Source organism: Episyrphus balteatus, chromosome 3 (assembly GCF_945859705.1).
Source record: "Episyrphus balteatus chromosome 3, idEpiBalt1.1, whole genome shotgun sequence".
NCBI lineage: Eukaryota > Metazoa > Arthropoda > Insecta > Diptera > Syrphidae > Episyrphus > Episyrphus balteatus.
In genome coordinates this window covers 95450387-95522475 of record NC_079136.1, presented here as the reverse complement: position 1 = coordinate 95522475, position 72089 = coordinate 95450387, and the positions used below count along the sequence as shown (strand labels likewise).

The window sequence follows — 72089 nt, the reverse complement described above, 5'->3', positions numbered from 1 at the left end:
GCAACACAAAAATACAAGGTTTTGTTGTTATTTATTCATTGGTATAGGTTATTTTAATTGTTTGCATGTACGAATGCATTTTGGCAGCTGCTTTGGTTGCCATTGCATTACCTTTCAGACTTAAATTCAAAGTAGGTACACACATAGGTACAAACACTTTTTTTTTGTAGTTGAATTATTTTGATGACGGATACGAATCTGGATTATAGAAATCTTTTTAATAAAGGATACAAATATACATTCATCGATTTTTGTTGGCAGACATTGATTTTTAATTTTTTGGAGCGACGCGATTTTAATTAATTATTCAGACACGTAAAAGTCTTTTGATAGTTTCTATTGAGTTTGTTGAGCTTTTGAGTGAATAAGTCGTTTTTTTTAACGAAAATAAAATTTTGGAAACGAAACTTGAATTTTCTCAGTCTTCTGACATTTCCACAAGATGAATTAACTATCTATAAATTGACGGTTTCGATTTCTGTGTGGTTTGGCAAATAAGGTCCTACTTTTAGAATAATAATACAAAAACTTGTAAACGTTTTTTTTTTTACCTTCAGCCATTGCAAAAATTCTAGCCTCGTCAATTTTCAACCGATTTTATTGTTTTTTACCTGTGTAACCAATTTTTAAGTCAATTTACAATTGATTTTCGTCCTCGTTGAACTTGGAAATAATTATTTTTTGAATACTAGGTAGATAAAAAATATCATGTTTAAGTGCAAGCATGTGTAAAATCGATGTAAAAGAAAAGTAGAAAAACTGTAGAAAAAAATAGTATTTTTGAAATTCTTGAGTCTAGGTTTTATATCGTAGGCACAAGCCAAAACTAAGAATCTGGAAAATTGTAGTTTTGAGAAAAACGGCTTCAAAGTTTTGGAAACTCATGAAAACTCATGGAGGATTGGGGTCGACACGCAGTGAATAGAGGGACCGAAAACAAGTTAAATGACACATTAAAGTGAAAATGTAAAAAAATGCAGATTCGCTGTTTTGGCTTTGTGACGACGATATCAAAACTGTCGTTTATATCTTCTTTTCGAGAGAGGTAAAAATGTTGCTAGAATTTGTTGAAGTACCTTAAAATAGACGAAATATTTTGTACCCGCAAAAACCAGATTTTTCATGCTGATGGTTTTTTTAGAGACTATATTTAACTTTTATTTTAATTAAGGATGTTCGTCACTCAAAATAATTTGCCAAAAAGTTGATGTTCTTTCCGTTATCCCAGCCTTTTCTTTAATTTTGCTCGTGGATAGGGCTGAATTCGAAGCTTTTCTTATAAATTTTCTTTTTTCCTGAGGTGCTAAAGCTTCTATTGTTTCTCTCTTGATGTTTTTACCGTATGAGGCATTGTCTAAAAAATAATTCCTCTCGAAATGCTCACTTCATCCTATTTTTTTGGCAATGGTGCTTATGGAAACACCTTTGGAATCCAACGCGTCATTTTTCCCTTTTTCTTTCGCGCTCAGAACTTTTTTTTACAGATTTTGAATGAAAATCACTAAAACATTACTCCTTGATGCTTAATCTTCCAAAATTAATCAAATCAGCGCATTAGATCTCGCCAAACTAACTAATTTAAGGTGTGCGTCTAATCATGTGAACCAAAAAAAGTGCCCTTTTTTCATACGTCAGAGACAAGAAGTAGTAAAAAGTACCGTTAACTTCCACTCACCCACTATTTCTTTTTGTTTTTCTATTAAGAACTAAATAACCATTCTAATGAATACAATTTTTTTTGGTTATTCTTGCACACACCTTCAAAAAAATGAAGTTTATGTAAATGAAAATTGGTGCGTCTAACCATGTGAACCGCACTGTATGTATGAAACCAAAAAATTTAAAAAAAAAACACGTATACGCCACAGTGTACAAATAATGTTAATTACAATTTTGGTCTAGGTGCCAACACACCCAAATCGAAATTAAATAAACACTTACACACAATAATTTAACAAATCTTCCTCTTCTTTTTCGTCAGTGTTAATAAATAAACAGAAAAACAAAATCCTTTCAACTAAGAATCAAATTTTTCTCATTTTTAAAATATGGTCCATTGCTAAAATACAAAATAATCAAACACAGACCTAACAAAAAAAAAACTCAAAAATAAAATACAAATAGCGTTTCATGATTAAAGTCCTTTTAAATTATGTATTAACCAAAAAATCATTTTTAGGGAATTGTTGGCTATCGAATACACAATTCTGTCAAGCAAAGGTAAAAGCTATGTTCAAAATGCGAATTCAATACTATTGTTTCAATACACGTTCTACTGAGTTCTTAAATAGTCATTTTCAATGGAACACATTAAGGGATTTTGATGGAATTATTCTTCAAAAAGTATTCACATAAACGCAATCAATTTTTCATCACTGTGAAAGTGAATGGATTACCAATTTAAAAATATTGATTTCAAAAAATGAATAACTATTCGCATATAACTTCACTAAAATGTAATTAATTTACCGACAGAAATGTTTTAAAATGGCGGCCGCTAAAATTTGTTATTTTTCGATTTAACCGCCTACCGGATATTTATTTTTAAGAATCGTGCACTGTTTGAGCGAGCAATAACCTTCTACAAATCAAAACAAAACGGATACATTTATGTACAATAAACAAACTCATTTATATTTTACACTCGAAATTATTAACATTGACAATACTTTTCGATTGACACACTTTTAAAAATAATATTGTCAACATTTTTTTTTTCTTTCAAACAGAAAAGACACAAACAAAAATGTAACACGCCAGATCAAAATATGGACACAGCCCTCATAATAATACCTACTCATTAAAAGTCACAGAAAAATTAAAAAAAAAAATACTGGTAGGTTGAATGTTACAAATTGTGTTTAGCTTGATTGGGGAAAAAGAATTGTTGAAAATTCGGCTTCGAATAGTTCAATGACATACAAAAACTGAGTCAAGTTTCCCATCATAGCAGCTTGCTAATAAAATATTTAAATAGAAACCAGCAATAACAATTAAGAAGCTCAAATTGAGATAAGAAAACATTGCTATTTGAGTATATCATTTAAGGAACTCACACCGTCAGAGAGTACAACAGTCCGAGTTGAATAATTTGGAGCAATTGATTTTTAAGTACCTATACAAATTTAAAGTTAAGGGGTTATATCTAGTTGTAAGTGCAAAAAAACCTTCTTTTTTGTGGATTTTTTGTGAAGAGGCATTTAATTATATAAACATAAAGAATACATAATCCACATAGCAAATTTAATATATTAAAAGAATTCGCAATGTATTTTAAAAAATATTGGGTTCCGTTATTTTTGTAGTAGATCTCCTAGACGAATTATCGAATTATAGTCAAAAACCTTTTTCCTTCGTTCATTACCTGACAAAAGTATCTAAGAAAATTGTGTAAAAATTTCAAGCCGATTACTTCAGCCGTTTCGGAGAAATTTTGCTCACCACCAGACACCTTTTTTTATGCAAAGGAATTTTTTGTAGAACGTTCAAGCCCCTACAAGAATATATCTTGTTAATTTGAAAATAATGATTTTTCAGTGAATTAGAAAATTTTGAAAAGTAAAAAATGTTTTTATAATTTTTTTAAAATTTGACCTCGAATATCTTTAGAATGGTTAGATTAATGAAAAAAGTTAATAAGACCTTTTTTGTGGAACAATCTATTTCCTACAAGAATATGTCTTGCGCGTGTGATTATTATAATTTTTCAGTTTGTTACAAAATTTAGAACAAAAAACGAATTTTTAAAGATTTTCTCGATTTTTGGACCTCAAATATCTATTGAACGGTTAAATAAACGAAAAAAGTGTACAAGGACTTTTTTGTAGAGCGTTCAATTTCCTACAAGAATATGTAAAGAAATTGGCTAAAAAGTCGATTTAAAAAAAAAATGATTTTTTTTAGTAGAAGCTTGATGTAAAAATGGAAAATTGCGAAGCGGAGGACTTTCCCATTAATATTAAGAGCTCATATTTGGTGTGTATATTCAAGAGGTGTCTAGCAATCGATTTTTCGGAGTGCCAAATCAAAAAAAAAGAATTTCGATTTTTTTGACCCACCCTAATACGTATGTATATTTAAGTGCCCGACCGAAGCTTCGGCCGGATTCGGCCAAAAAAACAACATTCGGCCAAACCTTCGGCCGAAGCCGAAGAATCTGTTTATTATATGGAGCATCGTACTAGGCACCGGAAAAAATTTCAATTTTTGAAATTTTTGAATACCGAAGAAATAAATTACACGACTGGGGTCGCACGTACTTGCTCTTATGCTTAAAGTAACTATAATGTTAAAGCTTTTTATTCAAGAAATTTAAAATTTGATATTTTGAAGAAATTTCATAAGTAGTATAAAAAAATTAAATCTGTTTTTATAATTAATTAAACTCCGTTTTAAATTATCTTAAAAAAAAAAAACAAAATTTACCATTTTATTTCTTGTATAAAAAGGTATTTTTAGAAAAAAATTTTCGAAAATTGTAGGAGTCGTTTTTTAAAAAAATAATTTTTTATGTATACAAATTTTTTAACATTTTTCAAAAAAAAAGTTGGTATGCCATTTTGAAGAAATAATTAATTTACACATAAAAACTAAATTTCAAAATTTTTCATTGATCCGTTTTCAAAAAATTGATTTTTCAAAAAAAAATTTTGAAATATTTTTTAAAAATCCAAAATTGCGTTTTTTGAAAATTCTCTAAATTTTTAATATTATCTTTACTTACACACGTTTGTATAAAATTTTTCATTTAAATCGGATTAATGTTGTACGAGATATTCAGAAACGAAAAAAACCGTTCTATGACAGGTACCGTTAATAACGGTACAAAAAATATTTTTTTTATTTAAAAAGTTGGCTCTTATGTGTAGTACTACACACAAAAATTTTAATCAAAATCGTTAGAGCCGTTTTTGAAAAAAAATTAACTTTTCTATTTCCGTTATATGGCAGGTACCGTTAGTTTTGGTCATTAAAAAAAATTTCAATTTCCCCTCTAGGGAATCACCAAAAACTGCTAACTACCAAGTTTGAAGAAAATCACTTCACTCGTGTAGGCTGCAGCTCCAGATAGAGACAGACACACAGACAGACAGACAGAATTGCCGGACCCACTTTTTTGGCATTCTCCATCATCGTAATGTCATGTAAAATTGTTATCTCAAGTTCGATTTTTTTTAACGAATCCTAAACTTGCCCTATAGTACCTATATCGCAAGTAAAAATTGCAATCTTTTCTTCGGTAGGTATTCAAAAATTTTAAAACACATGTGTGTCATCATAAATAAATAAAAATAATATTTTTTTCTATTTGGTAAGGAGAATTCTTGACTTTTTTCAACCTTAGGCGAATAACTCGGCTTAGGCTTCGGCTGAAAATCGGACACTATATATTTTTGTATCGAAATTACATTTTGACATTCATTTTAGTCGAAAAAGTGTCGACATTTATGTTTTTTTTTACACAACTGAGTGACAGCCAATCTTTTTTAAGGAAGCTTAATGTAATCGGTTAATCGGATTTTAATACTTTTTTTTACAAAAGCTCATCAGATTTATGGTTTTATTTTAAAAAGCACACCTAATCATAGAAACTGCACTGTAACTCACAACTTATTACAATTGAAGAGACAGCAAAATGAAAGAATGAGTCACATTATCAAATATTCTGCAAAAAAAAAAGTAAAGAAATAAATCGAAGAAACAACAATCCATAAAAGTACAACATAGAGGAAAGAAGATTGAAAAATTAGATTAGTTTAATTTTTATTGGTAGACGACAACATGAAGATTGTCATCAAAACAAACTATGTATGTGACATGGCAGCTTGAAGTAAAACGTCATCACTTAATAAAGCTATGGGGCAAAGTTTAAAAACAATATACATAACGAATGGCGTCAATTTTTTTTTTTTTGTTTTTGTTTATTTTATTTATGTCTCGTGTTTATATGTATTAGGGTGTCCGTTATTTCCCAAAGTGATGTTTTCGGGGGAGACACCCCCTAGATCGAAAGTTTAGGGCCTAAATAAAGGGAATTTAGCAAAAACAAATTTTTTGGAGGTCATTAACCCGTGCCTCTAGGGTCATACTTTTCCCATACATATTTGTATGGGAAATTTTTAACTTTTACATAAAATTTTTTTATCTCGAGTTAAATCATCTATTTTTAAAATGTTTAATAATTCTGGTTGGAAAACTGGTACTTTAAAAGATCACATTCAAAATTTCCCGTTAAAAATTGTTTTTATATTTTATTTCGGTTTTTGAAATTACACTGGTCAACAAGGTTTTTGCCACAAGAACCAAAATATACTTTTCTAGTAGTTTTTGGGGTGCTGAATCCGAATCTGAAGTCAGAAAAATTTGATTGGCCTTCGTTTTTGAAATATTACCGTTAGAAAATGTCAAAAAACGTAATTTTGGCTGTTTTCGAGGTTATGTTTTTATGTGGAGTAATTAATTGTGAATAAATTTGTAACGGTGCAAATAAGAGCTAGTTTTATTCATTCAAAAAATGTTTAAATCTTTCCGATATCTCTTTTATTGCCCGAGATATTTAAAGTTTAAGTAGCGGTCTTTGAATCAGAAACAACACTGGCCAACCAAATTACATTTTTTTTGCCACAAGAATCAAAATATACTTTTCTGAAGGTTTTTGGGTTGCTGAACTCGAATCCACAATCAGAAAAATTCTATTAGCCTTCGTTCTTAAAATATTACCGTTATAAAATGCAAAAAAGGTTTTTTTATAACGGTTATATTTCAAGAACGGAGGCTAATAGAATTTCAGAAAAGTATATTTTGGTTCTTGTGGTAAAAATTCTGTGGCCAGTGACTTAAACTTTAGATTAAGTTTAGTTTCTCTTTGACTTATTAAATGAAACTAAAGATATCTCGAGCAATAAAAGTGATATCGGGAAAATTTAAACAGTTTTTGAAAGAAGAATATCTGTTCTTATAATAACCATTACAAATTTGTTTATAATGAATTACCCCACATAAAAACAGAACCTCGAAAACAGCCAAAATTACGTTTTTTGACATTTTCTAACGGTAATATTTCAAAAACGAAGGCCAATCAAATTTTTCTGACTTCAGATTCGGATTCAGCACCCCAAAAACTACTAGAAAAGTATATTTGGGTTCTTGTGGCAAAAATAAAGTTAAATTTTGTTGACCAGTGTTATTAGCTGTTTTCGTAGTTTTTGCTTTCACTTATCACATAATTTTAAATGTAGTTTTATTGGTTTTTAATTCTTTTCAAATATTGCATTCAAAAATTTGTGTAAAAATCAAAAATTTTAATTTTTTTATTTCTATTTGAAATTTTTGCCGTTTTTATAATAAATAAATATTATTAAATACTTTACCCTTTCTTGTTTGCAACTTTTTTGATGTCATTTTTAAGGTGAATAATTTTTAAACAAAATTCAATAAAAATATTGTAAACATATCTTTTGTAGTTCGAGAAAAATAAATTTAAACGTATAAAAACGGCAAAAATTTCCAAAAAAAATTAAAAATAATTAAAATTTTTGATTTATACACAAATTTTTGAATGCAATATTTGAAAAGAATTAAAAACCAATAAAACTGCATTTAAAATTATGTGATAGGTAAAAGCAAAAACTACGAAAACAGCTAATAATTTCAAAAACCGAAATAAAATATAAAAAAAAAATTTTAACGGGAAATTTTGAATGTGATCTTTTAAAATACCAGTTTTCCAACCAGAATTATCAAAAATTTTAAAAATAGATGATTTAACTCGAGAGAAAAAAAATTTTATGTATGAGTTAAAAATTTCCCATACAAATTTGCATGGGGAAAGTATGACCCTAGAGGCACGGGTTAATGACCTCCAAAAAAATTTATTTGCTAGATTCCCCTTATTTAGGCCCTAAACTTTCGATCTAGGGGGTGTCTCCCGAGAAAACATCACTTTGGGAAATAACGGACACCCTAATATGTATAGATGTTATTATAAATTGAAATAGTTTTAAAGATGCTGATGACTATGAAGAGTTGTTGAGTTCTACTTACAATATTGACATTTGTTTCTTTATAATCTGAAAGGAAAAATAAATAATAATTAAATAACTAATTTCTTAGAATTGTTACTTAAATAAGCTGTTATTAATTTGGTATGAGTAAAATTTTACTTTTAAAACATTAAGCGAATTCGTGAAAATTCTTGCATAGTAAAAATTGTCTTTAACAAAATTTTGGAAGGCTCCAAAATATTGCACAAAGTCGCCTTGGATTTGGGATTACTTTGGTCCACTGAATAAATATGTAAGATATCCAGTCAAAATGAAATTTGTAATCAATCTCACCTTAAAATTAAAAAAAAAAAAAAACACATAACAGCCAAACTTTTTAAATTTATAGATTCAATTTTATTTCAACGGTAAGTTACAAACAGTGGGGTGCAGAAAATAGACTTTTTCTTATTCTATGCATGCCCTTACTTAACCCCTGGTCCTAGAAAAATGGTTTATATCTTTTTGAAAACGGTGTTTAATGCAGACAAGAACCTCATCAAAAATGTTTACTTTAAGGCTATATCTAAAAATAGCATCATATCATAGGTCAACATATACCTTTTTCAAATGAGAAAAAACTTTCATCCTCTTGGGGCGCCATCTAGCGTCAAAATAAAAATCTGAAAAAAATTAGGGGATTTTTTTTTATTAGGGGTATTCACGTAAACGCGGAAAACCATATAAACAGTAGAAACCGTAGAATTTTCTATCGGTAGAAATGAGCTGTCAATATTTGTATGGGAAAAATATTCCGCAAATCATAGAATTTTATCTCACAAATTTGAAGCAGAAACCGTAGAAAAAAATCTGATAAACTTTGGGTGTGTTCAATCACCTATCGGATAGGCTATCTGGGATCCCCGTATCTGGAATATCTTTTTGAACGCGATTTATGTCTTATTATTCAGATAACCACATATAAAATATGTTAATATTGAAAAGTGAACAAATTACATTTTTTTTTATTGTTGCACAGTATTTGCAAGATTTATAAGTTCAATTTGACGTTTAACAAACAGCTGTTTGTTTCCCTTGTTTACGCAATTATTTTCTGCTGGGGTGTTCATTTAAACCTTTTGTGGAATTTTCTATTTTTCTGCAAAGTAGAAAATTATCTCGTTACGTGAATACCCTTTTTATTTAGAAACATTTTTTCCACTTAGGAACTTGATTCAAAAATAACGATAGCCTTAATATACATACCTTATCTATTCTGAATCAAAAATCTTTAATAAAATCAGTTTAAACTAGAAAAACTAAAAATTTGTATGTATTATTTTCTAACTATTTTCAAATTTAGTTGTTTATTTTCTGCAAATTTTAGTCATGAATAGTTTTAATTATGAATAAAATAGGAATTTCTAATTTTATTGTAGTTTATGCTCAAATCTAACCAGATAACCTCGAAATCTGATTTTCGAAAAAAAAATTGGAGTAACGCACTTTGCACGCGTCACCGACGATATGGATTATTTTATTAATATTTTTCTTTACAAAAGAATAAAATTGCATAAGAACAAATATATTTTCAAGTTAAATGATCCGAAGCAATTTAGTATAAGTAGAAACATTTTTAACAAATTTAATCTACATATAACAACAAAACAAGTTCCTTTTCTCTCATGGCCTTAAAATTTTCCCACGAAAAAAAAAAAAATTAATATTGAAAAACCTTATTGGTAACACAAAATTTATGAATGACATTCGAAAGACATTAAGGGATTTTAGACGGTACTAATATTATTTCTATTGCATCGCATACCAAACACAACAACAACAAAAAAAGTCTTAAAAAAAACATATATTCAAGATTACGTGGATATGGTGTGGACTTCTTTAATAGAGAGTGAGAGTTTTTTTTCTCGCCTTCCTTTATTTTGAAATCGATTCTAGGAAAAAAGATAATAACGAGCGAGCAACATTCCAGTCCAAATATATAGGCAGTCAGATAATGAATGTGTGATAAGTGATAGGAAAAAAAAAACAAGGATCTAAAGAAATTCTACCGCCCTATATATCCAAATAGACTCAGAGTTAGAGTGTATCAAAATATCTAGCAATAAATATATCTCAAGGATTTTATTTGTGTTCGGGTTCCTGGGTGTCATAAAATATTAATTTCTATTTAGATACGATATGCAATACAAACTTCGAGGGAAGACGATTCACAGAAGTTAGAAACAGAAAAAAAAAAAACAAAACTAGAATGTTGAAAGGATTTTTAGTTTACACAGAAGGTGGTTGGGTCAAGTGGGATACATATGGAAAACCACTTGAGTCCTATATTCGAAATTATTCTGTTAAAAAAATAAAACAGTGGGAGGTATCTAAGAAATGAAAAAAAAAGAAAAGAAGTGCTGAGAAATGAAATTTTTTATACCTAAGTTTTTTTTTCCCTAATGAAGCCATTATTATTTATCCCGAAGAGTCGAAGAGGGAATGAATAAAGATTTGTGTATCCTTGCATTTCAACACTTTAAAACCATTGGATGAATTTTCAGAGCTTGAAATAAAAAGAAAGTATATTTTGTTTTAAGTTTCTAGTTTTGAATGACTTCCAAAAAATTGGCAACTTTTTTTAAAGATTCAAAAATTTTTCCTTATGGACAAATAAATACATGTGAATCTTTAGAAAGGTCTTTTGCTTGCACCAAATCAAAATTAATTTTAGGAAGAATAAAGCTAATAAATAAGATTTTTTGAATGCAAATTAATTTTATAAATCAAGGTCGTGTGTGAATTGGGTTAAATATTTAACCTCTGTTAAATTTTTGACACTATTACGGTGAATAAAAAAAATTTTCAATTCAATTTTGCAAAAAATTTAACCTGCTCCTTAGCTGTGTGATTTGGGATAAATTTTAGGCGTGGCTAAATAATATTTCAAAAAAAAATCCTACGGTTAAAAACTGTAGGAATAAGTTGGTCGCCCGATGGGAGCACAGGATTTTGCGATCATCCTAAACTACGCCGGCATTTAGAAAATTTCACATCATTAAAAATTTTCAAATTAGCCTATTCTGTTACCTATTGATATACTTAAACAAACTCAACAAACTCTAAAAGAAAATAATGTTTCTCCTTTGTTTTATACGCTGATGAAAATGACACTCGATTTCGTGCTTACAAAGTGTTATTACCCCTATTTTCTTCGAAGTACTTTTGCAAAAGACTTTCAATTTCAAAAAGACCATGACACCTTTTTTATCAACATCCCCACACCATCACACCTTCAGCTTTAGGGGGCGTCCGTAAAATGAAGTCAGAGCTCACAGTCTTTCCTTTTGCTCTCTTGAGGCAAGAATCTTCCCATCTGCACCCTGAGCTTTGGTTCGTCGGACAAGATGACATTGTTTCACATGTCCTGAGTCCAGTGCAACCGTTTTTCTTTGACTATTTTTTGGAAATCCAGCTCCAGTATCTGGTTGAATGTTCTCATTCCAGTTGCCACGAGTCTTTCCTCACTGAGCTTGACTTTTCCTGATACTCGATATAGGTAGATCGGTTTTCAGATCCACCGAAGTCTTGAACGGATACCTAGACTGTACAACACCAAGATAGAATCTTCCACTGCGGTCGTCTTTTTTTGCCTTCTAAAGCCTTTCTTTAAAATTCCGTAACAATGTTTCTTGAGCAACATTGAAAAAAAAAAAAAAAAACAGAATGGAAGACTCACAAACTAATGGTTTGTCAATAATAACGTACAGAATGGTACAGAATGCAGAGTAGTAAAATTAATTTCTCCAACGTCTGAATAATAAACCCAAATAAAAATGCATTTCAAATTCGGTATGCATTTTCTGTAACATACACTAACCCACATTTGAATTGAATACCGCCTTAAAGCAGTTAAAAAACAATGTTCATGGTAATAAACATACTATAACCATGAAATTTATATTAAAAAAAAAAGCAACAACAGAATCGCAACACAACTAACAAGAAAATACAATAGTACCAAAGTAAAAGTAATAGAAACTCTTGCCTCAAGCATTCCTTGAATATTAAAAAAACTAAAACATAGGTAGATATTATGTAGGTACCTAATGCAACAAAGAATGCTTTTCTTTTTTTTTTAATGCGAGCAAAGCCACCAAACATAACCTTCTTAAACAAAGAGCGCAGAAGCAACAGATCTTAAACATGTATACTACTACTCATAGCAAAGAATATTTTTATAAAGCTTACACATTGCATATTTTGCTAAGGACGCCCAATAGTTTTACCATTAATTTTTTTTTAGCACAGCAAAGCAGAAGCTACACAATATAAGAGCTCTGAGGGGCACAATGAAGACCTACAAGTAGTTATAGGTATAACGATGTGAGGAGCTACGTTTGAATTCCTTGGAAATGGTTAAAAAGGACTAAAATAAATACGAGGAATAAAAAAAAATATAAAACACAAAAATACTCAACAATATAAAAGAGAAAAATAGCCAACGGAATAATGAACCACACAAAAAAGGAGTTTTTTTTTTGTTTGTTGCGAGATAAATACAGTTTGTTCCACAAAAATGGAAACAACCAAATTGAGGACTGAACATAAATCAGTTTAGAAATTTTCGTTGTTTAAAATAGCAAGAAAAAACATTATGTCAAAAAATGTTTAGAAAATACCACAATTAGCGTGGCAGCTCATTCCACAACTTATTTTACACAATTTGAGATCTTAATACTAGCCACATTGGTTTAGAAATGCCCTTTATTATGAAAGCAAACCAGGTCACTGCTAAAATACTATTAAAAGAAGCTTAAAATTAAAAACAATTCAAGATTTGAAAGCAAAATTGCAGTAAATATTTGTTTATATGCCCTTAGTTTCAAGTTTCAAGAATACAATTTTTAGGTTAATCTTAAAACAATTCCAAAAGTGACTTAGTCGACTTTCATAATCAAGGGCACATTTAAAATCTCGATTTAATTGCAATAACGAAGTGTCGTTCAACTTTCGATGCGATAAAAGTCGATCGAATCGATAAATATCTGTTTTGGTATTTTGCACCTCGTTCGACAAAGATATTTGCTATTGTGAACTGTAAGCTCGATTCGATTCGAAAGCAAAATTGTAAGCGAAAAAGATCGAACGATAAAACCAAAAATTTCGTTCACAATAGAATTTCCACGACACAAAAATTCATTTTCGATAACCGATTTTCGACAAAAGTCGTCTATCGATAGAGATTCACAAGACCAAAAGCCATTTTCGATGATCGACTATTGACCAAAGTTGTACATCGATAGACAAAAAACACTCTTAATAAGGGCCACTGTTTCTTTTTTTTTTAAATTATGGTTGAATTCATGTATGCATCACTGTTTCGTTTTTGTGTGTCTCGAAAATACAACCTTACCTGCAAAACTTCAATTTTGCACTCTAATAATTTTTGATGAAAAACATCTCTGCATTAATAGCAGCGGATATACGTATAACAGTATAAAAAATATATTTATAACTGTTATACTCCATTTAATATCCATTATTTTATATAGATCAAAAAAATGTGTTATAAATAAATCCGGTAGCAAAATCAAATTAATTTTGAGTGGATTTCATTATGATCTTGATTCTAAAAACTGAAAATGTGTGGGAAATCTTGGTGACTTCAAATCAAATTTCAAAATCTAGATTTGATTTGACAAGCGTGTTTTTGTATGTGTATCGTTAACATTCCCCGCGTTCAACCCAGGCCACCTGAACTTAAGATCTGAATTTTCAGAAGCTCTGATTGGTCAGATATCATAAAAAGTTAGGTGGCATTTAGTTACGTTTTTTTCAGGTGGAAATTTTTATCTGAAAATTCAGATGGGTGTGTTTGCGTTGGTGAAGTTGGTAAACAGACCAAATGTGCTACACACCAAAATTGAACTTTGTGATTTTAATACAAGTTATAAATGGATTTGTTTATACTTCTTTTGTGTTTGGACATTTGTTGCGGTGTTATTGTTAATTAACATATTTTTGTATTCTTCCTTCGCATGTTTATGTGCAGAAATGGAATAATGAAAATAAATGACGAAATAAAAAAACTTAATGAAGTTGGGGACCAAAGCAAAATTAAACATACATAAGTGGATAGCAGAAAAGGATTTTATGAATCCAACAAAATAATTTTTACAAATACTGAATCGATCTCATTGAAAATATTAATAAATAACTCTTTTTTACGATCACTTGAACTATTTTTATGCCCCTTGAAAAATAAATGTTCTTTTTTTAAAGTCAATCCAAGTAAAGAAAAAAAGTAGATTCTTCGTTAATGTCATCTGAAATTCAGATGATTTTTTGCGTTCATAGTCAAAAAAAATCTGAACTTAAGTTCAGATGTTGCGTTAAACCCGGCCATTATTTCCAAATTCCAATAGTAAGAAACAGACTGTACTGTTGTAGATGTTCAAGAACTTTTTGGAACGTATATTTAACAGTAGAGACACTAGTATTCGTTTATAATCGCAGGTACCAACGTAATTCAGGATAAAAGAGAATATCCGAGAGGAGATAGAATCATCATCATCATGAGCAAAATATGGCAAAAGGAATTTTTCGAGTTTGTTTTTGTATTATTTATACGTTGGTGGTTTTATGGTGGTTGGTCATCTTTTTGTTTTATTATTATTATTTATTTAATTTTCAACTAAAAAGAGCATGATGATGGAATTGACAATCAGGTCGATAGCTACTTAAGCTCTAGTCATTGATCAATGTATGTAGGCTGATCATATTTCATACATTATGTATTATGCTTTAAACCTGATGTGTATTTAGTTTCAATGATAAGGATAATGTTGCACAATTGATTTAAACCTTAAGAATACGAAATTAAAAAAAAAAAAACATATATAAAACAATATTTTGAAATCTTGTGATGAGAAATGCAAGAATATCCTACAACAAATCTATTGGGTTTATATTCGGTGAATGCGGTGGCCATATCATGACTTGATGGATTTCTTCGTCTATTCTCTTTCAATGACTCGAGTCGAATCTACTACTCTTCTTGAACAGAAACAACTTCGGACAGATGGGAACCATGCACTCAGCAGCAGGTAGCATCTTTTTTTCAGAAATGCAATGAACAATGTAACAAATATGTACCTCGAACTAAATTTTATTACTCCATAAAATTTCTTCCGTCCAGTCTCTATGTCTTGTGACCCACTCTAAGCTTTTCACTTCACTGGTAGACAGCCATATAGGACATACCAATTAGGCTTAAGAAATTCATATTGCAAAATTTTATTATTCTAAGAAATAAAGAAGTCATTTAAACTAAAAAGCTTAAACTAAAAACTAACTTTTCACTTTGTTTTGTGGTCAAAGAAGTGAATTCTAAAGAGCAACTCCTCCAAATACATAGTCCAGAATTCCTTAGTTTCCGTTTTACCGTTGCCAACGACACCAGCTTATTCCGTGTTGAATTTATGTCGGGTGCTGTTTTCACCCATTTCGTTTTTTTTTTTTGTTACTAAAAGTAGATCCTCATATTTAGATGTCGTCCTAAGGGGGCGTTCTCAATGTCACGTTTAGCACAGCCTTTCAATATCTTCAATATCAAGCAACTTCCAGCTGCGATTTGACTTCTACTTTAAGTGATGATTGCAGAATTGTGGTCTTTGATCAAGATCATACTGAATAACTGATGATTCTCAAATAAATGCATATGACTTCTAAACGTTGCTTAAAGATAAAAAACTCAAATGCATCGTAATAATTATCTAGATAATATAAGCCGTTTTTCGACATTCTTTAAACAAAAGGCTCCTTAAAAAATAAGAATTAAAAATCCAACTTTTACTACTATTGACCAAGTTCGGAAAGGATAAACTATTCATTATGTCTATTTGGAACGTATGTTGAACGTGTTGATCAACCTAGTGTATTTGATTCCATTAAAAAAAAAGCTTAATTAAAAACAGCACACCAGCATTAAAATCAACTCCTTTATTCTTCTAAGCTCTCGTTTAGCATTCAACTGATCAACAAATTTCAAAAATAACCTAAAATAAAAATTTCATTTTACTTACTTTTTTTTTTCAAATAAAAAAATCGTAAAATAACAAAAAAAAAAAAATAAATTAGTTTTCATTATAAAGTTTATTTTATTTTTTAATTATTCATTTAAATCTAGCGTTATTACATTTACAGAGTATTTATATAAATTTTTTTGTATCCAATTACATTAAAAAAAAAATAATATACAACAGTTAAAAATACAAGGATTCTTAAAAGAAAAAAATCTCTTAAATTATTATTTTTTATATCGTTTTCTTTTTAGTAGATATTTATATATTTTGTATATATTTTATATACATAGTATGTATTTATATATATTTTTTGTATATATATTATAATTACTTCATTCGAATACTTGACTTATGCCATATTATAATTATGTAGATATAGAGAATAGAAAAAGTTTCAATGTAAATATTTTTATATATATATTTGTTTATGTATGTATGTATATGTGGGAGAGATTAATTATGTATTGTTTTAATAAAGTATAATATAACATTTTGTTTTTAATGTAAACATAAAATAATAAATAAATTAAAATATAACAAAACATTCTTTTTTTTTTAATTAATGAGTCACAGTTAAATATTGTATGTAATAGCTCTGGTGGCCTTGATTATTCTTATATGTTTGTTTTTTTTTCAATTTTTTTAAATTTTTCATTCTACAACAACAGAAAAAGAAATAAATTAACAAAACTTTTTAACTGCAGATAAGGCAGTGGAGCAAAGCAAGTTGTGGAACCTATTTTTTCATGGTGAATGTTAAAAAAAAAAACATACAAAAATTACATTTATAATGATTATGAGGAGAAAAACTAAATAAACAAAAGAATAGAGACATAAGTTTTGCACACCATGGTTCCAAAAAACGGGGTTTTCGAGTTGGTTTTTTATTTTGATTTTTTTGTATAAATATCAAAAGCGCTATTTTGCGTCAGTCTTCCACTTTTCACTTTATTTTGGTGTTTCTGATAATAATTTTTAATATTTTTTTTATATTTTTTATATTTATTCGAGTATGAAGGAGTTTTCTTAAAACAAAAATTATGTATTTTGTTTACACCAACGATATTTCGATTTCCATTGATTTTTAATTTGTCTTTCTCATTTCTCCATGACAAAATAAATGAGTCTCTTCGTTCGAATTTCGGCAATTTAAATTTCGTTGTATTGCATGGGGGAGATTTCTCTCTCGTCGTGGTACCTTGAAGACAAAATTTTAATTAAAACAAATTCACAATAAATAAAGGGATCAGTGCTGTAAATATTATAAAAAACCAAAATTCGAATATTGTTTTTTTATCGTTTCGAACTAAAAAAAAATTAAGATTCGCTAATGAATTCCAACTTTGACCGTTTTTTTTTTGGGTTTCTTTTTTTTTTTTGAATCATTAGTCTGGAGGAAAACAAAATGAAAGTAATAAAATTAAATTTTCTTGAAATGGATCTGTGATATGGATCTATGTAGACATCTTCGAAAAATATAAAGCCGAAATATTCTCCACAAAGTTGGATAAAAATCAAACTTTAGCAAACAAACTGAAATTGTGCAAGTTTTTTCATCAATATTGATGTACGCACTTATTTTGTTTATATTTTAGCTTATCAGTTCATTTAATTTCGAATTTGATTATTATAATATAACAAATAAAGTCCCATATAAAAAAAAAAAACTTACTTTTAAACAAATTTCTGCTGTATTTGTGCGGCTTATGCGTCTCTTATTGCTGCTTAGCTAGTGGTGTGTGGTTCGTTGCTGAATTGCTGAATATTTATTTAAACAAAATCATATTTGGCAGTAATACATAAAAAGTTGATGAATCTTTATTCCTTTTTCTCTATTTTGTTTTTTTTTTTTTTATTTTCTGTTATTACTAAAAAAAAACACACACATTTGTGGAATGACTACTGCAGCATCAAGGCATTCAGGTTTCGCTGCAGGATAATATCTTTGACTGATTGAAACACAAGTTCAATGTTTCTTGTACTAACTGCATTGGTAAAATGGTGATATGTGCGGGTATGATTGCCCGTATGAACATTCATAAACAATTGCAATATGAAATTCTGCACATCTACCACCGAATGTGAATTACCAGCAAATTGTGGATAATACCAGCGAATGTCAGTCTCAGTGTCACGCACTTTCTGTTCCAATAGATCTTTCTTATTTAAGAACAATATTATTGAGATATTCTTAAATGTTGTATTATTTACAATGGTATCAAAGATATTCTTCGATTCTTCCAATCGGTTCGTTTTTCGATCTTCGGCCAGTACCTGATCGAATTCCGAACTTGAAGCTAGGAATATTATCGACGTCACCGAACAGTCAAAGCATTTTGTCCATTTTTGACGTTGGGTCCGTTGTCCGCCCACATCGACAAACACAAACGGAATGTTTTGTATTCGAATGCAGAGTTCGTAGACGCCTTTGGTTGCTTTTCGACAATGCAGGATATCTTTGTATGTAGGCACATAATCAAGTTCAGCTATTCGTTCGATATCATTTAAAAAATAACTGACAGAATCACTGATTTGGAATTCGTTGCGCCGTTCATAGGCACGTCGTATGGCTCGATCATGCCATAGTTTTTCAATAATTGAAGCATTTTGTCGAAATAATTTCACATCGAGACTTTGGCATTGCATTAAATTAGCATAGTATGCATCTTTTTCTGATGTTGCATTCTCCCATGGGATTTCAAGTTTTTCCCGGGCATCGATCAGAACTTGCATTCCCTTAACTATATTTTGGTATATTATAAATTGATATTCTCGAACCAATTCCGGTTCGAATTTGACGCCGTGAATTATTCGCATTTGTTTTAGAAATGTCGATTTTCCCGATTCGCCTGCACCGAGGAGAAGGAGTTTAACTTGACGGCGAAATGCACTCTTGTCCTTTTCGAGGAATTTATCTATTTCATTAGATATATGGCGTTGTTCCATTTCTTCGGGACTGACACGAAGTCGGATCAGGTAATTTATAAAGTCGCCGCAGCATTTTAGACAAGAGAAACGTGACGAATGGCGTCGCCGTCGTGAGCGCATCATGTCAGTGTTGCCATCGCAGTTGGTTTGGAGTCCGGTTAAACTAGAATTGTAATCACCACTAGCTTCTGCCATGATTATCATACTGCATTTTGTTTTGGCGGTTCTATAAAACGATAACAAAAAGGTTTTTTTTTGTGTTTTCAATGCGCAACATTTTTTTTTTTTTTGTTTTTTTGAGCGATGCAGGTTTTTTGTGCATCAATTTTTTGTTTGGTTAAATAAGGACACAGTATACATAATAATACAGTAGCGCAAATTCACAGAACAACTTTGTTTTTTGTCATTAAACGTAACTGTTATACTTCAATCGTTACGAACGCGCGAATGTAACCACTTGATTTTGTCATAGATTTGCGAGAGCGGTTAACTTAATTGATATGTAAGCAGCTGTCATATACACACACAAGTGAGATAGATGTAGCAACAAGTTTAGAAATAAGAGTGAGATGAAATACTGTACAAAGCAATAATATTCAAAAAAAAAATTTTTTGTTTTGATATACCTACAATAGTGTATTTTTTTTTTTAAATAATTTATTTTCTTAAAACTTTCTAAATATTGTTAGTTATTGCCTTTATTAAAACTTAAAAATAATTGAAGTAAAATTAGTTTCCCAATTAAATAAACTATAGTATATTTTTTTTATTGTATAAACTCATAAATTCTAAATTTTAAAACAAATGACAATGTTTAATTTTAACTTATTGTCATATTATATCATTGTCATGTATTGTGCATTCCTAATAATAGTCTGCTAATATGGAAAAATTACAACCTTTTAGGTGACTAATATACTTGAGTACATAGAATTGAATTCAAAGAAAATATTAATGCCTTATAATATTTTGAATGACAGTTGAAAAAATCATTAATGGTGTTTTCGTTTGGTAAAACAATCAATTTATTTTTTTGATCTAAATCTGTCAAAAATCTATTGCTGTCACTAGTTAATTGAAGTTGAACAGATCAAAAATTGTTTTCTTTTTTTGACAGATTTAGATCAAAAAATAAATTGATTTGTTTACCAAACGAAAACCCCATAAAAATGTGTTGTTATGGACTATTGGGAACAGAAAACGTTTTGAAATTAATGTTCTATTTCAAACTGTTCTGATTGCTGTTCAAATACACTATCTGAAACACTTAAGAAGAATGTTTTATGTACTTCCTTTTCAGTCAGAACGGGTTAGAACAGAATCGTCACACCTGTCAAATGTGTTCATTTTCTTTTCCCATGCTGCTGTTCTGTGTTCCCATATTTTTATTATTTTATTATTGAAGAAACATGTCTTTTTCTGATTTTCTGTCAAAATGGAAGTTTTTTTTCAAGATAAAATCGATTTCGACTTTGCCGTTTTTAACCAAATTGCAATGGAAATTTATCATAAACCTTTTAAAACTTCATTAATGAATTACTATTTTAAAAGTAGTCAGTTATTTAAAGAATTCTATGTTGGTAAATATCAATTAAATTTTTCAACGAAGCTGTTAATATTTAATTTTGACATTCAGCCTTATCATGAGATCCACGTGAACAAGATTCTACCCGGAATTAGCTTTTCTCTTATTGTGAATTCCGAGCAAAAAGTTTTTCACGTTCCGAAAATTCTTCTTATGTTGAATTTTTTTTTTTTTTTTGCAAATTGGACCAATTGTTAAGCTCTTTTTTTTTAACTTAAATTTTTGGAGGCGAACAAGAAACTAGTTGGGTGGAAAATGTTAATTTCATTCAGGCGAAACTCATGATAGCTTATTAAATTCTGGACGACCAAAAACTCATGATAGGGCTGATGATTATTTTGCTTTGAAAATGAAAGAACTGCAAGTTTTTAAAATGAAAAACGCTATAACAGCCGCGTCCGTAAGTGGTAAACTTTTCATGAGTCGTCGATGTAAACGATAATTTAGTACTACCAACTAGTGTATGTCGTAGTACTATGTCTACTATTCAGCTTCATGAGAAGTCTACCACTTGACTTTTTGAAAAGAAAAGTCAAAGGGATTAGCAAGTAGTTCCATCTAGTGCTCATAATTGTAAAACAGTTTTTTTATGGTTTGAACCTATTTGTATGGAATACGCTCCCGTGGTCATAATTTGAATTAAAAGTCAAGTCAAGCTCTCCCACTTAAAAAAAAATGTAAAACTATTTTACAATTATGAGAACTAGGCGCTAAGGTCACTACTTTTCCTGCAAAAAATGAAATGCATTTTTATTGGATTTGCTTGATCAGAGAAATCAAATTTGTTGAAAAGAGATAGATAGATTTTTTTGAGATTTTGTTTGAAAACTGTTGGGTTTCTTCTAGAAAACCACAAAGAGAGATCTCTGAGGGTTCAGAGATTTGAAGAAAAAATATCAGTTCCGTTTATTTTGCGAAGATTTCTCAGACAAAAAAGTTTTTCATTCATTACTCAATGAGATTTTTTTTTTGTTTGCTTAAAATACATTTTGATTTTAAACTAAAACGAAAGAATAAAATATTCAAATCACCTCATCATTAAAAAAATTATTTGTTTCTTATGTCAGTTGTTCATTATTCTATATATTCAGATATTTTTAATGAGAATTGTACGATTTTAAAATTTGTAAGGGTGCAGATATTAAATATTATTCTAAAATATTATTCAAAAAAATACAATTATTTAACGAAAAATCTTAAAATCTAAATAAAATCAATTTTAAATTATTTTTTTTTTTTATTAAAAAAAAAAAAAAAATGTCTTCTTAAGTAATAAAAAACTTGTTGTAAACAATCAGACACTGTTGGTTATGTATATTTTTTCTCCCTTGGTTTTTGGATATTAACAAAATTAAATTTTATTTTCATTATCATTTCTTTTTTTTTTTATGTATAAATTGTGTACGCGATGAAAAAAAAACTAAGCAAGTGTGGTGTACTCACTCAATTGCTGATTTCTGGCGCAATTTTCTACCGTTTGTTCCTCAGTTTGTATACTGTATTGTTATGTATACTGTGAAATTGATCATTAATATAAAATTAAATTATAAAAACAATATATCCTATTCTTTGAAGATAGCAAGAGTTAGTAGATTTTGACACTAGGTAGAAATTTTGTTTAAGAATTAATTATAGACAAAATTAAATATTTATAGTGCTATCTTCAGAGAATAAAATTAAATTTAAATTAAAAATAAAAACTACATTAGTATGTTTTTGTTTTATGAATATGATACAAATTAATAATAATAACAATAAACAAAAATATATAATTGAAATAAATGTACAACTTCAAAACGCTAATTTGTGTTATGTTTGAAGCTAAGCTAAATGAAGTATTGACGTTTACCGATGTGATATTGGAAACAAATATAATGTTGGTTTATTTAATTAATTTTAACATAAATTAAATTATAAAAATATGTAATTTCTAAGCAATGCAAAATGAAATACAGGGTGTCCCGAAAGAAATGGATCAAACGAAATATGCTGATTGGGAAACTTAAGGGCTCTCAGAATTTGGTAACTTGTTCATCCCAAATCCCTACGGTTTTCGATTTAATGCAATTCTTGTGAAATTTCGAAAAATCCCTACTTTGCAACAGTATTTTGCTTCCTCCGCCCATTGTTGATTTTTGTTTTTTAAGATTCTTTTACAAAAACATTGCCAAATAATAAGGAACAATAAATTAATCAAAATATTTTTTATTCCATACGCCATTTTTATGCAAATTAACTAACAATTTCAAGTTTTATAAAAAATCAATTTCTAACTTTTATTTGAGAGCAACACCGCAAAAAAAAAATTGTACAGTGTGATAATGGTTTATAATTTTAAAAAGTTGCCCTGTTATTGCAGTTTTCAAAAAAGTATAAAAGTTTCCAAAGTCTCAGTTAGATCGCAAAATATTACAATTTGAATTCAACAAAACAGGGTTTGTCAGAACAAAAAACAACCAAAAATAAACACATTTTCTCGAACTGTTATTTGTTTATTTTTCTTTGAACAAAAGGCTCTATTTTTGTTTGTATTTTTACTTTGAAAAACCCTGTTTTGTTGAATTCAAATTGTAATATTTTGCGATCTAACTGGAACTTTGGAAACTTTTATACTTTTTTGAAAACTACAATAACAGGGCAACTTTTTTAAATAATAAACCATCCTCACACCGAACAAATTTTTTTTGCGGTGTCTTTCTCAAATAAAAGTTAAAAATTGATTTTTTATAAAACTTGAAAATGTTAGTTAATTTGCAGGAAAATGGCGTATGGAATAAAAAATATTTTGATTAATTAATTGTTCCTTATTATTTGGCAATGTATTTGTAAAAGAATTTTAAAAAACAAAAATCAACAATGGGCGCAGGAAGCAAAATACTGTTGCAAAGTAGGGATTTTTCGAAATTTCACAAGAATTGCATTAAATCGAAAACCGAAGGGATTTGGGATGAACATGTTACCAAATTCTGAGAGCCCTTAAGTTTCCCAATCAGCATGTTTCGTTTGATCCATTACTTTTGGGACACCCTGTATATTAAAAACACATTGTCTTTCATAAATGAGAACAAAAATGATCCAATGTGAATTTAGAAAATAAATAAGGAATTCAAGAAGTAATAGTAAAGTGTACCACGTAACTATTTTAATTGTACCCAGTCTTTTTCTAGACTTTAAATAATTACTTGCGAGACCGAAGTGGTCAACACTTGAACTGAGTTGGTAAGGCGGAAGAAACTAGCGCCTCCTAGCCTTCTAGCCTTCGGAGTGTGGAAATAGGTTTTTTTGTTTTTATTTTGTATTTTTTAAAACGGCGTCCATATCAGAACATCCGTACTGCATCCGTTTTGACCTACGCAGTCTGGGAAAACGAACAAAAAAAAAAATGTCGGCCCGTTTTAAGGCTTAAAGTCTGTTGACATTTCTCACAACAACGCGGCGCTAGTTTCTTCCGCCTAGCAACTCAGTAAAAACATTGACCACCGTAGCACATTTTAATTTCGCAATCCCCAATACGGTACAAGAGTAAGAAAATATGATTTCCGAGTAGCATCTGGGTATTAAAAGGAGAAAATTCTGGAAGAGGACATTAGTTTTTAACTTGTGAATCATAAAAAAAATATCTCGAATTTGGAAACAGCTATCAATAATTGCAAGATACATATTTTGTGTTTTTTGTTTACGACTTGACGGATTTGGAAATAGTATGTTCAAGGATTCTTATATTGGGCGAGAGCGGAAGACTTGAACCATTCAAGGTTTAGTGATACCCTCAAAGTAATATTATTCTTACAAATATGTCTTTCGCAATTTTGATTTAAATAATAAAATTTTTCTATGGCTCAGTAAGTAATAAGACTAACTTTTATATTTTATCCTCAATTTAGAAAAAGTTGGGTTAAATCTCGCAAGCACTTACGCTATAAGGTTTAGGTCACATTTCTTTGAAGGAAACTTGAACATTGATTCAATTCTTGAATTTGTATACATATGAGGGAAGGGTTTTCATACTTTTCGCTGTAAAACTTGAATAAGTCAAAGAAAAATTTATTTTCAAATATTTGAATTAAATTCCAATTTTAATTGAGTTAAAAATAAAGAATTTGGAACAAAACAATGTGAAATTCAAAAACAATTTGAAAAAAGAATATAAAAATGTCATATCGAGCTTTGTAGGTATTCATAAAAATTTGTTTTTCTTCTTTTTTTTTTTAATAATAAAGATTGAACTTTTTAAAATGTTTTGCAAGTTTTATTGGATTTTCACGTTGAATTAGGGTATGTTCAGATTTCCAGTAAGAGTCGCCCGGTGGAAGGAATTTTTATTGAAACTAAGGTTTGTCTAGGCATTTCTTTAATAGTTAAGTTTTTTAGGTGCCAGCTTATAATTTTTTTAAGGATAGACGATATACTTTCAGAGGTTTTTTTTAAATCAAAGACATGTTAGTTATTTGCCTTTTAAAGTGATAAGCGTTTCTAACTTTAAAAGTGCTTAAAGTATCATCAAAAATCATACTCGGAAGTTAAAGCTAAGTTTTTTTATTGGTCAGCCCTTTGTATTTGCATTTTATTGTATTTAGATTGTTTGAGGCCTGAGTTGAACATGGGGATGAATTCAAATAATTCATTAATTAATAACATTGTATGACAAAAAACTACTATTCTTGAGACCTAGTACGTTTTATAGGCAAGCAAACTTTGAAAAAAAAAAAATGAGAATCTGTATGTATGTATTTATTAACGCTATACAGGGTGTCTCAAAAGTAATGAATCAAAAGAAATATGCTGATAGGTCAACTTAAGGGCTCTCAGATTTTGATAACTTGTTCATTCCAAATCCTTATAGTTTTCGATTAAATACAGTTCTTGTGAAATTTCTGAAAAATCCCTACTTTGCAAAAGTATTTTGCTTCCTCCGCCCATAATTAATTTTGAATAGAAGAACTGAATTTAATCGAAAACATTAAGGATTTGGGATGACAAGTTACTAAATTCTGAGAGCCCTTTAGTTGGCTTATCATCATATTTCGTTTGGTCCATTACTTTTGGGACACCCTGTATAAATTCATATATAGTTTTTAGACTTCACACGAATTAAATATTATAAAAAAAAAGTAAAAGGGTCAAATTATTTAATTAAACAATCCAAGTTAAAAATGTAAACGATAAATACATTTTGAACTTTTAATTTATAAAAGGTCCACATTAGCTTGAAATTATTTTTTTTTTCTTAAATTAAAAATAAAAATAAAATAAAATGAATTTCTATCAAAGACATACAGTTTCCTCTTCCGGCTGATATATTAAAAATTGTTACGTACATGAATGTTTTATATGCACAAACGTTCCGACCTATGAACAAATTACATTTGCAGCACTTAAATAATGTCTCCAGGCAGGCAATTGCGTCGCTTACAACATACCTTCTACATATACTTCTATAACAAAAAAAAAAAATCGCGTGTGGTAGGCATATCTACATTCACATATATCTACATAGAAGTCAGTAGCTGCGTTTGCCAAATGAAAGATTCCACTGCCGGTTGATGACAATTCTTAAACAATATCTATTTTACGATTCAAGATAACCTAGGAAGACGTCTGCAGAATCCGAATGTGTCCTCTAAAAAGAAGAAGAATTCACAGTGTCTGTACAGTTCTTATATGTAGGTAGATAGGTATACTCCCTGCATGCCAAACCAAGATGCAGACATTCCTGCACTTAGCAGGTCTACAAATAAACATACATATATATATAGAATAAGAACGACACTCTCTCATTCGTTCGTCGACTTATTGGCCAACTGGTTGTTTCCAAAAAACCCCCCAACATCCTTTATCGTTTGCCATTTGCCTACAAAACACATCACACACCATCTTATTCTTAAAAAAATAAAATCTCCTTTCTATTCTTTTGGAAAAGTTGTAGAGTCTCATTCTTGTGAACTGCACCAGCAGACAGTTTTATGGTCTCCATGGAATGCGGCTTGCTTTGCAATTGTCTTCATCCTACTTTAATACTACATATACCCAACACTTGGCACACACAACGGGCCAAGGCGCAACATAGTATCTTTTATAGATCGATAGCTGGATTGTATTGGAATGGTACATTTTGAGAGCGCTCTCTTACCGAGAGTAATGAAAATAAGTCGCTTGCCTGGCTGCTCCAATAGCCGGCTTTGATGGAGTTTGGACGTATGGCCAGGCGGGAGACGCACACATTATGTCTGGTCTGGTCTGGTCTTGGCTGGAGCCTTGATGGAGGGTGGTAGACGGGCGATGGATGGATGTTTGGGGGCAAGAATATAATATACTTTTAAAGAAAAACCAACCCAGCCGCATTCTGTGTAAATTCAAAAAGGATTATTTCGCCAGTTTTTGATTTTTATTTATTTGATGAAATGGCTAATTCGTTAATCTTTTATCATGTTGTGATATTTAGGTTTTCTATACTCAATATTTCGCAAGACTTTCTCTCTTCTTTTCCTTTCATTGATTAGTTAAATAAAAAACAGAGTCTGCTTTCAATCTTAAAAAATAAACACTCCTGAAGAAATTCACCTGTTCAATTATAAAACTGAACTGCACACGGAAAAAGCGAAAAACCGGAGTATTGCCCGGCAAGGAGATTTTTCCGGTTCCTCAATGAAGAAGAGTTGCAATTGAGTTGTGTGTTTCTTTTTTACTCTCTGATGTGTATACTGTATATGGGAGTGCCATAGTCAGCAAAGATATCGATTTTTTCTTTTATCGAAAAAGTGTATGCTTACCCTCAGCATGAGTGTGGCAATGGCCTTAACTTAATGCAGATATAGGATGATGGGTTGATGGTAATGAGAATGACTGGAATGATTTAAGTAAAGAAGTTTTTATATGTGGCAAGAGCATTATTATGTTCGTTATACGAACGTAGGACAATATGTGTAGATATGTATTTAGTTGAATGTGGAGACTTGAAAGGAACCAAAAGATGTGTGCAGACTGTTCACTGTTTTGTGTTGGCAATCTGTTGGCATCGTATTTGGCAACAGTTTGCAATAACTCTATCTGTACTCGCAGTTCTCAAGACATATGAGTTTGCAAGGACATTTGGAATTACATTATGATGATAAATAGTACAATGAATTTAAGATTTTATTACTTCTATTGGTAATTTACGAAAAAGTTATTCATTATGTAATTTCCATGGTTTGGAATTTAATGGCTTTTTGAATTATGTAAATTCTTTTTTATGAGTGCGGTAATGCGGATGTGAATTTGTTCTATCCGGCACAATTGTGGAATTTTATTGTTCGTATCGAGTAAATATTGTCTCCCAAGAAACGAACCATGAATAAAAACAACACACACAAAAAATATGTTGTAGAAATCAGAAAGAATTCGATTCGAAACTCAACGTTATCAATTTAATAAAGAAATCGTTTCTGTTTTAACGACTTGGTGATCGAGTCCACAACCATTTTTTGATGGTACGATTTCGTTGTAATACCTATGTTTTTTTCTGGGTGAAGAGACAAAGTAGATAAATTCGAAAGTGTGAAAGTGAAATGCGATACCGGTGATCGAAATTTGAATTAAAAGCAGTTAGATTAGAGATAAAAATGACAGCAAAATCGATCCGCCATTTTACATTAGTTTCTGTTACCTTTGTGCAGCCGTAATTTTGTACACAAAAAATTTAAGTTCAAATGAGCTGTTAGTTGAGATTTAGTTTTCAAATCACAACAAAAACTAGTCATTTTAGTCATGCTTTTTTCTACTGAGCAGCTGATATTTTTCTACACAAAAATTATAATTAAAAACAAAAACATAGTCTTTAATAATGCAATAAGAAATTTTCTAACGGCCATTTTATTCACTAGTTTAAAAAATACATCTGGATGTAAAATTGTCAAAAGTCAAAAATAAATCCAAATCCAAATCCAAAATAGTTATCCCGATTTTAACTATGAAAATAGTTAAAAAAAATAGTTAAAAATGACTATTTTTGTGTCTGTGTTATAGTGAATATCATGGATTTTTATTTATTTTTGACATTTCAATTTCTTTACATCCAGATGTATTTTTTAAACTAGTGAATAATATGGCCGTAAGTTTTAAGCCCTCGTCATACAGAGCGTATTTTAATGCGGCTTCAAAGAATGTCATACAGAATTTTTTCAACGGCTCGTTTAAAATTTGAGTTTTTTGAGATACATATTAAACTATTAGTCATTGAATAATGTAGGCCCTTTTGTGTCAATAAAAAATTTGCATCAATCAATGTATCTTAGAAATATGTTAATTATAAGTCAATTGTAAATAGAAAGTTTAACAAAAATTAAGTTGAAATTTGTTTCTTTTCTGCCCAGTCATTCGTTTTAGTCAGAATTAACTACGTAGTTGAAAAGTACTTTGAAGTACTTCAAATTGTATTCACCGTTCAGAAAACATTCTCGACTAAAAATGTAGTCCCTGATGTTTCCTGAACGAGCCCAATATCAAAATCGACAAGTGAACCCGACATTAACTAACTTAGTAGTTGATTTTTTGCGCTCTCATTGATCAGACCATTCTCATCAAAACTCATTTTCAAAAAAATTCTGAATATTTCTTGCGTCTCTTCTTCTTTAAAATGAAAGAATATTTGATATTTGTGCCCTTAATTATGAAAGTGAACTAAGTCACTCCCGATCAAATCTAGCCTAAAAATAATTATTATTTAAGGGGTAAAGTTTATTTGAGAGCGAAATTGCATTAAATAAACTTTTTTATTGCTCCTTCAGTGATTTCAAAAAAGAAATACAATTAAATCGTTATAAGAAAATTATTATGTAAGTTTTTCTTTAAACAATGCAAAAAGTGACTTAGTCGACTTTCATAATAACACTGTGCAAGTCGAAATTCTTGACAGGCGCGCGAATAACTGTTTCCCCATATTTCGGACCCAAGAAATCCATTGGCATCATTAGTTTTTCGATTTATCGGTACGACTTCGAACAAATTTTTTTTTTGAAAGTTTTTTCAATTATTTTGAGAATTTTCCACTGTTTTTAGTCATTTTTCAATCAAAAACATTGTTTATATTGCTAATAATTCTGCTCAAACGTTATTTGCTACCAGTAGAAAGACATTGTAAACAATTTTGAACAATTTATTTGAAAGTTTAGTGATTTTTTTTGAAAAAAAATAAAAAAAATCGAAATTTTTTACATTGTTATCGTTTTTTCGCTGTTTTTGTTCTCTTTTCCACAAATACATAGCATGTTTTCCATTAAAAATTAATTTAACTGTTAATTTAGTGTTGGGTAAACTTTGACATACTATCGATAGCATCGATAACAAACAAATATCGAGTATATCGATACTTCACAAAACTATCGATAGTTTCAATACTTCCAAATTATTATACCACAAGGCTACCGATATTATCGATAGTTTTTTCTTAAAACTATCGATACAATCGACAATGGAAACTATCGATATCTACCAAACACTATGTTAATTCGTTGTTTACATCCAATGTCAAACGAAAACTTAACTTGTAGTTCAAATTGTGTTTAATTAACTTCAAAGCTATCGATAATATCGGTAGCCTTGTGGTAAAATAATTTGGAAGTATTGAAACTATCGATAGTTTTGTGAAGTATCGATATACTCGATATTTTTTTTGTTATCGATGATATCGATAGACTGTCGAAGTTTAACCAACACTAAATTAACAGTTAAATTAATTTTTAATGGAAAACATGCTATGTATTTGTGCAAAAGAGAACAAAAACAGCGAAAAAACGATAACAATGTAAAAAATTCCGATTTTTTAAAAAAAAATTCAAAAAAAATTACTAAACTTTCAAATAAATTATTCAAAATTGATTACAATGTAGCAAATAACGTTTGAGCAGAATTATTAGCAATATAAACATTGTTTTTGATTGAAAAATGACTAAAAACAGTGTAAAAATCTCAAAATAATTGAAAAAACTTTCAAAAAAAATTTTGTTCGAAGTCGTACCGATAAATCGAAAAACTAATGATGCCAATGGATTTCTCGGGTCCGAAATAGGGCGAAACAGTTAATCGCGCGCCTGTCTCAAAAATTTTTTTCAAAAAACTTGCACAGTGTAATGGGTACATTTTTGTCTACCGATCCGAGTTATCGAAAATTTGCCTAGAGCTAGAGAGAGAATTCGGACTGCTGAATTGTTTTCAAGAGTAAAATAAATTTAATTAAGAGAGGCATAGTTTCCTGAAATTAGTTTTAAAGATTAAATAATGTAAAAATGAGACATCAGGTAATTTGTAAACCAAGAAACAAATTATTTTATTGTATTTTTTGTTAGGATCGACCTGTTTTATTTTATTTTTCTCTTAAAAGCAGAGATAAACAAAAATTAAACTTAAGTCGGTTGACCGAGGACTTGAAAATTTTTATTTTTAAAATGAGGTCACTCAACCAATGAGCAAAACATAACTCTGATCGCAGCAATGCATTCTAAAACACAACAATGTTTTCATCCATAAACAAACACCAGCTTGGCGATGGAATGTCTTCCCTTTTCGGGTGATGCACTATGCACACCTTTGCTAGTAAACACTGAAAATACCTATACACATAAAAACATAGCTATCACTTTTCTATAGCAAATGTATACAATATAAACAAGAAGGAACGCCTTGTTGTTGTTTACTTCGTTAAAGTTGAAGAAGTTCGGATGAAAACATTTAGGCGCGCAACTGGTTTTACTGCCAATGCCAATCCCCTCGCTCATATGACGGATGCTACGTCGCACAGTGGTGCCATTTGACGTTTTTGGCGACAAAATTCATTTGCACGGCCATTTCTGAACGAAAAGTCATGAAATTTGGTACACTGAATGATTATAGTATGGAGAATACGAAAAAGCTGCCAACTTTTTTTTATTCAAAATGGCGGCTCCAAAATGGCGGAAAGAATGAGGGTTAAAATAGAATTTTAATTTTCAAAACAGTATATAAGCTAGAAATTGGGCTAAATTCATGTCAAAAAGGTGTTAGATTTAAGATTTAGAACTCATAGATTCATATTCGTTACAAAAAAATCAAAAAAATTGAGAACAAAGTCCAAAAAATGCCAATTTAGTAAAACACACTTTAAGACCTCTAATTACGCTATTTCATGCATTTTTTTTTAATTTATCACAATTTTGGGATCTCTTCTATTTATGTTTCATAAGAAAATTGAAAATATTGGGGTTATATGGTTGCCAACTATGTTTTTAAGTAAATATATGAAAACATGATATAATGAAAAGTTTCAATGTTCAATAAAACTGAGAATTTATTTTTTCCGTAAACCAAAATATACTTTTCTAATAGATTTTAGCGTTTTAAATTCAAATCTGGAGTCAAAAAAAATCTATGACGTCACGTTTTCGAGATATAAGCAGATCAAAATTAATTTTTATCTTTGAAACGTGACGTCATAGATTTTTTTTGACTCCAGATTTGAATTTAAAACGCTAAAATCTATTAGAAAAGTATATTTTGGTTTACGGAAAAAATAAATTCTCAGTTTTATTGAACATTGAAACTTTTCATTATATCATGTTTTCTTATATTTACTTAAAAACATAGTTGGCAACCATATAACCCCAATATTTTCAATTTTCTTATGAAACATAAATAGAAGAGATCCCAAAATTGTGATAAATTAAAAAAAAATGCATGAAATAGCGTAATTAGAGGTCTTAAAGTGTGTTTTACTAAATTGGCATTTTTTGGACTTTGTTCTCAATTTTTTTGATTTTTTTGTAACGAATATGAATCTATGAGTTCTAAATCTTAAATCTAACACCTTTTTGACATGAATTTAGCCCAATTTCTAGCTTATATACTGTTTTGAAAATTAAAATTCTATTTTAACCCTCATTCTTTCCGCCATTTTGGAGCCGCCATTTTGAATAAAAAAAAGTTGGCAGCCTTTTCGTATTCTCCATACTATAATCATTCAGTGTACCAAATCTCATGACTTTTCGTCCAGAAATGGCCGTGCAAATGAATTTTGTCGCCAAAAACGTCAAATGGCACCACTGTGCGTCGTCGTTGTACACTTCACGGGTTCTTATGGTCAAACGCTAAACATTCTCTTTATGCTTTGATCGCACAGCCAGCAGTGATGGCGGCGTCTGGTGCCCACGAATTGGCGCAATAGTAGTTTTATATATGTATGCATAAAAAATGTATGTGTGGTAAGCACGCTACTCTCACATAGCATCACCATCGTGTGGGGGTTACGAATCGTTAAAATGTTGTTTTTCTGAGTTACAACAACCCGAGGAGGGAATCATCTGGGATCTCTGGCTGGGCACAGATAAACAACACCAAGTACAAAATATATCCATGAATGGAATTTGTAAATTTGATTGTTGATCTTCTTTATTCTTAAAAATAACCGCACCGCCGCGCCGGGCCATATAACTAAAGCCTCTTCTGGATGTTCGGATCTGAATGTGTATATGCAAATGATGCACCACCACAACACTAACTTGTGGGTACCCGTATCTCTTGAAAAATTGAGATGAAGGTAGATGGAGCGGTGGCGGCGATCCTTTTTGTGATCTTCCCTCAGTCTTGCAAGTCGTGCATGGAGTCTGGGTTTTTGGATTGGAGTGCAAGTGCTACTTTTCTACCATTGGAATGCGCGCATTCAAATAAAAGGACCAAAGACCGGTCTTTGTTTACATCGCCAGCCAACGTCGTCGTTGTATAGTCTTCATCGTCTTCATACTCTTCGATGGGGGTACGAAACGGAAGGACAACAACGAATTGGAAGACGTGTTTGTTTGTTGCCAGTGCCACACAATTCTAGGAAAAGAAGAAAATCTCTCTTCATCGTCGTTGTTGGTTGCTGAGTTTTTATTTAGGTAAATGATTGTGAATGGCAAAGTGTGTGCTATTGCTGTATGTGTATACTAGTTTTGGGAGTTGGGAGGAGGAGTACGACGACGAAGAGGAGGATAGAACTTCGGTTCGCCCAAACATACGCCACGGTCGGTGGTAGTTAAAGTGGCACATTAAACGGCGCGACGGCGACGACGGCAAAGAGCGCGTATTCCAACACTATACTCATAGAGTTCAAAGTACCAGCAATTAATCCGCATGTACACTTGTTTTGGACTATTTGCAGGATTTCCGGTGGATTAGGCTTGAGAGTGTATGTTTGTTTGTGTGAAAAAATAGATTTCATATCTTCATTTAGCTTGTTTTCTTTTTTCTCACAGGGATCAACGCCATATGATGAATTTATACACAGTAATGAATGGATATGAATGCGCGCATAGGTTCTCTACAACTCTACTCAATGGTTTTCAACACTTAATTGAACACATTCCCATGGATTTAATGTCTGCAGAGAGATGTATTTTTAGACTATTTAATACTGCACCATAGGTATAGAAGTGCTCTGGTTGGTATTGGAATTTATTTTTAAATGTTTGTATGATAGAACTTTGCGATAATGCAATTTCTTTGGAATTTCAAAAATAACTTTTAGATTTGTTCACATTATTTAAGAAAATAGTTATAGCTCTAGGCTGTCAATTTAATAAAGAGTAATATCTTGGTCCTAGCTAGCACTTCAAAATCAGCTAGCATCTAGCTTGTATGTATAAAATTGTTCAGACATTATTTCCTGCTTTTGACTATGATCACACATCATACGTGCACATGCTCTTATGCCTCAAAGTTTCATAGAACAAATTTTGCTGTGATTTTAGGGAATTTAGACAAATTGAAAAATAGGTGAGACTCATTCTTTTTCTTCGTAGTTTCAATTAATATTTATAGATCACAACTAAGTTTAATTTTTTACTTTTTATCTAAGGTCGATTGAAATTGTGAAATTAAAAACCTACTGGGTCCCCGGTAAATGCATATACAGGGTGTCCCAAAAGTAATGGATCAAACGAAGTATGCTGATAAGGGGTCTTAAGGGCTCTCAGAATTTGGTAACTTGTTCATCCCAAATCCTTACGGTTTTCGATTTAATGCAGTTTTTGTGAAATTTCGAAAAATCCCGACTTTGCAACAGTATTTTGCTTCCAACGCTCATAATTGATTTTTGTTTTTTACAATACTTTCACTAAAACATTGCCTAATAATAAGAAATAGTTAATTAATCAAAATATTTTTTATTTCATACGTCATTTTGCTGCAAATTAATTAACAGTTCCATGTTTTATAAAAACTCGATTTCTTTCTTTTATTTCAGAGCAACACCCTGAAAAAAATTTGTATGGTGTGGTACTGGTTTATAATTTTGAAAACTTTCCGTGTTATTGCAGTTTTCAAAAATGTATAAAAATTTCCAAAGTTGAAATTAGAACGAAAGATATTAGAATTTGAATGCAAAAAAACAGACGTTTTCAGAGCAAAATAACAAACAAAAATCGAGGCTTTTATTCAAAAAGAAATAAATAAACAACAGTCGAGAAAATGTGTTTATTTTTCTTTGTTATTTTTCTCTGAAAAGCCCTGTTTTGTTGCTTTTAAATTGTAATATCTTCAGTTCTAACTTCAACTTTGGAAACTTTTATACATTTTTGAAAACTGCAATAACACGGCAAGTTTTCAAAATAATAAACCAGTACCACACCATACAAATTTTTTTCAGGGTGTTGCTCTGAAATAAAAGAAAGAAATCGAGTTTTTATAAAACATGGAACTGTTAATTAATTTGCAGCAAAATGGCGTATGAAATAAAAAATATTTTGATTAATTAATTATTTCTTATTATTAGGCAATGTTTTAGTGAAAGAATTGTAAAAAACAAAAATCAATTATGAGCGGTGGAAGCAAAATACTGTTGCAAAGTCGGGATTTTTCGAAATTTCACAAAAACTGCATTAAATCGAAAACCGTAAGGATTTGGGATGAACAAGTTACCAAATTCTGAGAGCCCTTAAGACCCCCTATCAGCATACTTCGTTTGATCCATTACTTTTGGGACACCCTGTATATATACTTTTTCAAAGAAAATTGATTAAAACACAAAAAATACAACCCGAAATTTTTCGAAAATAGTGTGTCAATGATTTAGATCCTTATACACAAATTTTTTCCATACAGGCCATGTCAACCAAGAGTTAGTGTTTAAGTAAATCTATTGAACTTGGTGTTATGGTACATTTTCTAAATTGAATAAAGAAAACAGCGTAAAATATATCTAAACATATGAACATAATGGTAATTGTCATGTAAACCCTAGTATACAGATCGATCTAAATTTTAGCTCCCATACAAAATTCTCTCCAAAGTATAGTTAATCTAAGATTTTGTAGAGAATTTTGTATGGGACCTAAAATTTCATTATATTTTAGAAGCTCATTCTTATGAAAACGTATTTTTTAACTTTCATTTTTTTTAAACTTTTTTGTTATCTTTTAGCGCTTTGAAGTTCTACGAATAAATAATTATATCCACAAAAAATAAATTACTTGTATTGTTAAATAAAAAAGTTTTTGAGAGGTAATTACCGATTTTTAATATATTTATATCGAAAATATTTTTGCTTCATTTATTTATTTCTATTAGTTTTTTTTTTTTGTTTCCTAAAGAAGTTACTAGCATTAAGTTCCTACCTTATTTTCTTATGCAACGACAAATTTGATTTTTTTTTTTATTATTGACAGAAAAATAAATGTATTAACCATTTGCAAGGATTTATCAATCTTATAATTTAAAAATAAGATAATTCTTTTATTTGTTTATTTTAAAAATACATAAACTTATTTATAGTTAAGACCTTAATATATTTATTACCTAAACCATATTATTTGTATCCTTATGAACTCACCTGAAAAAAGAAAAGAAAATACATTAATAAAAAAAGTAATAAACATATCGGAAATATTTAAACAGATTTTGAAAGGTAGAAAATAGTTACTCAAACAATTTTCATTATATAAAAGAATAAGGACCGAAGTGCTGCATTTTCTAATGGTAATATTTCAAAAACGGGAGCTGATTGTTTTTTTTTTTTACTTCGGATTCGAGTTCAGCACACCGAAAACCTTCAGAAAAGTTTATTTTTATTTCGGCAACAAAAAAAAAGTTTAATTTTGTTAACCAGTGTTATGAATCATTTTTTGAGGCCTCAACTTTGAAGGGATGCAGAGCTCCCATTTTTAATTTTTGTACTTAAATATAAATCGTATCAATACTTCATAATGTCTACATGGTACTTATACTTTTTCAAATTTCAATAAATGCTTTCAGTTTTCCCTAAAAAAAATTATTGAAAAAGCTGTCGTCCAGAAGGATTTCCCCTATTAAGTAATTTTTTTTTTATAATAAAAAAAAAATACAGACCCACTCCTAATAGCAATCTATAGACTATAACGAACTCCTCAATATTGAAAGCTTTTAGATTTAATATGAAAAATTACATAATAGTAATTAGGGCAAACGATGTGCGTGATGTGTCATTAAGTGCCAAACAAACATTTTCAAAAGCAATCGCAATGATTTCGATCCCTTCTGTTTTCTTATTACCAAATAAAAACACTATTACTTTCATGTTTGAAAATATGTATATTTGACGACGCTAACAGTTTTATTTTAACAATTATTATCCATGTTATTGATTTAATCAATCATTAGAACTGTATTAAAATAAAATATTCATTTTCATTCTTATTCTCATTCTTTTACAACAATAGTAATGAACATGGTTGTAAATAAAAGAATTGATTGCGTCATCTCATTCAATTTAATAGTTTCTTATCATGTATTGGCATTGTAACCGGTGCTTCATTGCTTTATGACAAAATGTCAAGAATCTAGCCATCTGCTTCTATAGATACTTCCTTAATTTTAAAAAAATACAAAATCCAAGTATAAATATACGGAAATCAATAGCACGTTCGCCCCAAGGTTTAAGTAATCTTAAATAATTCTTTTCTGTTTTTTTTTTTCAAGAAAGAGCAGATGTAACACTAATCGTTTCATTTGATTTACCTAGAAATATTTGACTACCTACGAAAATCAAAACACTAAAACTTCCAGGTGCGACGAGAATTTTCTTTGTAATTTAGACTGTACAAATAATATTGTTCCGCAAGCAGGGGAAAAATATACAAACGTTAAAGTGTCTTAGGTCGAGGTGTACAAGCATTTATGTACCTAATTTTACTTTTTCTCTGAATATTCTCCCTTCATTTTCAATTACAAAAAATTAAACAAGAAAAAGAAAACAAAATGCACCTGTCAACGCATAGTCTGATGTATATACTTAAATATTTTGTTTTAGGAATAATAAATACAAGAGATTACGGCACGGGCCAATTTTACGACCTATTCTAACTGAAGATGCACGGTTTTAAAATATTGGAATTTTTATTTGTTAAAAAATTTAATGGGATACCTATTATAATTTTAAATGTTAAAGTTCCATTTAAATTCTTAGTGTAAAACGGTAAACAATGAAGCTTAAAAAATAATCAGCACTGGATTTGTTCCTTATTCATAAATTAAGTTCACATCTCTCGTGCAATTAAAAAAAAAAAACATGTTCCACAACATAAGAATGTGAATTGAATGATTTCATATTATAACTGAAAGGAATATTTAATTTCTTTTTCTAATTTTTTGGAGGTACTAAAGTCTTCTATCAAAGAAGAATGAGAACCAAGATTTTGTATTGGTGCAATCATGATGATTGTTAAGATGGGCAGAAAATATACCGGGTTTAATTTGAGAAGTAGATTCATTCAACGGCGGATCCAGGGGGGGGGGGCACGGGGGCACGTGCCCCCCCCAGAACTGGTTCATACTTTAAGCAAATCAAATTAATAGAGTTGTTAAATTATATGAATAATTACAGAAAGTACTTGAGTGAAACTCTTGTCTATTTCTGGCTGGAAATGCGAATTTTATTGTTTGTTGCATCCCTTTACCACCTCACAAATAAATAAACGAATAACTAAACACGAAATTTTTTTTCAATTTTCTAAGTGTTTTTTTTTTTACTTCAAAGTGATTTTGGTGAAAAATTTTGATACCTATGGACATCAACAACCAAGGTATGAATGGTATTCTAAAAAAAAAAATAATTGTATATTAGACTGGGCCAAAAAAAAAAATATTTTTATTTTTTGAAAGTTACTTCGAAAATCTTGTTCAGGATGATGAAAAAAAAATTTGGTGAAAATTTGAGCCGTTAAAAAAAATTTTAAGAGGTCTATCATCGGTTTTTTTTATTTTTATACATGATATGATGTTTTACAACAGAACTGCTAGACGATCAAAGTAAAAAAATTTCTGTTCATTTTTTCTTATAAAAAATTAAATTTCCTACAAAAAAGATCTGATTGAAAATTTTCGTCAGACGAGCCGTATTCGAGTAATTAAGCTTTTTAAATCGAAGTGTTTTTTTCAATTTGACTGTTTCACTTTGGAATTTTGTGATGAGCAAACAAGTGAATAGAAAAATAAAACCACGACAGATTCTTATAGGAAATTTAATTCTCTACAAAAAAGGTCTCATAGTAATTTTCCCTAAATTGAGTTCTAAAGAAGTTATTCACGATTTAAATCGAGAAAAAAATTAAAAAATCAATTTTCAATTTCAAAATTTTCTAATTCACTGAAAATTCAATATTTTCAAATTAGCAAGATGTTTTCTTGTAGGGACTTAAACGTTCTATAAAAAGTTCCCTGGCAGCAAATTAATTGCTTTAACCGTTAAAAAGATATTCGTATCAAAATCAATGCCCACTGATTTCAATAGTTTTCTTATGACAAGTATGCATTGCAATTTGAATACGATTATCTTCTAAACGGTACGAGTCATCATACTCCTAAACAGGAAAGCTCGAACATATTTGAGTTGTGTTGATTCTGTTTGTTCGAGATCGTTTTTTTTCGAGTAAGCACTCGATGTTCGTAAACAATACTCGACTCGTTTGGTTCTCTGATGGCGACATGGCGACAAGGCGACAAGGTGACATGGCGACTAGGCGACATGGCGACAAGGCGACATGGCGACAAGGTGACATGGCGACAAGGCGACATGGCGACAAGGCGACATGGCGACAAGGCGACATGGCGACAAGGCGACAAGGCGACATGGCGACATGGCGACATGGCGACAAGGCGACATGGCGACAAGGCGACATGGCGACAAGGCGACATGGCGACATGGCGACAAGGCGACATGGCGACATGGCGACAAGGTGACATGGCGACAAGGCGACATGGCGACAAGGCGACATGGCGACAAGGCGACATTGCGACAAGGCGACAAGGCAACAAGGCGACATGGCGACAAGGCGACATGGCGAGAAGGCGACATGGCGACAAGGCGATTGGCTGATTTTGCCAATCCGTCCCTTGTGCCCCCCCCAGAAAAAAATCCTGGATCCGCCACTGGATTCATTGATTGGTGTTCGGTAGCGAGTAAAAAAGAGGACCAATAAATTGGAATATGTAATAAATTGCTTTCTTGGAGACTATATAAGCTGAAAAAATAATAAAGCATTTGCCTGAGAAGTCTTCGAAACTACAAACTAACCCTGATGGACAACGTGATCAGGGGAATACCGCACTAACCAAGAACGATTTTAACCAACTTGGTGTGCGCAACTGGAAGAAGCTAGCTGAGACAAGTCGTAGGAAGAGCTTTCCAATTTTCTAATTACGAAAAATAAAAAAAATAAACGAAAATCACTTTGCAGCAAGACACACAGATTTAAAATGCCCTTAACATTTTCGATATTTCGTTAGGCAAGTCCCATAAAGAAAAAACTTCTGAGGGCTCAATGTAATTTTCAAAGAGAGCAATATAATTTTGTGGGACAAGTTTCTCGCATGAATCCAATTTATTTCAAATCCATCACTTCAACTGCAACTTCACACAACTACAACTTTTCTTCAAAAATTCAACTGTGATAAAAATTATTTCGTGAAGCAAGCTCAAAATAATAACATATTCTTAAAATTTTCATGTTTTTTGCACTTTTATATCTGCACACCATCAATTTTTTTTGTCAAACAAACATCAAAAAAAAAATTAAAAAAATAATAAAAGACAGAGAAAGAAAACTGAGAAATGAATCCAAAGAATTTTCGTCTTAGAAATCTCCGAAAAAAAAGTGAGCGCTCAGCTGAGATTTTTTGTCTCACTCTCTTAGAGATCTCTCTTGGTGGGACACACCTTTTATACTTCTTGGAGCTGGGAGATTGATAAAAAAGTATTCACATTGGAATACTTTGGAACACTTACGGCCAATTTCTGCACATAAGTCCTAAGTCAGCTTAGTACCCGGTCTAGCTAGACCAGGTACTAGCTCTGGTACTCGGTCCTAACGAAAAGTTAGTACCTGAGTATTTCTTCACATTTATAGGACCTGATCTAATTTCACAACGAGGTCCTAAGAATTAATACGTATAAAACTGGTCTAACTGTCATTTTGAGAATTGATTGAAGTTTGAAATATTTTATTTTTACATTTGATCAAATTTAACAAATAAAAAATTTAATAAAAATACAAAACAAGAAGCAAATAATCAAAATAAATAATGGAAAAATGTTATGAAGATTAAAAACGCTACAAGCAATCAAAATTCATACATTTTATGAAGAAAAAAAAGTCAAGAATGAAGACAAGAATAAGAATGCAGAATCAATCAGCCAGAAATGGCGAGGAATTATTCAATAATATGAATGCAGCCACGAAAGCCTGCCAAAAAGGCAGAAGGACCACCATAAACCATAATAAACGAAAAAAAAATATTTTTTATAGATTTATGTTCATTGTGCTAATAAAAGAAAAGCTTTTAAAAACGCAGTATTTAGTGATTTGGTATTATTATGTATGTTTTCATTCCATAATTGACCTCCATCGGAGTTAAAATTTCCGATTTTATAGTACGAAAATTCCAACAGATATTTTAATTTGTGATACGGTCCTCAAAATTATCCGAGCCCGAGGTGATGTTTATTCATTGGTTGTACAGCCTCGTTGTCAAAAGCAAGTGTCTTGCAATTCGCCCCTACTGCAAGGCTTGTACATATCATAAGCACAATTTAAAAATACACCCGAAATCTTCTGTGGGCTTTGTCCAAAAGTCCAATTATCGTGTTTTTTGGTAAATTAAAAAAAACTTTCAAAATCAAAATGGGGGGGGGGGGGGTCAATGGTGTGGTGGATGTAGTGTTTCACTGCTAACCTGGGAGGTGTGGGTTCGAGCCCCACCTCAGGCAGCATTTTTTTATTTACCCCCCCAGCTTGGACGCCACCCGTGGGATTATATGAGATAATAATCATCGTATTCTAAATTCATTGCCAACAGAAATTCTTTCCTATCTTTCTTTTCCTTCTAACTAGTGCCGTGCAATATGCATCACTAAAAACGCACTTATCAATCGATACAACACCCAAGTAATTAAAAAAATTCTGTAATATGGACAACAGGTCATTTAAATTTTCAAATGGAATTAAAATTCACAAAGTCCACTAAATTTAACCAAAAAATAATGAAAATTATTCTTTTTTTACGTTTTTTCTTCTTTATTAAACTGCAATATCACATGAAAATATGAAATTCATTTATTTGATTCAAGTACTAAACGCTAGACTACCGATTTTAAGGTCCTAACTTCTACCGAGTCCTAACTAATACTCGGTACCAATTTGACAGTACTAGGGCTTAGTACTTTTGTGAAGAAATCACTTGGTACCGATTTGAGTACTAACGATTGGTATAATAACCAGGTCCTAGCTGATTTTGAGGAGCTAGCTAGTACCGAGTCCTAACTAGTACTCGGTCCTAAATTGACAGTTCTAAGGCTTAGTACCTGAGTCAAGAAATGAGTTGGTACCGATTTGAGTACTAACTTTAGGACTAGGACCGGTACTAGCGCTAGGACTCTGTGAAGAAATCGGCCGTTAAACACCTTGAATACTTTCCTACCTTTGGCGTCAATTTAAAAGAAGAGGTTTTTATTCTTTAAGAGCTATTGTTCTATTGTGAAAGATATACATATCTAAACAATAATAAATATGTCCAGTCAAATACGATTTAAATGAAATAATGCAATCAACGGTAAACAATTATTAAGATACAAATATTTTAAATAATTAAAAGCAACAGTTTCTACCAAGCCAGTTACCAAATTACTCGAAATCTGCCGCAAACTATTCTTTTCTGTGCTACATTCGTGCATTTCTTAATTTATTTAGTTAGAAAGTACAAATGCTTAAATAATTTACAAATTCATTTAGTCAGTTTACAAATTCATTTACAATAAACGATTTGAGACTTGAGATAAGTACCTGCATATTAACCAAAACAAAAAAAAAACACTTAAATGTTTACATAATTATATATTATTATGTATTTTAACGATGAGATATATTAAAAAATATAGAGAATAAATAACCTTTTCAAAACCAATGCCCTCGACCATTTTTACCAGAATAAAAAGCTGACCTGCTTGGTGGACATCAAATTATCGTTTACCTCCACATTCCACACTTCATCATTCACATTAATTAGCTAAATTAAAAAATACTAGAATCGCACCTAATTTTCTTTTCCAAAAATAAAAAAATACATACAAGAAAAAAGTCAAAAGTGATGTCATTTTAAAACATAATTTGTTTAGTCATCTAAAAAATTCAAAATCATTTAATATTATTAACAAACAAAACACGAAGTGTTAATTATTCGATAATGTTTTGTTCATTAACAATTCAATATTTATAATCACTCATTACCATAATAATCTTTTCCAGTAGAAATCACAACATTTTTCAAAACGAAAAGTCCAAAAACAAAATGTATTAATCTAATTTTAGGATAACATCCAGTTATCCAATACATGAACCAGAATTATTATTAAGAATTTCAAAAAAACCACCTAAAATTATGCAACAAAAATTACTTTTTCTGAAATCAGGCGCATTTACGTTATTGGAAAATAAACCACTCAAAAAGAAACGAATGAGTGCTTATTTTTGTAATCACACTCATTTTGAGCGATTGTAGAAATAAAAACAAACCATCATCATCATCGTGATGACACAAATGAAATGAAAGAAGAGGAGATTTATAAAATAAATATTTTAAATAGGAGAGGAAGATATGCTAATTGAAGATAAACAGAATTTATGGTTTTTTTTCTCATATTTTTGTACTTTTCTTTTTTGAGTGTGTGTTGAACATCTATCTGCTTTTGAAGTAGTCTTTTCAAAAGTCACAGGTTCATGATAGATAATTAAATCAAACGTATGAGAGTAATGTACATATGTATATGATTTATGTAATATATACTTAATTCTTTCTTTCTTTTTTCACAGATTATTTACATTAATTAATAATTAGGTTAGATATTTTGTTAAGGAAGTTCCTGAGATAAGAACTCGGTCAGAGGAGCACATGTTGTATTGCAAAAGATTGTGCGTCAATCACAGTCACACGACATGGACAGCAAACAGATCAAGGGCCAAATGGGAGAAGAAGAAAAAAAAAAAAGGAAAAGAATACAAAATTAAAGATTCTCTTATCTCATATGGAAATGGTAATTTAACTATGAGATTGAGTATCATTTTGTTAATAAATAATACAATCAAAGTTTGTATTAACGATAGTTAAGCAAAATTGTATAAAAGGCACGTATATACATAGGTATTTTTTATTTCTTTTAATTCAATTTGATTGGATGTTATGAATCAGCACAATTTCATATTAAGGTCATCATGCAAGATGAGGTTTGATGTATTAATTAGTGTGACTAATTCAAAGGAAAAATTTTATTACTGTGTTGGAAGTTGGAATAATTTGGGAGTTGTCACAATTATTATTAGTTGGAAGGGTCATCTGGAATGGTTTTGTATACGATGTTTGAGGTTAAACGTTAAAAAATGAAAACATCATAGCATTTAAATGTTTTTTTTTTTTGATGATTTCTTAAAAAAAAAAAAAACTGAAAGCCATTCAAAATAATCAATGTAACAATTGGTAGCTACATATTTTGTATTACTTATCATTGCTAGGAGAATTTTAAACTTTATTAGTATGAAACCCTAACGAATAACCATTTTCATTAAAATTCAAAGATTGCTTCTGTAATTTGTGGTTTAATTATAATAAGACTTTACTTAATAAAATGAGTCATTTAAAGTTTCAATTTATTAGTTTTAGCGAAATTTTGAAGCTGCTAGCTGCTGAATATTTGTATTCTTCATAGAATCATCATAATTCTGTAAGCAATAAGAACCGAGAAATCGATTGAAAAGATATTTTCTGTGAATGCCTTCAATTCCTTTTATGATTCGGTTTTTATCTCCTCTCTCCACACAAATAGAAATGTCTAAGTCAGGTCAACACCGCGCGCCGCGGCTGTTGTGGCGTAACGAAAAAAAATTCTTCACTATTTTAACAAAATGAGCAAGTTCAATCGAAGATTTCCGACCAAGCGTATTGTGGTTGGTCTTTATTTCGGCGCTGTTATGATCTCAATGTATCAGGTTAATAAGTATCCCATGTAGTAATGGTGTTTTTGCATATGTTTGTATCAGGAGTTCTAAGGCCTACCCTTCTTCTTATTTCGCGGTCGTATTGGAACGTTGTATGAAATTGCCTTTTTGACAGGATTATCAGGATTTCTCCTTTGAACATGGCAACACAAACAGAGTCGCTCGTTTTTTATGTTTTGAGAGGTGATATTTTTAACATGTAAGCTTCCCCAGATCTAAGTACTTCTAATTCGATCAAGCTTGGTTATTGATATCGTCACTACTGGTAGCTTCGCTATTTATCATAGATCCCAGATATTTAAACTTTTCAGACTTGGGAAGAACTACTATACTAAAATAAATGTCCGGAATAGGTCTGTGTGTGGATCAGAAAATGGGCAGCATAATGTATTGTCTTTTTTCAATCTTATGTAGTACCCACTTCCTTCCAGCAAAATCCACCCATACAACAAGCGCTCGTTGGAGGCATATCCGATCTTCACTAATGGTGACTCTGGATATGCAAAATGAAGAATTCAAAGGAAGAATATCATTGGAAAAAAATAAGGATCACAAAGTTCGTGCACAAAATTGTCGGTTTTTTCATCATTTTCAAAACAAGCTCTTCTTTGAAACAGGAAATAATTGAACAACTCACTAAAAAATCATATGAAAATCGGAAGGGTAATTCAAAGATAGAAAATAAGCCAACTAACGCCCAACTTGGTTCCAAACTAAACAACAATGGAAACCATTCATGGTGGTGACTTATTTTTGCTTTGCTTTGATTTGTGTTTTTTGTGTATGTAAACACAAAAAAAAAAACGATCCATTCTATCTGAACCATGAAACACTATAATTTGATAAGATAAAAATAAATATGCATTAGTATTGATAAGATACATTGTTGCAATTGTGTTAAGGAGTTTTTGGTAAGTTCTTTTGATATGATATAAATAATTTATAGGAATATACATATATGAATGTTATTAAAATGTATATTGTTGACGTGAATAAAGAGATAAATTTAAACTTCTTTTCAACTGAATAGGAAGACAATTTTTTTATGTTTCAGTATTGTTTGTTTATTCTTTTCTAAAAGCGTTGGTGAAATAATAAAATCTTTCGCTGTCAAATTACTGTAAAAAATGTTAGCAAATGCAAGAAAAAGTGCGATTATTTTTACTCTACATTGAAAAACTTGAATTGTATTTTGTTAAAATGAAGATGTACACAAATGGTTGATTTTCGGACTAACCACCTCCAAACATTTTTAATGGGCGTGCTTTGTGAAACGATGCGTTGTATCGTCTCGATTCAATTACTACAGAATTTTAAAAAGTCCCTTCAAAGCCCCTTTTGAAAGGACACGGTTGTGCCCAGGCGAGTTCTTTAGCAACTTTGGCTCTACACAATTATTTACAGGATCCAACTCAAGCTTATATATTGAGTTCTATTAATCGCATCGTCATGATTCATGTCTTCAGGCTTAGGGAAAATGACAGAGCATCAGTTGCTCTATTAAAGACTATGAAATATTGTGAATTTAGCCTACTTATATGAATTGCAAAACTCATAATTTTCAACCCTCTAAAACTAATACAAAGCCGCGATTTAAAGCTGCCAGACTTTTGTATTTGTTGTAAGAACGCATAAGACTATAAAACTGCATACTCACATTTTGGTTATACCTCCACTCCCAAAATTTGCTGTGGGCTCTTAGACTAATAAAATTGGTCTTACGCTTTGAAATTTTCCTCTCAGGTGGCGTGTTCATCGCCCATTTTCTCTGAATTTTCATCAAATATTCCAGAGCACTTCGGGTTGGGTACGATTGACGGCATTTGATTTTAAAATCTCGCATTATGAAATCTTTTATATCGAAATCTCGCAAACTAAAATCTCGAAATTCATAATCTCGCATTGAAATAAATATTTTATTTCAATGCGAGATTATAAGCCTGCATGATATTACTAGCTTAGCATAGCCAAGAAACTCTCTCTTCTGTTTTATTTTGTTTTGTTTTGAAGAGAAAAATAGAAGAGGTAAAGGTTTATTAACTGTCAGGCGCCTATGTCAGTTCTTTATAGTGTTCAGGGTCAACTGTAGATGTTGGAGTCAAAAGGACTTTGTTGTCGTATTCGACCTTCCCTGTTCATTTAATCTGCTGTTTACACATTTTACTACTTAAAACGCAATTTATATTTAAGGTACCCTACGCTCAAAATTATTTCTTATTCGATGCGAGATTCTGATATAGTAAGAATTGAATTTTTTTCCTGAAAAGCGAGATTTTAGTTTGCAGAATTTTGAAAATGCGAGATTTATCTATGTGAGATGTTTAAAATGCGAAATTTTGCTTTGCGTGATTTTCGCAAAAATGCGAGATTTCGTTATAAGAGATTTTAGACCGCTCTCGAGCACTTCTGATCATTGTTGAATCTTGAAACTTGGTAGAATGGTATGGCTGTTGGTAAGTACATATAAGGAAAAAAATTTTAAATTTTAAATTCTCTCACCAGGGGACGTGGCATCCATCTATTTTCATGTAATTATAATGAAATATTATAGAACATTTTTTTGTTGCTGTGATATTCATTTAGAAACAATCGCAGTCATACTTGACGTTTAAAGTTCAAGTTCAATAGCACCATAGTAGAATGCTGCCTTCCATGACTTCTGCACTATGACTATGTTGTAGGGGTCAAAAGGATTCGGCATTTAGTAGAACGTTAAAATGTTAAGCATCTTTAGAAAATAAAATATCATACAAATACAAAAAGATCAAGTAATACTTCAGTATAAAATTTATCATGTTATGTACTTCTTTTGGCTTATGTAATTCCAAAATCAGTCTGAGCAAATCTCTGAAATTTTAAAACAAAAGTGCGTTTATGAAAAGCACAAACCACATAATGCCTTTTGTTTATAAAGTTCAATATCGCATTATATCTCATTTCTATTTGTTTATAGTTTCATACTCATCATTATTATTTATTAACTCTTCATAAGTACATATTCACCCATACATACATATGTATACGTTTGTGCGTATAACCTATAAACCAATAGTCTTCAGTATGTCTGGCGCCAAGCACCTATCGTGTATATCAGCGAGAAAGTATTGTCCTTGTCATATACTTGACGTAAATACACTATACATATGTAAACGGTATATATTCATTCTTATCATTGAATTCCTTTTCACTGATAATATTACAATACTCCATCTTCAAATGCTTAAAGTCCTATAAGATTGTATATTAATGGTTTATACCCACTCGCAGAAAAAAAAATTAAAGAAAAAAATAAATAAATACGGCGGCGGGGGCAAGTTAATAAACAAAATTTTTAAACGTTCATTTCCTGTGAGTGTACATCTGAAATTAGTGATAATTGCAAACAATCTTACATCTGCAACGGGAGTGATATGTTCTGACTGCAATAATAAACTGTATATGTTATTCACTGGACGAGCCAGCCATAGAGTATTATTATTATTATGAACGATCGAACAACACAGCATCAGAGATTTAACCCTTTTGTCCATTGCATTTAAATAATGCGTACATATGTTAGCGACAGCGCAATGGCAACGAAGCATATATACATACATTACTATAAAATCCTAAGCAACCTATTAAATTATGTTTATAAAAATTCATTTCTAAAAATACACTCACTGAAAGTGAAAACTCAAAAATAAACTTTTCTCTTATTGGTTTTTTGTTTTGTTTACTGTTGAGTTAAAAATATAAAAAAAAGTACATATTTTTGTTTTTGTTTACAAATACATTTCTCTCTCTCTCTCAATTAGGGTGTATTAGCATTGTCACTTCTTTTGCAACGCAAAGCAATCAGATTAAATATTTTATTAAGATTTGCGAAATATATTTATAATAAACATTTTGAGATTTAAAAAAAAAAGTCACCCAAAACTTTTTTGAGAAAGTGGAAGATCAGTTACTTTGGGGCAAAGCATAAAATGACATAAATTTTGCAGATGAGTCAAGTGCTGAATTACAATTCAACCTATTTGGGATTGGAATTAAACAAGTTACAGAAGATGGACATTATTAACCCTTTGCTTCCTAGTGGTTTCAGCATGAAACCACCTACAAATTACTTTGTTAGTGTTTTTTTTACTAAAAAATGGACTTCTCCTTTTGTACTCTCAGCTCAAAACATTCCTTATACAATGTTATTACTAGTACAATCATTATTTTTTCATTTTAGTGTGTAATTAGAAAATATCAAAACTTTTTTCAAAAAATTTGTATTTTTTGTCCGGGAGCAAAGGGTTAAAAAATAAAAAATAATTTAAGTGGAAAATAAACTCTTATTCTCTGCTTTTTCACCTTCTTAACTGCCTTACAAGGTTTTATCTTGAACTTAAATTCATAAGTTTCGTTTGAGCGTACTGGTTCTTAAAACTGATTAATTTAACGTTTTAAAATAATAACAACAGTTAAATTTTATCCAACTCAATCATTTTATGTTCATCGATACATTGAATAATACATTTTTAAAAGTAAATATGTAGATACATTTTTAGAAGGTTTTTCGAATTTATTAATTCAGAGCTGTTCCATGAAGTTTTTGAGATGCGTACTATAAACTATAAAATAATCATACCTATTACCGAAGACGCAGATGCAATGCGGCGGGAGTGAGTCACTTTCGTCAGATTTCCTATTACCGGTGCAGAAGTGATAGAATGGCATTTGGCTCTATAAATGTCTACAATGACATGTCGGTAAGCAGTTTAGGATGGTTTTGGGGATCGATAATACAGTTTATCCCGGGGAGTTGACGGATTGAAATTTAATGCGGTTGCGGATCGAGTTGCGGGGAGTGAATCACTGCGTCTTCGGTAGTAGGTAGTAGGCATGAATGCGAAGTAATTATGCAAAGCAACAAAACCGTTCTTATCCAGCTATATACGATCTGAGCAAAACCTGAGCTAACCTAATCTGATATTGCCTTTTTATATGAATGAGTGTTTAGTACATAACCTATTTTTCTTCAAAACAACAACAGGACTAACTGCTAAAAGGAGCCAGAGAACATTTCAACCACCAGCGTTGATGAAGTTCAGGACTTTGCCAACGAGCAGCCAAAAGAGGTCAACCTTGACCATATAATGCTCCAACCACCTGACCAAAATAAGATCAAAGTGAGCTAAGAGCAGAAAATGTTTTGGAAAAGACATTCACCAACTGAACTATAATAATATATGGTCAAACAAAAGCAAAGTAAGTGCACTTTTTACTAAATACTCGCTTTACGACTAACTTGTCTATGAGACACTTCGTCAGAATGAGACTGTCTACAATCTACAGATATAAATTAAATGTGGGAAAATACAGCTACAAAATTGGTAAATAACATCAGTTAAAAAAATGTCTTGCTAATCGATGTTTGCCTAGGTTGTTTTTTCGACTCCGAAAGCAATTGAGTACTAAATTCTATCGCGAAGAACCAAGTAACTGAAGCAAGGACTGTCTCGAAGGCAGATGAAAGCGTATTCAATGGACAAATAAATCATACGATTTATTCTATGTTTGGCATCAATATGCCGAAAAACATTTGACGAAGAGATGGAGAGTATAATAAATATGCCTTTCATCACAATAACTCTATTATACACTACTGGAAAAAATTAAGGGATCAAAAAAAATTCCAAATTTTTGGGCAAATTTCAACAGGCCGTAACTTCGAAAGAAATGGTCGTACAAGAAATCGATAAAGAAGGAAATTGTAGCTCCAAGTGTCTAGTTTTTGGATTAGAACTTTAAAAATTTTTAACCTCCGCGGTTTTTGAGTAATCGTAGAAAAACCAGCAACAAAAAAATTTTCAAAATTTTTTTAGTTTTTTTTTTGTCTACGGGCGTGGAAAAAATTTATTTAGCTTAACCACTATAAGGATCGGATACTTTGTTCATTTAGCTTAAATTTGGTTTTTTGAACACCTCGATACGTCCACATCTCGCCGAGATATCGGTCTTCAAATGGAAAAAAATCCTTTGTGTTTGATTATCGATATCTCAGCAACCAATGATCGCACAGAAAGTTAAAGGTGGGTTTTAAGAACTTGAATGAATTCTCCTTAACGGCTAGCCATTGCTTTTCCAAAAAAATTTTTTTTCTTATTTTCACATGAATTTGAAAATGCAACAAAAAAAGGGCTTCTGGTGGTTTTTTGGAAAATCGAGCGCTAGATCGAAAATATTGAGGAAACCGCTAATGTTAAGTGTGCATTTTACAGTTCAATATGTCCACAAAAACCCTACAAAAAATCAAATTAATCCAGCCAGCCGTTTTTTTGTTTCACTCGATCGAATTTTTGAAAAAATTAAAGGATCACGTTTTTTGCTCTGAAAAGCTCAATTTTTTTTCTCATTTTGTAATGAGAAAAAAAATTGTTTTTCCTAGCTTTTTCCACATTTTTGCTCCAGAAAAAGCTTAAATTTAAAACAAAACAAAATTAAAAAAAAAAAAAAAAATTTAAAAAAATAAATTTTTTTTTCTCTTAAACTTTTCAAGAGAAAAAAATTCAAAAAAATAAAATTTTTTTAAATTTTTTTTTTTTTTTTGGAATTTTGTTTTGTTTTAAATTTAAGCTTTTTCTGGAGCAAAAATGTGGAAAAAGCTAGGAAAAACAATTTTTTTTCTCATTACAAAATGAGAAAAAAAAATTGAGCTTTATCGATTTCTTGTACGACCATTTCTTTCGAAGTTACGGCCTGTTGAAATTTGCCCAAAAATTTGGAATTTTTTTTTGATCCCTTAATTTTTTCCAGTAGTGTATGTAAGTATTATTAGTAAAGAAAATGACAAAAATTGTTGTGCATTTATAGTTAGTATAGGCGCCTTTATTTACAAAACCTACTCTTCTTTTTATTGGACAGAAGCTTAGGTACATTAGGATTCCATATTTACTAGCTAATACTCTCAACAGTACTGACTTATTAAAAATAAAAAAACAGCGAAAAAAAGTTTATTTATTCTGAGAATATAAAATAAGCCGTGTGTTTTAATTTACCTACATGTGTCAATTATAGATTAGTTGTGTGTTAAATTAAACACCATCATAATATATTTATTATACAAAAATATTTATATGTAAGAAAAAACAAAAATATCAGCATTTTGTACCTCACTTTATGTACCTGGCCAAATACACTAGCCAAGATTAGCCACCCTAGACTTTAGGCAGGAATTACAACGTAAGCTATTCATACTAGAACTTGCGGTCTACTATTATTATTATTTTAAATGAAAAATACTTTTAAATTAATCTTAATTGCATACTTATTGAACACAAACTTTTGCAACGTGTTTTTGTTATTGGGCTAGACACCGCCCAACCTATACAACCCGGATATTTGCAATACTTTTTTGTTTTGTTCTTAAACAAGTCATCGAGCAATTCAATTCAAATACATATTTTCTATACAATGGGACTTCTAAGCGGTTTTGTTCTAAATCCACACAATACAGTATTATCTGTAATAATTACGTAATTAGTTTAAACATTTTTTTTTTTAACTTATGGAATAGATTAACAAATACAGGCATTGCCTTCATTTCCTTCAATTTATTGTAAATAGTTAACAACAAATTCCATAAGCAAATGCGAGCATATCATCTAAATTCAAATACAGAATATTAATATAGAAGACGTTGAAATACTCGTATATTGACTGCTCTACCCATTGCAGAGAAGCAAGCAAGAACAAATAACGAACAAATAAAGCCATTGAAGGTGAACATTTGAAGTTGTTCCACTACTGCATTAGAATTTCTATGGAATAATAATTAAAATAAAAAAAAAAACTACAAAAAGAAAAAACAACAAATGACTTTTATTCAAATACGAGCCAGTGTGGTGTCCCGACTTGACTCAATTCTATTGTTTTCAATTGGATTTTTGTTTTTTTTTTTTTTTTTTGTTTATTCTATGGCAATAAGATGACGCAGTGCATTCAAGTTTCTTAACAAGTAGTACAAAAATTTTAAAGTTTTGAAATTTGTTTGAAAGCAAATTGCTGTGTCTGACATAATCACAATAAAGTGTAAAATGCTCTCAAAAAGTTAAGCTCTCTCTCACTTAGTGACACAAACAAAGCATACTGATTGCAAACTGCCAAACCAATGAGAGTGTCTGTTCAATTTAATTAAAATGAAAACTCAATTTTCATTCAACTCATAACACCTTTTCCTTCATGTACATTATAAACACATCATCTGTAGTGTAGAACTATTCAAACACGTAACACCTGGATGCTGTGTGTAGTCATCTTTCTATTGTTTCAGCGAACATTTTTAAAACTAAATTAAAGACTAAATGAATTGATATCTTTCGAACTTGTTATTTTGTATTTGTTATTTGAAAGGAATAAAATTGGAAGCGAATTATAATTTTAAAAAATTAAGTTATAATAGACAACAAAAACCTAAGCAAAATATTTTTTGACTTTGATTTTGCATGTTCATATGTAATGTATATAACATGTAAGACGTGTTCTTTTCTAAATGGCAGAAGAGTATGTGTTGATCTTGTACTAAATGCACTGGATGATCTACTCATGATCAGACTATCATATTCAAAGAAACGCTTTAATACACATTTATCCAGTTATGGTCTGGGACGAAGTGTTCTATTTTGAAAACTTATCTGAATCTGAAACCAATCGATAAGTTATCAGTATAAATTTTAAACTGTCTTAAAAGGAGCTAAATCTGACCTAGGCTATATAAAAGTGAAATAGGATGAAATGCAAATTCAGTTTTTTTTTTAATTTTTTTTTCAACTCGGCTCTGTTGACTGAATATAACTTTAGAAGAGATAGACTGATAATATTTCGGAACATTGTTAGTCACGTATCCAATGTTACGTTTTTTTCACATTAAAAATGTATCGAGATTTTGGGAAAAACTAAACCCTTAATTAAAATCATCAAACCTAGATTCTTGATAAACGAGTTTTCGACCGTTCAAAATCTTGACTCTTGGCTTCAGAAATGGAACAATACCAAACCGGGAGCCTTGCCGCCGATTTCTAAGGCCAACCCGATACTGGCGGCCCAATAGTGTGAAGCAGATATTTACGTGGTAGAGTTATGATCCCCTCGACATCGAGATCAGAACAGCGCCGAATAAAGATGAAAAAGAATTTAAAACACGTTCAAGGAATTCAATGAATCAATTCAAAATTAAGAATTGAAACTCCAATCAGAATTTTGAAGACCTGCCAAAATTAATCTACTTACAAATAATCTCTTTTTTAATTTTCATATCCCGAATAAAGAAAAAGGTATGGTGGAAACGTAGCACTAGGCCGTTAAATTTCAGAAAAATCAAACTGAGAGTCAGAACTAACTTTTCCGCGAAGCTCTTCTAAAAACCCTTGGGTCGATATAGACACCCAAGGGAAAGCAACACACATGTGTTGCAAGTGCAACAAAAATTTTGACCAAAAAACTAAATGACAAAAAATGACTCCATACATGAATGAAGACATACTCTCAAAGAAACTCAATAAACATGGCACCATTTGAAGTGTTGTTCTCGTTGCATTCGTCAGAATAGAAAAACACATTCAAAGCAATATCAACTTTAACATCTCTAAAAAATTGACAACTTGTTTGGATATTCGCTCTCTACATTTATTTAGTGTATACAAAAACGTCTGCTTTATAGAGGTTATGACCTTAGAAACAAAAATATTGAAAAGAGTTTTCAACCATAATGCAAATTACTAGACTAAACTTACATACGTGCAATAGTTTTGTTATTGTTAAAAAAAAAAAATTATAATCTTTATTTATTATTAAAAAATAATAATCCTTTAATGTTAAAACATCTTTATTTACCCTTTGCAATCATTTGTTGTTATTTATTGTGCAAAATTTTACTGAGCTAGGTACTGAGTTACAAAAAAAAACACGGCTAATATACTGCCGTCTTAAGCAAAAAGGGCATACATATGTATTTGGTTTCCTGAAAATATTCTTCATTTATGTATATGTTTACTAAAAACAACGTATTTCCAATTCCAAGTGGTTAAAAATCGTCAATAAAGATGAGCACTACATTATTTCACTGTACTCCCAAAAAGTTAAATGCATTTATTTATAACTCTGAAAGTTGAAAAAAAAGTAGATACGCATTTGGCAAGCTTAAAATCACTTTCGAAATTGAGCACATCTACAATTCTCAACTCTGTCTTTTGTCAGTAAAATGCATTCACATATATCAAAACTTCAAAAATGGATATACGACCTATGGAAACGTACGAAATTTGGAAAGTATAAGTTATACGTTAATCCGTTCTAAAGTTCATTTCACCAAATGTCACGATTTTTTTTTTTACTAAATTTTAATTTTTATATTGAAGTTATGAGGAACTTCCTAGTGGTATCATAGGGTACCTACATCATGAACAGGTATTTAACTTTGTTGCAAATTACGACGCTAACTTACTCTGCAGAAAGTTTATTTTTAACATTAACATCCGGAAACCAAGAACACATACACACACTCACGACATTAATGTTTGTATATAAAAATAATTCACACAAGTTTCCAAGTTACTTCATGCCATTAACCATCCATTAAAGAGCCATCTTACAACATATAAAGTTATCTCCATTGTGATACAATAACGTGAGTCATGAAAAACTTCCAACGAAGTTCACACTTTGATTACGCAATATGTATCTCTCTCTCATCTCATGTTTCAATTTCCCGATCAGAAGATATTTATTTTAGCTGCGTTTCGAAATAATAATACAAAAAAAAAACGCAAATTTAACTTATGGAATTTCAAACCCAAATAAATGGAAATCAAACATGAGACAGCGAAATGACGGTGACAAGACGAAGGTGGTGGTGGCGCATCCGCATATTTGCCTCTTAAGTAGAAAACACTACTATTTACCATGCACGTAACTCATTTATAACGTCATCACCTCATTCCAAATGATAAATAAAATTTAAAAAAAAAATCTATTTATAACATGTTAAGTTGCAACCCGTTTGACTACGTTTATGTATATAAATTTTACTTGCAATATATCTACATTGTTGTTATTGTGGGTTGCGTATACCTAATAAGTAACATAACACATACAAAAAGCTTTAAATGAAATTAACCTCATTTTGATAACTTTAATGAGTAGAGTTGATCGTTTAATTAGCTTTTGCGCAAATCACTCAAAGAGGGTTGGTTATTAATTGTTTGTAAAAAATGAGTTTAAGTTTAACCTTGAATTGATTTCTTATCTCAAATGTATTGATGGCTCAATTTTTGTAGGCGAAGTGAGGCCTTGTGTTATATACATATTAAGCTTATCATTGTAAAGCTCGTATTTGAACTTTGTCAGACTTTGTACTAGTATTCAATTTTTAATACTTCAATTTAAACAAAAAGCAATAGGAAGACACCAAAAGAAAGGAACTATCAATTTTATTCGATCTTCAAAAATAAACAAGATTCAAAATTCGTAGGGCACAATTCATTTTTAAGATTGACAGTCAGTGTACTTCACAATAAGTTGTTCCTTGCTTCGATTTGAATACATGTTATTACTATGAAAGCTTGATCTTGTGTCTCTCTAAAATTTTATGTGGTTTTCGATTCGTTTCACTTGGCGATTAACTCATTCTGAAATCCAATCACAGTTTAGATCGATTTCAATCAATTTAGAAATGCTATATAAGTGTCGGTAAATTATTAAATAAAAATGGTTTGCGTTAACAACAGGAAATTTGGACTGAGACATAGAAAGGAATTTGTGTGTTGCCTGCAGTTGCTAACGGATTAGAACGGATTTTCTGCAACACATGAATTGACTGAAGATCATAAATGACCAGTGCGTTGAATATCGATCACCACTTCACTGTTTATTGGCCATCGAGGAAGAATGTCAAGATTGTCTGACGAATTTAAAGTTCAAAGTGGAGTCAGACAGGGCTGCATACTGTCTCCAATTTTATTTTTTATTTGTGATGTACTGCGCATCGTTTCCTTGACAGGAAACGGAGGAATTCGATAAAGTCTGTCATCTAATCTAATACATCTTGTTTACGCAGTAGACGCACATATGTATGCTTAATTCTTCACAGGCTCGTGGATCTCCTAAAAATGACATCAATGGTTGAGAGAGAAGCAGAAATAATAGGGTTGAAAAAATAGCCTCAAAACTCAACAGCTGGTAGGGAAAGTAGAGAGTTTCCACTATTTTGGGGGAATTGTTTCTACCGAAGGTGGAACCGAAATAAACATAATCAACTAATTGGGAAGGCAAAATGTTGGGGATGTTCTCTTTCATCTGGAGTAATAACTCCTTGAACCTAAGCCCAAGGTATGACTGTTAAATCCGTACTGCCTTACAGATGCAGAACTTGGAAAGTTAAATCTACTGTTCTACAAACACACTGCAAACGTTCGTAAATTGGCAGACAGGGACGAGTGTCTGGGGAATTGGATTGAGAATAAGCAGTTTAGTATATCTATAAAAGCTTTGGTATAATGAAAAGTATGCTGCTTAAAGACTCGAACGCCTACCTTATTCAAAATTATAGGATTCTTTACAAAAGTTTTTAACAATTCTTTATTAAATTGAAGAGAAAATAAGTAAAATAGTTCGACTCTTATCTGCTTTCCTTGTTTTCATAAATTTTAATTAAAAACTAATTTAACTAAAAAACTGTCTCGATATAGCTTCTATTCAAAATATAATTTCAACTTTCGTAAGGTAATTTAATAATAAAAATAAAATAATAAAGCTTCAACTGAACATATAAACTCTTATTCCGTTCAAGATAACATGCAAAAGGAGATTACATACATTTTTTATTTTTGATAAGAACTACACATCAGCAAAATTTAAACGTTAATTTGAATGTGTATTTACATATTTATAAGATTTTTTCGGAGATACCAAATATATATTATATGGTTATGGTCAATGTCCTCTAAGGGATGGATAACTAAATATGTAAATAAAGTTTGTAAAGAAACGAATATCCTAGCAAATATATCTTTACTTTTTACTTTTATTATATAACAACGAAACAAAAATGGAATACATTTTTAAGAAATTAGTCAGTTTCTATACCAAATAAAAATTATTTATAGATAATGCTGTAAAATTGCGAAGAAGCTACAAATTTGTTAGAGATGGCCAATTTGAATTTAGGCCAATTTCAATACTGCTCTTTTTATCAAAAGTCTTCGAAAAAGTTATTCAAACCCAGATTAATTGCTATTTACGAAACAATAATATGTTATCAGCAAAACAATCCGGCTTCAGACAAAAACACAGCTGTTCCACAGCACTTATAAATGTTATCGAGGATATTAGAGGAGCACTAGATGAAGGCAATATTACATTTTTGATATTATTGGACTTTTCCAAAGCGTTTGATACGGTTGATCATTTGAATCTTTGTAAAAAACTATCACAACTATACAATTTTTCAAAGTCCGCGGTTCAACTTATCTATTCCTATCTAACCGAAAGAAAACAAGCTGTCATGATAAATGGTACATTATCTTATTTTCTTTCAACCTCAAGAGGAGTCCCCCAGGGTTCCATTCTAAGCCCACTCTTGTTTTCGCACAAATATATCTTGATGGTGCTATTGTAGAGTACGTTGAAACCGCAAAAAATCTTGGAATGGTGTTCAACCGGAAGGTCACTTGGGACACCCATATCAACAAAACTGTAGGGAAAGTTTATGGAGTGCTGCGCACGTTGTGGGCCAAACAACATTTTACCCCTTTACAGACACGAATAATGCTTTCTAAAACATTGATAATCCCCAGTTTAACCTATGGCTGTTAAATATACCGTAATTTCGACTATAATAGCAGAAGAAAGTTAAATGTGGCATACAATACAATTGCCGTTCGCAAAATCCATATATGATCTTACCTTTGATAATCTCGTACGTTATAGGACTTTAATTTTACTATTCAGGATTATGCAATCTCATCAACCTTGTTATCTCTATAATAGATTACATATGTCCTCATCAAATAGGTCGCAACAACTTGTTCATCCTCGATTTATAACTTTAACCTCTGAGCGACAGTTCTTTATCAATGCTACTCGGTTATGGAATGGACTACCCCGAAATGTAAAAAGAATCGGTGAGTTAAAAAGGAGTTAGAGGCACATTTGTCCCGAAACTAGATCCTTATACTTTTTTTGTTTGTTTCTTTTCACTCAGAGCAAAAGTGAGGAAATGCAAGGAAAATTAGAGATGAAATGAATTTTCGCACAGATTGTTAAAATTTAATTAAGTAATTTTAAATTAATAATAAAATAAGCTCATGCTATAGTTTGGTCAATTTATAAACTATCTAAGAATATATGTATATCCATGATAAAACTTGTATTAGTTAATAACATAATGTATCTTAAAATGCAAGTATGTAAATAAACAAATGAAATGAAATGAAAAATGGTAGAATTGCCACGAGGGACTGACTACCGCTAAAACTAGTTTAAATTCCAGTTTTAAAGCTATTGCGGAACGATCCAAAAATTCATCTTCTGGAAAAATTGATGAAACGAAAGCTCCGCTGGTAAAAAAAAATTGGGAAAGCATATTGCAACAGACAGTTAACAAAATCGTCAGTTAATTCTTATCATTTAAAAGCTAGCTATATCCGGGAGACCGCCGATTTCTGATGTCAACCTGGCGAACCCCACAGGCGGATCACTCTTGAGAAGCAACAGTGATCATAAATTTGACAGTCGTACAATACCTAGTTCTCAATCATCCGTTTGCAGATCACTTGCTAGTATAATATTAAAGTATATTCACAGCCTTTTTTTAGAGTCCCTATTTTTTACATAATGTTTGAAATTGATTCATGTTTTGGGAAACAAACGATCAATCTCCTTCATTACTCTGCCAAAAGCTTGAATCCCTTTGTCAATATTTGAATTACGCGCAATGTCTGATATTATTTTTATCTTTCTGTGTATGTAAGTTTGTAAGTTTTTATGCATCTATGCGCAAGAGGTTTTTAAAAGGGTTCATGACTGCCTTAAACTCTAGAAATAAAATGTAAATGATACCCAGCACTGGGTTTGAAAAAGTTTGCTTGAATAATTTTCAAGTAGTAATCCATACATGAGAACTTCGTTTTTAGTCTTATAGGACTAATTAAATTACTATGTATTTTTTAACAAAACAAAAGATGAGAAAAATCTCAATTTTTTACCAGCCGGCAAGAAACTCAACCAAATAATCATCCCAAAACAAGTTATAACTTTATGTAGATGATATTGCTTAATTTGTGTCAGTTATGATTATGAAACTTCTCATTTCAATTTAAAAAGAATTTGGTTTTATTACAACAGAACGAAAGTTACATTAATGTCAGTAGTATTAAAATTTCTTCTTTCATAGCAACAATAAGATGAAAATGACACAAAGCCGATAAAATAACTTGTTTTGTTTGTTTCAATGCAACACACGAGTGTTTATTAAGCGATAATTTTTAATGTCAATCAAACTAGAACAATGAACAATGACTGGCAGTTCGATGACCCATAAGCGACCAAACAATTTAATTCGCAGTGGATAATCCAAAAGTGGATAAATGAGATGATATCCTTAATAAAACATATACATTATATTTACATACACATACAAATATTTTAATACAATTATTTGAAATGTATATTGCGAAAAGCTTGTGTACATGTTTGAATCTATAACCATTGAAAAAATTGAATCAATCTCTTCGTATATAAATTGAGCTTTTGAAGAACATTTTCAAATATAATTTGAACACTTAAAAAGAACCAGATAGAATAAGGATTTGTATGCAGGTAGTTGTGTCGACACGTTATTAAAAATGGCAATGGAATCTGAATATCACAGGTTTTTCATAACAGTCGATGATTTTAACTATACTTTTTATATTTTATATTCTAGACTAGAGACACAACAGCTTGAAAACAAATGGTTCTTTTAGTGATATCATATAAGACCGCAGATGTGGTTTTAATATCTTTTTGTTTTTTTTTTTTTTTACTACAATCTTGGTTAATTTCTGCATGCATGTGTCTATATACATTCTATTTATGTTTAAAGTTAAGTTTTATAATTGTGGTTCATTTTATTTTTGAAAAGATTGCCTTGCAGTTATTTTTTTTTTTTTTGTAAATAACCTACAAATTGGTTTTGTTCAATAATGAAAATAGTTACAAACAAATATTTAAAACAAAATTCTTTTAACTTAGGGCTGACTTCACTCAGAGTAAGTAAATCATACAAATGAGTTTGACTTCAGTTAACTCAAGAAATAGGTTTTTAAGTAGAGAATTAATAAGTAAAAGCCCGTGTTAGGTTAGAATAAATTGGCTGTCAGGCGAGAAACTTCATGGGTCCATTGTGATACTAAAAAAGACTAGCGAGTTAAAAACTCACTCGGAACTTCTCACGAATATTTTTACTAGATCATTTATGACTTCTCTCTGCTGAAGTTTTCTTTTATAGGAGAGAGCAGGGCATACAGCTCCTACAGCCGTTTGGCGTATCTGCCTATCAAACAGTGTCCTGTTAAGACACCTATTGTGGAGTCAATTTGCGGTCGGCTTAAATTCAACAAACAATTTAAAATTCGACAAACATTTTTACCATTTCAGTATATACAATATACAAGGCCATTTTTGTTTGGTTGCCAGAGAGGTATTCTCAGTCCATCTAAAATAAGTTTTTCTTAAAGCACCTTTTTTAACAGAAGGTTTACATGAAGCGATAGGAATATCTATGTAGTTCCGTTCTGTGGTCTATTTCACCAAATAAAATTTACAATCACAAATTTGTAGTTGTACTTTTTTTTTTACAAATTTGTAACTTTTTGTATGTATTTGAAAATTGGTTGAAAAGAATTTGTTTATTATATTAATATTTTTGTGAAAAAGTACTTGTAAATTGTAATTTTTAGGATGGTGAAATAGGCTCCTGGTCGTAGAGGAGTCGTTGTCGCTTTTTTTTTCGCGATTTCGATTTGATGGTTGACAGTCTAGGACCGTGATTGATTTTGTAGTCAAGAGATTTACTTGCCTCCTAATCGAGAATATTCGATTATCCGTCTTGGATATCTCATTTGCTTTGAACCAATATAGTGCTGCTTTAATCGTCTAGAATGTTAGTGGGTGCCAATTTGATTGTTGTTATAGATAGCATTGAGACGAATAGCTAAGTTTGCCTTGGATGTCGATGGATGTGAAATTTAGCTGTATATCGCCCGAGGGGGTTACCGTAGTGCTCCGCTTATACACATACTTTCCGAGCTTTGGACTTTGAAAAGATTGCTATATTTTATCGGTCTTATAACCGAGATCGAGATGTTAAGCCAGTGACCAATATTAGGGGAGAAACCCCATTTCACATCAATGAAGATTCTGTGGGTATTTGCCTGAAAGGGCAATTGCCACAATCATCCACGTTGGCCACAACCTTAAACCCATCTCCTTTTAGGTATAATAGCAGTTTGTTGACTGTGACTATTAAATTCTATAGAGAGGTTCCTTTGTTGTCTGCTGTACGTATTTTGAAGTTTCCCAACTCTGAATTTTGATGCTAAACATGATGTTTATTGTGTTTCTTAAGTAGGTCCTCTAATTTAAGATTGACTAAAGCATAGACAGTAAGGAGATGACTTAACGATGCCAGCCTTATCTTAAAAGGTCTTTGTCACGATACCAAAACTGACTAGAATGCAATTAGTTATGAGATTGAGAGATATTTCAATTAAAATACAAGGGAGCTGGTTATCATGTTCGTCGGGAAGGAGATTTAACTTCCGATCGATACATCTTCCTTATTTTGGTGGATCCTGTAATTTCTATGTTCAATTTACTGAATAAGAATTCGTTCTAATGCACGATAACACCCAAAGCGCAGGGAACATCTAAATTCCTTAAGTAATATGGTATTGCCACGATGTATTGTCAGCGCCTAAACCAGATTTAAATCTTATCGAAAATTTATGGGACGAGCTTAAGCGAAGGTTTAAAAGAAGCCAAAAATCTAGCTCAATCGAACTTAAAACGGCATCGGTTGACAATCATTGCCGATTAGGTCAATAGAAAATTAATAGAAAGGTGTAATATGAACTAAGAAGCAATACAAAACACTTAATCCAATAAATTGCATTTGTTTTTTCTTAAATGTGTAAATTTTCCAGATAATATTTGTTTCAATTTAACTCAGTTTTTTTTATAAATGTTCAAACTTTTACGATTGATTCCTAACGTTCTGCAGTAATTGTTAAAGTTTTAAGCTTGATTTGAAATTAATGAATCAAGCTTTTCAATAATACCAATAACTTTAATGCATCTCAACTGCATCGAGAGCAATTAGTCGAACGATTCCATACTTTTGTTTGTATCTAAGTGAAAAATTTCCATTACAAATATGCATGAAAAATATGTCAAGTATCTATCAAAAAGAAATACAAATGCACATAGCTTTGCAAAAACAACATCGCATAAAAGAAAATTCGAAGCTAGTATGTATATTCCAAGAAATCAATACCAAAAATATCTTACTACTACGCATTTTTACAACCACATGATGTGGGTGGACACAAAATCACAATTTCCATCATAAAAATTAAGCTAATTATTAAAATAACTCTTTAGTTAATGAACAACGAAAAGCTTACCCCACCCAAGAAAAAAATAAAATGAAAAAAAAGTTTCAAAAAAAAATAACAAACACCGACACAGAGTACAAAAGAAAAAAAACACACTCCGTTGACGTCACTCTTCCTCTTCCAAATTACCCAAACAAATCTTTTTTAAATTGCACAACAGGCTAAAAAGACAGCACATCTCTATCTCCTTTTTTTAAGGAAGATTTATGTACTGGTATTGAATATAAAAATAGTAGCAATATTAAAAGCGAGAAAAATATGTACATGTACATATTTTGAAAATTAAAATTGGAAAAAATAATAATAATAACTCCCAACTCCCACTAGACAGTTTTTCTAACCCACTTTATCGCTCACAAACTAGATACCTAGGTTATTTTTTTTTTACAGGAATGAGAAGCATAAAAACAACATTACAAACTCTTGACTACAAGTATGTATGTATGTTATAATAATAATAACAACAACAATAAAATAAAATACGATATGGAATAAGAATGAATGCAAATTTTTTTGGATTAGAATATTGAAAAAGTAGGCAAACTCTAAAACGAGCACAAAGGGTGTGTAAAGTGTAGGTATATAGAGACAATAGAAAATTAAAGATTTCGAATATCTATTTAATTCAGGTTAAGGAGTTCTATTCACTTCATCAAATATTCAAGCAAAAAAAGCAATTTTCTTATAACGCCGAGATCATTCTAGCAAAAAAAAATAATACATAAAACGAAAGAATTGAGAATCTAGCGAAAGGAAATAGCCAAACAGTGGAAGAGAGAAAACAAAAGGTAGGAAAGGAATTCAGCAAGTTGGTAGGTATCTATGTACATTAGGGTGGAGCGACAAATTTTTTTGTCGATTTTCGTATTCGAATAGTTTTAAAAACATGCATTATTATGTTATCTATTTCTAAAAAATAAATATTAGCCCTCTACCCCAGTTCATTTTCTTCTTTTCTTCTTTTAAACTCTGCAATTATAAAAGTATAATTCCTAATTTCCTTGAAAAACGATTCTCGAGATATTTGGTAAAGTACATCTTGAGAATACTTCTTAGTAAATTTTTTTTTGATACCAATTTAGAAAAATGGTTAAAGGCGGGTTCGACTTTTTTAGAAACCAAAAAAAGTTTGAGGAAACAAAAATTAATTAAAAACTTAATGATGCATGAAACTTTAAAGACATCAACTTAGACAAAAACAAGACAAAGATCTTAATCGAATCCTCTAAATTCTTCGGGTACTGATAATACTGATGAAAATGATGCCGAGTAATGATAATATTGATGAGCATGATGATCCCCAGCCGAGTACTTCTTCAAAATGCCAAACAATAATTATAGATAGAATTCTATTACATATTCCAGATTTGGTATGAGTTTGTGATCAATACGAAATTTCAGATCGATCAGCAGCAGAAGTCACGAATGCTGTTTTACAGGATATTGGCTTGTTAGAGTTTGTAGGGCCAGAAGACGACAACTTGATTTTCTTTAAACTAATGAATGTATATCGAATATTGAAAGCATTTATTTCGACGAAAGAAAAGACTAAACATTGGTTTATGAAAAACGAGACCAACGATTCTGCAGAACGATCAAAGTCAGGGAGAATATTTCATTACTCACCGAGCCGGGTTCAAACTTCCTATAGAACATGTCAACATATTCTCTGGACAGGGAAAAACAATAGTGGATTTGATTAACTGCTTGCTTATTTATTTATTTATTTAATCCGTTAATAGCCTAACGTTAGAATTTAAAACTATTTATGTACATACAATTTTAATAATAAAATTTTACCTAAAAAATAAATAATAACTATAATATGTTAAAAAAGTTTTCTTTAAATGTTTTGCTTTTGACATTGTCGTTTACAGATGAGATCAAAAAGTAATATTTATTGAAGACTGAAATCAATTGATTTAATGGGCTATTCACACCATAGTTTGTTTTGCTGAAAATCGGACATAAAGGCAATTGTCTTCTTATGCTAGTTTGACTATAGCTGAAATTTAGACGACACAGAGTTGATGGACATATTATTGAACCATTGATTAATTTGACAATAAAACAAAGCTGAATATATTTTCTATGTTGTAAAAGTGAAGGGAGATTTATAAGTAAGAGTCTGTGAGAATAGGGTGGGTGTATGGATCTTTGGGACCATGGAAGAAAACGAAGGCAAAAACGCAAAAACCTCCTCTGTATACCTTCAAGTCTATTTATATGAACAGAATAGTAAGGAGCTTGGGGACAGAAAACTGGAATTAACTAATTTATCCTTGGTTTGTTGCGATGGTACAGCTACAAATACCAGTGATCAGGATTTGGAAGACATTCTACAAAACAGATCTCCAATTGACATGTCATTTCCACACTGCCCTTGTCACACTCAAGCTGTTAAGCGCTGTGTGAAGATGGTGATTGAAGCTTCTGATTGAAGCTTCAAACACATTAGAAGGTTAAAAAAACAAAGACGGGCTTTTAAGATCAAAAATTCATTCGCGAAGCATTTTGCCGTTTTTCCAGAAAAAAAAAATTTTTAAACATTAAAAATAAATGCTAACTTTTTGTTATTTTTTTATAAATTTTGTGATTTTATATCAGTAAGTTTGTATGTTTTTTGTCTGAATCAATTAAATAATATTATAATTCTTGTGTTTTTTACTTTGTAAATGAATTAATATAACGCTATATACAACATGTGAAGAAATCAAGTAATCAAAATCTAACGAAATAAAAAAACACTTTTTTCAAAAAATTCAAAACTTTGAGCTAAGTTACTTATCAAAACGCAACAAAATGGATGTATTCGAAATTCATACAACTTTTACTTGTTCTCCATACAATTTTGCTCCACCCTAATGTACATATATCCATCCATCTACCTATAATGAAAGCAACAAACGAAAAATAAAAAAAAAAAAAAACTGTAATTTGAAGACCATGAGCGTTGCTTGTACGTTTCATCGTCGTTTCCAAAGCGCAAACAGGTCATCAAACTATATTATGACGTCGTCGTCGTCTTCGTCGGTCGGCCGCAACAAAACAATCCACACCGGGAATAGAAGAAATATATAAATTTTGCCAACAAAAATGCCGGCAATAAATAATGAAATAGGGGGAGGTGGTAAAGAGGTTGGATAGAAATTGGAAGGCTCCACTTCGGTGCTCTTCAAGATAGAATTCATTCGAATTCACACAAAACAAGCAGAGTAAAGCTGTAAGTTTTGTTTTGTGTAACTAGAAAGTTCATATATATATCGAAGAAATACCTTACAATTTTTTCTGTATAGATGGTTACATACATTTTTATAAATGTGCGTCTTTGCAAAAGTATATTGTGTGCTTTTGCTTTTCATCAAATATAATTATAATAATGCTAAGACAAACCCTAAATAACAAAATGTTTAAGAAACATTGGCCACGGAGGCATTCCCAGCTTATAAAATAGCCATTTTTTTTTTATTAAAAACAAAACAACCAAATCCCATCATAAAAACTAGGGCGCGCCACGTTTAAAATCCCATTTTTTATTTCCCACGACAGACATTGTTATAAAACAATAATAATTTTTAAATTTTTATTAGAAAAATAGGTAACTCATTGAATTTACCTTGTTTTTCGTGGAAAACCTTATCCAAGGAAATTTTAATGGAACATTCAATTTTTTATTTCTTTAAATTCTTGACAGCACGAACCGTGACAGAATCTGAAACTGACAGCAGCAGGCAACAGCAGCAACAAAAAAGACGACAGCGACAGCTCGCTCACAAAAGTCACAACTATTTCGCCGCACAATGATGATGGTGTTTTTTTTATTTTTTTTCTGAATTCGCTTTGTTTTTTTTTATATATTATATAGAAAATAAAATTTATTTCCTTTTTCGATCAACTTTTTTATATTTTCTGTTTTTCCCCGGAAGTTTTCTTGTTTTTTTTTTTCGATTTGACTAAAGGTATTTTTTTTTTGCTCTGTTATACGAATGGAAAAAGCTAGCTAATCACTAAAAAAGAAGACGAGTTGCGCCGTCCCCAACGAACAAGCAAACCAGCCAAAAAAAAAAAAACCAGCTGATTGGGCTGAAATCAATTTTAATATACAAATATATGAGAGCTAAACAAGAAATTTATTTTTTTGTCAAAAATGATTTAGAAAAAAAAATAAAATAAATCAGGAAGAGAGAGCGAAAAGAATGTCATCTCTGCCCCCGCATTGATAGAGTCTTTGCTGCTCAGTGCTCAGTGCTAAATTAAGTGCTTCGCTTCCTTTATTTTAGAATCGCGTAGCAGTCAGCAGAGCAACCAACAACTTTATCGCAGATGGAACAAGAGGAGGTGGGGTAGAAGAAGCTAGCAGAAAAGAATTTTCCGCTCTTCCATATTAATTCTATTCTTTTGCAATACAAATTTTGACCATTTTCGAGACCAATTAAAAATACTTTTTTGAACAAGACAACCAAAAAAAGATTCTCGTTTTCTTTTTTAATGAATAACTATAAAATCAAAAAACTAGCTACTTAAAACATTTTACACATTTTTAATTTCAACAACTTGCAACACGTTTTTTTTTTTCTTTTTTCTTTCTTTGCAATCACAAGGGTCTTGACTTGACGAGAAAAAAATATTTTTCATTCATTAAGTTGTAGAAAAAAAAAAGAAAAATAATAAATCTCTGAAAGGAAATTCATTTCATTTTATAAATAACAAAAAATTTATGATTTATTTTACCTCGAATTTATCTTTCGTAAAAAATTATAATTAATAAATTTTCAACAACACTTTTTTTTTTGGATAAATTTTGCACATTCGAATGGCGTTTTTGTGTCGTTCGACTCGACGACGACGTGGAGAAACTTTTTTTTTTTTTCTTTCTTATATTTTTCTTCTATCGACTGCGAATTGAAAAATGTTAAATTTCATGGGGGAAAAATTACGTTTTTCTGCAGGTTTTTTTTTTTGTTTATTTTAAATTAGCAAGTTTATGGAGGTTCGTTGGTGGTGTTTTAATTGTTATAAATTAGTTTTTATAAAAGTTTTTATGATATTAAGGTTGCGCGCAAATGGCTACGCTCTTGCACACACAAAAAAAATGGGGAAGAAAAAAGTGTTCTTTTCTTCACATAAAATTACAATAAAAAAAAAAAGTGACTTTTCTTTTTTTTTTTTTGTTGGCTGGGAGCTGGGCCCATATATATAAATTATTGTTGTTCGTTGTCGTGTTGTCTTTCACTTGGGTTTGGTTTTTGTTGTTGTTGTTGTTCATTTTTGGTGTTATCTTTTTCACTCGTTTCGTTGAGTTGTCGGCATTTTGTGTATACTGCGGCCATATGGTAAAATTCGAAATTAGAAAATTTGAATGTAGTAGATTTTATTTTCGAAATTTAAGTGTCAAATTTTGTGAAAAATTAAAGTTTACACTTTTAACATCCGGTTCACAGCAGATGAAGCAATTCAAGTTTTGTGAAAAGATTTGTATGAATTTTCTTTTCTATTAGAGGTGGTTTAGTTTACATGTGAGTAGAAATGTATTACAACAAATACACATTCGTATCTCCTTGAAGCCCTGTTCAATTGGAGTTGATTTGTAGTTTACTCGTGAGTAGAAATCTAATACAACAACTACACATTCCTATATCGTCGAGTAGAACATAGAGGAAGGAATACCTCATAGAGGAAGGAATACCTCATAGAGGAAGGAATACCTAGAGAGCCGACTCGTACCCCCCTTACCTAAAACACCCGCAAATTTAATTTCAGATAATCTCTCTTATTTTTCTCTTGTTTTCCTATCTGTGAATACGTGTGAAAAGTACAATTCGTTTAATACCTTCCTTTCACCAGTAGATGTCCTCACAAATTTTGAATTTAAACATGATTTTGGTTTGTACATGAACTTGAATAGCTCAAATAGCTCACTCCAGACACCCACCTTTCAATAAATATGTACAGAAATAAAAAAAAAAGGTTCGTGTTTTGAATTTATTATATTATTTTTTTATGAATTTATTTCCTACTGAGCACTTAAATTGTTTTTAATTGTTTTGAGCTCAACTCCACAGTTGAATGTGTTGGTGCCATTTAAAATGCACGGGAAAACTACCACATATAAGCACTGTGGAGTTTTCCCTCTCATTGCAGCTTGTAGGGTGGAAGAGAAAAACCAACCGAAGTCGCGTCTCTAGGTATTCCTTCCTCTATGGAATACCTAGAGAGCCGACTCGTACCCCCCTTACCTAAAACACCCGCAAATTTAATTTCAGATAATCTCTCTTATTTTTCTCTTGTTTTCCTATCTGTGAATACGTGTGAAAAGTACAATTCGTTTAATACCTTCCTTTCACCAGTAGATGTCCTCACAAATTTTGAATTTAAACATGATTTTGGTTTGTACATGAACTTGAATAGCTCAAATAGCTCACTCCAGACACCCACCTTTCAATAAATATGTACAGAAATAAAAAAAAAAGGCTCGTGTTTTGAATTTATTATATTATTTTTTTATGAATTTATTTCCTACTGAGCACTTAAATTGTTTTTAATTGTTTTGAGCTCAACTCCACAGTTGAATGTGTTGGTGCCATTTAAAATGCACGGGAAAACTACCACATATAAGCACTGTGGAGTTTTTCCTCTCATTGCAGCTTGTAGGGTGGAAGAGAAAAACCAACCGAAGTCGCGTCTCTAGGTATTCCTTCCTCTATGGAATACCTAGAGAGCCGACTCGTACCCCCCTTACCTAAAACACCCGCAAATTTAATTTCAGATAATCTCTCTTATTTTTCTCTTGTTTTCCTATCTGTGAATACGTGTGAAAAGTACAACATTGTATATATATTGTTATAGTACTCTCATGAAGTAGAATTTTCTGTTTTGCGTCACCACCGCTGGGATCGCTAGTTTATTTTATGTTTGAACCTTATGCAGAAAATTTAAGTGCAGATCTACCAAAAGATGTCGCTAAAGTATTTTCATGGATTGATAGTACTATAGAACTATATATACAATGAGTACAATTCGTTTAATACCATCCTTTCACCAGTAGATGTCCTCACAAATTTTGAATTTAAACATGATTTTGGTTTGTACATGAACTTGAATAGCTCAAATAGCTCACTCCAGACACCCACCTTTCAATAAATATGTACAGAAATAAAAAAAAAAGGTTCGTGTTTTGAATTTATTATATTATTTTTTTATGAATTTATTTCCTACTTGTTTTTAATTGTTTTGAGCTCAACTCCACGTCCACAGTTGAATGTGTTGGTGCCATTTAAAATGCACGGGAAAACTACCACATATAAGCACTGTGGAGTTTTTCCTCTCATTGCAGCTTGTAGGGTGGAAGAGAAAAACCAACCGAAGTCGCGTCTCTAGGTATTTGCTCGTTACAAAAATGGTCATATCTGTATGCCAGAAAGTGTACTATACATACTGTAATGTTTTATTCCGGGTTCACAATAAAACTTATTTCGTTTATTTTAACTTCCACTTATCTTTCCGTTCAAATAAGAACACACTTTATTTCAAATCAATTTACTTTTATTATTCGCTCAAACAAACACACTTTTCAATCACTTTATTTACTACTAACAATTTCCAACACTTTATTTCACTTTGTACTGTACTCTTTCACATTCAAGATTAAACTGTATCCGGTCGGTGTCCACGCTGCCCTTTTATACCTGAAATTCGGAATTCGAGAATGTCTTCGAAGGTTCTCGTCTTTGCTTCTCGAAGCTTCCTTTCCAAGAGGGGGCGCTTCATACTTCCAGTCCAGTGGGATATTTTGGGATATTCAGCAGTCGAGGGAATTTCTTTGGATGCGTTCAGAGGGTAGTTTCTTAATTACTAAAGGTCCGTTCACATTTCTACCTTTACTGTAGCAGGTAGTGTGTTCAGACTTTTATCTTAAAAGTAGTTCGGTAATTCATCGTTACATTGCCCCCCTCTTAGGATTGTTCGTCCCGAACAACTCCATTGCTACTTTCACCATTATAACGATGTAAACGGTCACAATGAACTACCTTTAATTTGCCTCTTACCCCTCTCTGTATACGGTAAACCACGTCGTTGATTCTGGTTATTACTGTGTAAGGGCCTTCCCAGTTTTGTTGTAGCTTCGGTGATAGTCCCTTTTGTCGGTGGGGATTGTAAAACCACACAAGTTCTCCTTCTTGAAACCCTGTTGCTGTCGCTCGCGCGTCATATCTTGTTTTCATCCTGTCACTAGACGCTTTTATATTTGTCCTTGTCCGTTGGTGAATGTCAGCCAGTGTTTCTTTCAGGTTATCAACATACTCATCTATTTCCTGTGGCTCATTTGGAAC

General features: G+C 30.9%; 1 protein-coding gene across 4 annotated transcripts; it reads right to left on the bottom strand.

Moving 5' to 3' along the window:
- Nucleotides 1–16677: 16677 nt before the first annotated feature.
- LOC129914720 (guanine nucleotide-binding protein subunit alpha homolog) lies at nucleotides 16678–69016 on the bottom strand. 4 transcript variants are annotated; one of them, XM_055994069.1, is made up of 5 exons: nucleotides 68491–69016; nucleotides 67376–67842; nucleotides 36363–36396; nucleotides 17742–19223; nucleotides 16678–17267 (listed from the first exon to the last, which is right to left on the bottom strand). In XM_055994069.1, exon 4 carries the CDS (start codon nucleotides 19199–19201, stop codon nucleotides 17969–17971), a length of 1233 nt encoding a protein of 410 aa, XP_055850044.1. In that variant the 5' UTR covers nucleotides 19202–19223; nucleotides 36363–36396; nucleotides 67376–67842; nucleotides 68491–69016; the 3' UTR covers nucleotides 16678–17267; nucleotides 17742–17968. The 4 variants fall into 4 exon arrangements, with proteins under 4 accessions (XP_055850044.1, XP_055850045.1, XP_055850042.1 ...); XM_055994070.1 differs by lacking the exon at nucleotides 67376–67842; XM_055994067.1 differs by lacking the exon at nucleotides 36363–36396 and having other exon boundaries at nucleotides 68491–69015.
- Nucleotides 69017–72089: the final 3073 nt, after the last annotated feature.

What these genes read in the sequence shown, in the direction of transcription:
- LOC129914720 (XM_055994069.1), bottom strand. Translation starts at nt 19,201, where the DNA reads ATGATAATCATGGCAGAAGCTAGTGGTGATTACAATTCTAGTTTAACC.